General features: G+C 38.4%; 1 protein-coding gene across 2 annotated transcripts; it reads right to left on the bottom strand.

The window, feature by feature from the left end:
• Window positions 1-42,341: 42,341 nt before the first annotated feature.
• YIPF6 (Yip1 domain family member 6) lies at window positions 42,342-69,507 on the bottom strand. 2 transcript variants are annotated; one of them, XM_065915690.1, is made up of 7 exons: window positions 69,149-69,502; window positions 51,473-51,601; window positions 50,348-50,426; window positions 47,623-47,665; window positions 45,258-45,383; window positions 44,460-44,617; window positions 42,342-42,518 (listed from the first exon to the last, which is right to left on the bottom strand). In XM_065915690.1, exons 1-7 carry the CDS (start codon window positions 69,203-69,205, stop codon window positions 42,400-42,402), a joined length of 711 nt encoding a protein of 236 aa, XP_065771762.1. In that variant the 5' UTR covers window positions 69,206-69,502; the 3' UTR covers window positions 42,342-42,399. The 2 variants fall into 2 exon arrangements, with proteins under 2 accessions (XP_065771762.1, XP_065771763.1); XM_065915691.1 differs by lacking the exon at window positions 45,258-45,383 and having other exon boundaries at window positions 69,149-69,507.
• Between the last annotated feature and the right edge of the window lie 2,582 nt (window positions 69,508-72,089).

Raw genomic sequence — 72,089 nt, 5'->3', positions numbered from 1 at the left:
ACAGCAAGCATGAGAGCCAGACATTGAGGGATGTTGAAATTATCAGATGAGGTATTTAAATAACTATGATTAATATGTTAAGGGTTACACAAAGAGACACATTTCCACTCCACTGATCTGATGCTTTCTACAGACTTGCCAAAGGAGTAAAAGTAACATGTGCCACTTCTAAGAATACTGTTTACCAGGAGCCATTGGGTGATTCATCCCACTTTATCTTTTCCCTTTCACACAAGACCAACAACATTCCACATAAGGAAAGCTCCTTCAGTCTGAGCCCCTAATTAAGATACAGTAGAGAAGTGCCACCAATGGCCTGCAAAGGATATAAGTGTGAGTGAGAAATAAACATTTTTGTGGTAAAAATATACATATATTAAGGGTGCTAATGGATAAAATACATAACATGCAAGAACAGATTGGTAATGTAACCTGAGAGATGGAAGTCCTAACAGCCAAAAAGATATCCCAAAGATAAAAAAAAATCAAAAACAAAAAACACTGTAACATAAATGAAGAATGACTTTTTCCCCCTAGATAATATACATGTTTCGATGCTGTTCTCTCGAAACAGATCACCAGCCCAGGCTGGATGTATGAGACAAGTGCTCGGGCCTGGTGCACTGGGAAGACCCAGAGGAATCGGGTAGAGAGGGAGGTGGGAGGGGGGATCGGGATGGGGAATACATGTAAATCCATGGCTGATTCATGTCAATGTATGACAAAAACCACTACAATATTGTAAAGTAATTAGCCTCCAACTAATAAAAATAAATGGAAAAAAAAAAAGAATGACTTTGAGGAACTTATTACTAAACTGGACATGGTTAAGGAAAGAATTTTCTGAGCTAAAGATATATCAATAGAATCCTCAAATACAGAAAAGCAAAGAGAACAAAGACTGACGGAAAAAAGAACAGACCGTCCAAAGACTGTGGGACAATTACAAAATGTGTAACATATGTGTAATGGGAATACCAGAAGGACAAGAAAGAGGAACAGAAGAAATATTTGAAGCAATAATGCTGACAATTTCAACAAATTAATGCCAAATACCAAATCACAGATTCAGGAAGCTCAGAGAACCCAAGCAAGATAAATGCAATAAACAAACAAACAAATTACACCTACGCATATCATTTTCAATTTACAGAAAATCAAAGACGAATTTTAAAATCCCAAAAGAAGCCAGAGGAAAAAAACCAGCTTGACTACAGAACAAAGAATTACATACAACTTCTCCTCAAAAACCATGCAAGCAAGAAGAGAGTAGAAAAAAATATTTAAATATTTAGAGATAAAAAGCCACCAACTATATTTCTGTACCCTGGAAAGTGATCCTTCAAAATGAAAGAAATGAAGGCTTTCTCAGACAAACAAAAATATGATGAAATTTGTTGCCAGGAGAAGTGCCATGCAAGAAATATTAGAAATTCTTTAGAAAGAAAGAAAATAATATAGGTCAGAAATGCAGATCTATGTAAAGAAAGAAAGTAAGTAAATGTTAGTCGCTCAGTCATGCGCAACTCTTTGCGACCCCATGGACTGCAGATCCACCAGGCTCCTCTGTGTATGAGATTTTCCAGGCAAGGATACTGGAGTGGGTTGCCATTTCCTTCTCCAGGGGATCTTGCCAACCCAGAGATCGAACCCGGGTCTCCCGCACTGCAGGCAGATTCTTTACCGACTGAGCTACAAGGGAAGCCCATGTAAAGAAAGGAAGAGCACTGAAAAGCAAAAAAATGACAGTTAAATAAAACTTTTATTTTTAATTGATCTAACAGATAGCAATATGTTTAATATAATAATAGCAACAATATCCTCTATTATAGATACTGATGTATATGTTTCATGTACATGTACATACATTTATGTATACTTATATATAGTTGAGATAAATGACAGCAATGATACAAGAGATGGAAGAAATTAGGATTATTTTATAATTCTAAGGCATTCACACTACCTGTGAAGTGGTATAATGTTATTTGAAAGTGGAGTTGGATTAGGTATAAACATATATTGCAAAATCTAGGGCAGTCACTAAGAAAAGTTTAAAAGAATTATAACTAATGTATTAAGAGGGGAGAGAAAATGGAATCATATAAAATTCTTGATTAAAACCACACATACCAAAAAAAAAACAGAAAAAGAATGTAAGCTAAAATGAGGGGGGGAAAGGGGCAACAAATAGAAAATGGTAATGAATATGATAGACATTATTCCAACTACATAAATAATCACTTTGAATGTCAATGGTATAAATGCATCAGTTAAAAGACAGATTGTCAGAATAGATCAAAAACCCCAACTCAACCACAAACCCAACACTTTAAATAAAGACACATACACATTGAAAGTAAATAGAGAAAAATATGCCACAGTAACACTAATCAAAAGAAAGCAGGAATAGCTATATTAATTTCAGGCAGAACACACTTCAAAGTAAGAAAAGTTATCAGGGATAAGAAGAGGCATTATGTAATGATAAAGGAGTCCACTCTCCAAGAACACATAAAATTCTTTACATGGATGTTCCTAACAACAGAACATCAAACTGTTGAGGAGAAAACTGGTAGAACTTCAAGGAGAAATAGGTGAATCCACTATCGTAGTTGGACGCTTCAGTATCCTTCTCTCAGTAATGAACAGATACAGCAGACAAAAATCAGTAAGGACATAGTTGAACTCAACAATGAAGTGAAACTGACAGTCGTGTCCGACTCTTTGCAACCTCATGGACCATACAGTCCATGGAATTCTCCAGGCCAGAATACTGGAGTGGGTAGCCTTTCCCTTCTCCAGGGGATGTTCCCAATCCAGGGATTGAACCCAGGTCTCCAACATTGAAGGATGATTCTTTCTTTCTTTCTTTTTTTTAATACCTATAAGAGAGTTGTTTCTGCAGGAGGATTCTTTACCAGCTGAGCCACAAAGGAAGCCCAAGAATACTGACTCGAGTGGGTGGCCTATCCCTTCTCCAGCAGATCTTCCTGACCCAGGAATCAAACCGGGGTCTTCTGCATTGCAGGTCGATTCTTTACCAACTGAGCTATGAATTAAAAAATACCATCAGTCAACTGGCTATAACTGACATCTATCCACTACTTCATTCAATAACAGCAGAATATACATACTTCTCAAGCTTACATGGAACATTCACTAACACAGACCACAGTCAGTCAGTTCAGTCACTCAGGTGTGTCCAACTTTTTGTGACCCCATGGGCAGCAGCACGCCAGGCCTCCCTGTCCATGACCAACTCCCGGAGTTTACTCACACTTATGTCCATTGAGTTGGTGATGCCATCCAACCATCTCATCCTCTGTCGTCCCATTCTCCTCCCACCTTCCACCTTTCTAAGCATCAGAGTCTTTGCAAATGAGTCAGCTCTTCGCATCAGGTGGCCAAAGTATTGGAGTTTCAGCTTCAGCATCACTCTTTCCAATGAATATTCAGGACTGATTTCCTTTAGGATGGACTAGTTGGATCTCCTTGCAGTCCAAGGGACTCTCAAGAGTCTTCTCCAATTCAAAAGCATCAATTCTTCAGCACACAGCTTGCCCAACTCTCAAATTTGTACATAACTACTGGGAATACCATAGCTTTGACTAGCCTGACCTTTGTTGGTTTTAATATGCTTTTTAATATGCTGTCTAGGTTGGTCATAACTTTTCTTCCAAGGAGCAAATATCTTTTAATTTCATAGCTGCAGTCACCATCTGCAGTGATTTTGAGGCCCCCACCCCAAAAAATGTCTGTGACTGTTTCCTTTGCTTCCCCATCTATTTGCCATGAAGTGATGGGACCAGATGCCATGATCTTAGTTTTCTGAAAGTTGAGCTTTAAGCCAACTTTTTCACTCTTATTCATCAAGAGGCTCTTTATTTCTTCTTCACTTTCTGACATAAGGGTGGTGTCATCAGCATACTTGAGGTTATTGATATTTTTCTTGGCAATCTTGATTCCAACTTGTGCTTCATCCAGACCAGTGTTTCTCATGATGTACTCTGCATATAAGTTAAATAAACAGGGTGACAGTATACAGCCTTGACGTACTCCTTTCCCGATTTGGAACCAGTCTGTTGTTCCACATCCAGTTCTAACTGTTGCTTCCTGACCTGCATACAGGTTTCTCAGGAGGCAGGTCAGGTGGTCTGGAATTCCCATCTCTTTCAGAATTTTTCAGTTTGTTGTGATCCATTCAGTCAAAGATTTTGGTGTAGTCAATAAGGCAGAAGTCGATGTTTTTCTGGAACTCTCTTGCTTTTTCAATGATCCAAAGGATGATAGCAGTTTGATGGTTCCTCTGCCTTTTCTAAATCCAGCTTGAACATCTGGAAGTTCATGGTTTATGTACTGTTGAAGCCTGGTTTGGAGAATTTTGTTTATTACTTTGCAAGCATGTGAGATGAGTGCAATTATGCGATAGTTTGAGCATTCTTTGGCATTGCCTTTCTTTGGGATTGGAATGAAAATTGACCTTTTCCAGTCCTGTAGCCACTACTGAGTTTTTCAAATTTGCTGACATATTTAGTGCAGCACTTTCACAGCATCATCTTTTAGAATTTGAAATAGCTCAACTGGAATTGCATCACCTCCACTAGCTTTCTTCACTGTGATACTTCCTAAGGCCCACTTGATTTCACATTCCAGGATGTCTGGCTCTAGGTGAGTGATCACAACATTGTGATTATCTGGGTCGTGAAGATCTTTTTTGTATAGTTTTCTGCGAATTCTTGCCACCTCTTCTTAATATCTTCTGTTTCTGTTAGGTCCATACAATTTCTTTCCTTTAGGGAGCCCATCTTTATATGAAATGTTCCCTTGGTATCTCTAATTTTCTTGACTCGATCTCTAGTCTTTCCTATTCTATTGTTTTCCTTTATTTCTTTCCACTGAGTCAGAGGAGAAACATTTAAAGCTGAGAGTGAAACAGCTGATCTGTGGCAGCCTGAATGCAATGAGAATCAGACAGTCCTTGCCACAGCCACACATATGCAGGGCAGGAACGCAGATCTCCTGGAAGGGGCAGCAGCTGGGAGCTGGAGTTTAGGAATTGTGGAGCTATCCGAGGGCAAGGGCTGCTGTTGACTGTGGAGAGATGGATCGAGGGGGTGTGAGGGAGGGGATCGTGGTGGGAAATGCCTGTGGAGGAAACCCAGGCAGCCATGGAAGCAAGGCAATGCTGCTGAGCCATGCATAGGGGGTGGAGCCATCACCATAGCCTCTCTCTCTCCGCATGTCAACAAGGGCAGCTGAACAACAGAGAGCTGGTCCATCAAACGCCTGACACACTGAACTACAGAGTAGGTCTCCACCCAGCGTGCTCCTTTCAGTGACTGATGTGCAGATTTATAGAGTAGGACCCCAGTCAGGAGGGCCCCTCTATGTGCCTGACACACCAAACAGAGAAGTACCCCAGGCAAGGGATCCTTCTAAGTGCCTGAATGTGCAGAGCTATGGAGAAAGACTGGCCAAAGAGGCCTGATAGCCAGCTACAAGAGGCTCGAAAAAAGACACTGATGGGGCCATAACTCCTGCTGTGGAGGCAGTCTGTGTCCCTGACCACTTGGCACCTCCAGGGTCCCCGCAAGCCAAGCAGCTGCATCACCTTCACACTCAATTCTCACTGGGGCAGAGCTGCCATAGGCAAAGAAAAAAAGTCTTGCATTTAGGCATGCAGTGTTGCTTCAGTCCTGTCCGACTCTTTGAGATTCTGTAGACTGTGGCCTGCCAGGCTTCTGTGCCAGAGAAGGGGTTCTCCAGGCAAGAATACTGGAGCGTATTGGCCACTACTGGTTACCATACCCTTCTAGAGCAGTATATTTCCTGCTACCCTACCCGCCAACCCTCCTGAGTATCTGGTGCTGCCAGAAACCCTGCGACCAAAGCAGCTGCACTATTTCCACCTGGCCCTCACAGGGGCAAACTCAAGCCCTCCAGGAAAACCTCAGGAACTAAACTCCAGTGGGATGACCCACATGTAGAGTTGGAAATAAAACCACAATTGAAACCCATGGGCACTGTGGCTAAGGACGAAGACCCAAAATCTTCCCACAAGCTGTACAAACTGCAGATTAAATCCACACAATCAAATAAGACTCTGTGTCTATGGAATATATAAAAGGCCATTGAGAGCTCCCACAAAAGAAAATGCACTAGCTCTGAAAGCTATGGACATTGGAAGCAAGAACACACAGGAGTAGGGCCAGATTAGTATCTGAGTAGCCCCCACAGCAGGTCCAGAGATCAGTAAAGTGTTGGAGGGCATCCTAGGGAGGTAAGGTGGACTGTTATTCCCAGCATGGGAAAGTACTCTGACAGCAGTGACTCAAGAAAAACATTTATTATTCTAACTTTTTGACTTGTTCTGTAGATTCTTTTGGATTTTTTTTCTTTTTTTTTTCCTTGCCCCCTCCCCCCAGCTCTATTGTTGTCATCGATTTTATTGGCACTAAGAAATCCAATTAAACTTTTGAGCTTTTTATTTTTTTTCATTTATTTTTATTAGTTGTAGGCTAATTATTTTACAATATTGTAGTGTTTTTTGCCATACATTGACATGAATCAGCCATGGATTTACATGTGTTCCCCATTCCAATTCCCCCTCCCGCCTCCCTCCCCATCCCATCCCTCTGGGTCTTCCCAGTGCACCAGCCCTGAGCACTTGTCTCATGCATCCAACCTGGGCTGGTGATCTGTTTCACCCTTGATCGTATACTTGTTTCAATGCTATTCTCTCAGAACTTTATTTTTCTTCACTCACATTTTTTATTGTCATAAACCTGTGCCTCTACATTGGGATTTTGCAGTTCTGTGGAGTTTTCCTCTTTTCTTTTCTCTTTTTTAAATTTTAATATTTTAAACCTATTATTATTTTTCTACATTTATTCCTTTGTTTGCTTTTCCTACCATTCTTTTCCCCTTGCAGTTAATCTTTCACATATATAAATCTTCTTTATCTACCTCTATTTAAATTTGCATACCTATTTTTCTTTTCTTTCTCTCCTTTCCTCTCAATATATTTGTTAGTTTTCTTTTCATTGCTTTATTCCCCAGTTGGCACCTTGCTTTAGTTTTGTTTTCCAGTTTGTGCTTTAATTAGTTTTGTTCTGGTAGATATAATTTTTGGTTTCCTTTGTTTGCTGGGTCAATCTATTGTACTTAATTTTTGTTGGGCTGTTTTGATTTTACTTATGGGTGTATATGTATATGTGTATATTCAGTCACACTTTCTATTGTTGTTATATACCTCTGCCTCTACATTGGGCTTTTGCAGTTCTGTGGAGTTTTCCCTTTTTTTCCCCTTTCTTCTTTATTCTTCTGTTTTTTTCTCTTTTCTCATTTTTTATAATTATAATTTTTAATTTTTAAAAATCTATTATATTTTTCTAATTTACTCCTTCGTTTTCCTTTCCTACTGTTCTTTTCCCCTTGCAGTTAATCTTTCACATATATAAATCTTCTTTATCTACCTCTATTTAAATTTGCATACCTATTTTTCTTTTCTTTCTCTCCTTTCCTCTCAACATATTTGTTAGTTTTCTTTTCATTGCTTTATTCCCCAGTTGGCACCTTGCTTTAGTTTTGTTTTCCAGTTTGTGCTTTAATTAGTTTTGCTCTGGTAGATATAATTTTTGGTTTCCTTTGTTTGCTGGGTCAATCTATTGTACTTAATTTTTGTTGGGCTGTTTTGATTTTGCTTATGGGTGTATATGTATATTCAGTCACACTTTCTATTGTTGTTATAAACCTCTGCCTCTACATTGGGCTTTTGCAGTTCTGTGGAGTTTTCCTTTTTCCCCCCTTTCTTCTTTATTCTTCTGTTTTTTTCTCTTTTCTCATTTTTTATAATTATAATTTTTAATTTTTAAAAATCTATTATATTTTTCTACATTTATTCCTTCATTTTCCTTTCCTACTGTTCTTTTCCCCTTGCAGTTAATCTTCAATGTATATAAATCTTCTTCATCTCCCTCTATTTAACTTTGTATATCTATTCTTTCTTTCCTTTCCTTGCAACATATTTGTTAGTTTTGTTTTCATTGCTTTATTCCCCAGTTGGCACCTTGCTTTAGTTTTCTCTTCCATTTTGTACTTAAGTTAGTTTTGTTCTTAACTGGTAAATACAATTTTTGATTTCCTTTGTTTGCCAGATCAGTCTACTGTACTTTATTTTTGTTGGGCTGTTTTCACTTTGCTCATGGGTGTATGTGTATATGTGCATATTCCACTATTTTAATTATTATTTGCCTGATTTTGTAACCGCCATTTGTCTGGGGTTCAACTTTGGTTTCTCGTTTTGGATATTTGTTTTACTCTCCATTAATGCCATAAAAAACCTATTGTGGAACCTTTGTTCCTGACCAGAGATCAAACCCTGAGCCTTTGGAATGGGAGCACTGACTCCAAGACCCTAGACTACCACAGAACTAACCCTAGGGAGTATCAGATAGTGAGAACTCACACAGAGTAAATTTCTTGAATACAAGACACTGCATTACCCAACCACCAGTAGCACCCTGTGCAGGATGCCTCATGTAAACAACAAACAAAACAAAAATACAAAACCAATCATCAGCAGACAGGAGTACCACCACACTCAGCCTTGCCTATCAGAGGAAAAACAAAAAAAACTCAGCACAAATCTCACCCTATATGAAGCTCACACAAACCACTGGACCAGCCTTAGGAGGGCAGAAACCAAAAGGAAGAAAGAATTCAACCTTCTCCAAGGAAACAATTCAACTTTCCTTGAAGCCTGGGAAAAGGAGACCTCAAACACAGTAACTTAAAAAAAATGAAAAGACAGAGAAATACTGCACAAATGAAGGAACAAACTAGAAACACAGAAGTCCAAATAAATGAAGAGGAAATAGGAAAATTACCTGGAAAAGAATTCATAATAATGATAGTAATGATGATCAAAAACCTTGAAAAAATGGAGAAAATGCAAGAATCAACGAAAAAAGACCTAGAAGAATTAAAGAATAAGCAAACAGAAGCAAGACAATTACTGAAATTAAAAATACTCTAGAAAGAATCAAAAGCAGAATATCTGGAGCAGAAGAACGAATCAGTTAGCTGGAAGATAAAATGGTGGAAATAACTTCTGAAGAGCAGAATAAAGTAAAAAGAATGAGAAGAGCAGAGGACAGTCTCAGAGACCTCTGGGACCATGTCAAATGCACCAACATTCGAATTATGGGGGACCCAGAAGAAAAGGAGAAAAAGAAAGGGTATGAGAAAATTTTTGAAGAGATTACAGCTGAAAATTTCCTCAACATGGGAAAGGAAATAGCCAATCAAGTCCAAGAGGCACAAAGAGTCCCATACAGGATAAACTCAAGGAAAAACACGCCTACATACACTAATCAAACTAACAAAGACTAAACACAATAAAAGCAGCAAGGGAAAAGAAACAAGTAACATACAAGGAAAACTCCATCAGTTTAACAGCTGATCTTTCAGCAGAAACTCTGCAGGCCAGAAGGGAATGGCAGGACATATTTAAAGTACTAAAAGGGAAAAAATCTACAACCAAGATCACTGTACCCAGCAAGGATCTCATTCCAAATTGATGGAGAAATAAAAAGCTTTTCAGACAAGCAAAAGTTAAGAGGATTCAGTACCACCAAACCTGCTTTACAACAAAAGTTACACAGACTTATATAGTTAAGAAATACAAGAGAAGAAAAAATATCTACAAAATCAACTACAAACAATTAAGAAAATGGTGATAGGAACATATATATCAATAATTACTTTAAATGGAAATGGATTAAATGCTCCAACCAAAAGACACAGACTGGCTGAATGAATACAAAACAAGACCCATATATATGCTGTCTATAAGAAATCCACTTCAGAATTCAAGACACATACAGACTGAAAGTGAGAGGATGGAAAAACACGTTCCATGCAAATGGGAAGCAAAAGAAAGTCAGAGTAGCAATCCTCTATCAGACAAAATACAACTTAACATAAAGAAGATCATGAGAGATACGGAAGGACACTACATAATGATCAAGGGATCAATCCAACAGGAAGACAAAACAATTGTAAAAAATCTATGCACCCAACATAGGAGGACCTCACTATATAAGACAAACACTAACAGACATAAAAGGAGAAATTGACAGTAACACAATAATAGTAGGAGACTTTAACACCCCACTCACACCAATGGACAGATCATCAAAACAGAAGATTAATAAGGAAACACAAGTCTTAAATGATACATTAGATGAGATGGATCTCATTGATATCTTCAGGACATTCCATTCAAATGCAGAATACACCTTCTTCTCAAGTGCACATGGAACATTCTCCAGGATAGACCACATATTGGGTCACAAATCAAACCTCAGTAAATCTAAGAAAATTGAAATTTTATCAAGCATCTTCTCCGACCACAATGCTATGAGACTAGATATCAATTACAAGAAAAAAAAAACTGTAAGAAACCCAAACATATGGAGATTAAACAACATATTTCTAAATAACCAACAGGTTACTGAAGAAATCAAAAGGGAAATAAAAAAATTTCTAGAAACAAATGACAATGAAAACACAACAACCCAAAACCTATGGGATGCAGCAAAAGCAGTTCTAAGAGGGAAGTTTATAGCAATACAATCCTACCTCAAGAAACAAGAAAAACATCAGATAGACAACCTAACTTTACACCTGAAGCAACTGGAAAAAGAAGAAGAACAACAAAAAAACCAACATTAGTAGAAGTAAAGAAATCATAAAGATCAGAGCAGAGATAAATGAAAAAGAAATTAAAGAAGCAATAGTAAAGATTAATAAAACTAAAAGCTGGTTGTTTGAGAAGATAAACAAAATTGACAAAACATTAGCCAGACTCATCAAGAAAAAAAGAGAGAAGAATCAAATCAACAAAATTAGAAATGAAAAAGGAGAGGTCACAACAGACAATGCAGAAATACCAAGGATTATAAGAGACTACTATGAACAATTATATGGCAATAAAATAGATAACATGGAAGAAATGAACAGATTCTTAGAAAAGTTCAATCTTCCAAAACTGAACCAGGAAGAAATAGAAATTATGAACAACCCAATTACAAGCACTGAAATTGAAGCTGTGGTCAAAAATCTCCCAGAAAACAAAAGCCCAGGACCAGATGGCTTCACAGGAAAATTCATTCAAACATTTAGAGAAGAACTAGTGTCTATCCTTCTAAAACTCTTTCAAAAAATTGCAGAGGATGGAACACTTCCAAACTCATTCTATAAGGCCACCACTAACCTGATACCAAAACCGGACAAAGACAACACCAAAAAAGAAAACTAAAGGCCAATATCACTGATGAACATAGATGCAAATATCCTAAACAAAATTTTAGCTAACAGAATTCAGCAACACATCAAAAAGCTCATATGCCATGATCAAGTTGGGTTTATTCCAGGGATGTAAGGATTCTTCAATGTATGCAAATCAATCAGTGTGATACACCATATTAACAAATTGAAAGATAAAAACCATATGATAATCTCAATAGATGCAGAAAAAGCCTTTGACAAAATTCAGCTCCTATTTATGATTAAAACTCTTCAAAAAATGGGCATAGAAGGAACCTACCTTAACATAGTTAAGGCCTTATATGATAAACCTACAGCAAACATTATTCTCAATGGTGAAAAGCTGAAAGCATTTCTCCTAAGATCAGGAACAAGATAAGAGTGTCCACTTTCACTACTATCATTCAACATAGTTCTGAAAGTCCTAGCTATAGCAATCAGAGAAGAAAAAGAAATAAAAGGAATCCAGATGGGAACAGAAGAAGTAAAGCTCTCATTGTTTGCAGATGACATGATATTGTACATAGAAAACCCTAAAGATAGTATCAGAAAATTACTAGAGCTAATCAGAGAATTTATCAAAGTTGCAGGATACAAAATCAATACACAGAAATCACTTGCATTTCTATATACTAACAATGAAAAATCAATTAAGGAATCAATCCCATTCACTACTGAAACAAAAAGAGTTAAATATCTAGGCATAAATTTACCTATGAAGATGAAAGAATTGTACACAGGAAATTATAAGGCACTAATGAAAGAAATCAAAGATGACGTAAACGGATGGAGAGATATTCCATGTTCCTGGGTAGGAAGAATCAATATTGTGAAAATGACTATACTACCAAATGCAATCTACAGATTTAATGCAATCCATATCAAATTACCAACGGCATTTTTCACAGAACTAGAACAAAGAATTTCACAATTCATAGGGAAACACAAAAGATCCCAATAACCAAAGCAGTTTTGAGAAAGAAGAATGGAGCTGGAGGAATCAAGCTTCAAGACTTCGGGTTATACTACAAAAAAGCTACAGTCATCAACACAGTATGGTACTGGCATGAAAACAGAAATATGGACCAATGGAACAAGATAGAAAGCCCTGAAATAAACCCATGTACCTATGGGTATCTTATTTTGGACAAAGGGGGCAAGAATATACAATGGGGCAAAGACAGCCTCTTCAATAAGTGGTGCTGGGAAACCTGGACAGCTACATATAAAAGAATGAAATTAGAACACTTCCTAACACCATAGACAAAGTTAAATTCAAAATCAGTTAAATACCTAAATATAAGATCAGAAACTATAAAACTCTTAGAGGAAAACCTAGGCAGAACACTCTATGACATTATTAAAAGCAACTAGAGAGAAAGCCCACAAGGCAGCAATGGAGACTCAGCACAATAAAAAATAAATAAAGATTTTAAAACATTATAAAAAAGACAAGTAAACAGAAATCCTCAAGAATATAAAAGAGCTGAATAACATTATCAATCTGCATTTGTTTATTAGCTCAAATAAATTTTTGCTGATTCCTTGTAGTTCCACTTCTTTGATTTCAATATTGATGTCTTTTTTCTTTTTCTTGCCTAGATTTCTCTGATAGAACCTCCAGTACAATGTTGGATAGAAGTGGCAAGAGAAGGGACTTCCCTGGCTGTCCAGTGGTTAAGATGCCAAGCTTCCAATCCAAGGGTCTTGGGGGTCAACTAAGATCCTGCATGCTGTGGGTGTGGCCAAAGAAAGTGGCAAGAGCAGAAATCTTTGTCTTGTTCCTAATCTCTAGGGTGGGGAGATGGGAGGGGGCATTCAGTCTTTTATCAGTAAGTAAAAGGCTGGATGGCATCACTGACTCGATGGACATGAGTTTGAGTAAGCTCCGGGAGTTGGTGATGGACAGGGAGGCCTGGCATGCTGTGATTCATGGGGTCACAAAGAGTCAGACACAACTGAGTGACTGAACTGAACTGAAGAGGGTAACAGGCAGGAGGGCTAGGGGCTCCCAAACGGAGGAAATAGGCTGCAAGTGTCAGACATTTTTAATCTCTCTTAAGCAGCAAGAGAAAACAAACTACAAGTGTCAGATTTTTTTCCTTCTCTACAAATTCAAAAGAGGGTTTCTTTTAAAATTCTGTGTTGCCATGATGACATCTGAACTTTTCTCAAACCTTGAGCTAACCAATGCATTTTTCCTATGGAAGTGTTCTTCTTAAGCTATGTTAATGAACTACATATTTACCTTAGACTCTGTCTTTCTTCAAGTTGGTTCTGCCTAAGATTCAGAGCTGGCTTGACACACCAGTATGTTTTACTCAACAAATCAGTATGTTTTACTCACTCAAATGTTCTCTTAAGCTATGTTAATGAGACTATGTATTTGCTTGGAAACCTGCTTTTCTTCAAGATTCATGTCAATCGCTTTATGGCCTGAGATGACTCACCTTGTGCCAATGTTATCTCAAAATGCATGTTGTGGGTGAGGAGCCTGGTGCCACTCTCTGAGTTTTGAGACATTTCCTTTCTCTAATTAACAGCATGCTAGTAGGTATATAACCTCCCACTAAAAACTAGCAGGGGACACTATTTCTGCCCCCTTCTGGTGTCTATGTCAGAAGTCTTCTCTATCTCTTTTATACTTTAATAGAACTTTATTAAACAAAAGCTCCTAGTGATCAGGCCTCATCACTAGACCCAGATTGAATTCCTCTCCTCTGGAGACCAAGAATCATGGTGTCTTTCATGGCTCAGCAACAACCTTTCATCTTGGGGGCTCTTCCAGAATTCTTCAGGACAAGGTAAGGATGCTTGGAGCTCTAGTTCTTTGTTCTCCTAGTGAACACGTTTTCTGCTGTACTTTACTAACTCTATGGTGTGCTTGTGTATGTGATTGAAAGAGACACACATGTGCTAACCAAGTGAAAGTCGTGTCTGACTCTTTGTAACCCCCTGGACTATACAATCCATGGAATTCTCCAGGCCAGAATACTGGAGTGGGTAGCCTTTCCCTTCTCCAGGGGATCTTCCCAAGCCAGGGATCAAACCCAGGTCTCCTGCATTGCAGGCAGATTCTTTACCTGCTGAGCCACAAGGGAAGCCCTGTTGCTGTGTCCTAATCTGTGGTTCAGAGGTGACCTCATATGGCTTATGGCAGAAACCCTGTTGGGGGATTATACCAACCTGATAATGTCAAGAGGTACCCAATGTCTCCTCTGGGGGAGTGGCCAGAGATGGATGAAGTGTGTGGACTGAACTTTCCTTTCTCAGTCAAACTTTCCAGTCTCTTTGACCATTTCATAACTTTCTGGGAATTAGAACTACTAACCTAATCTATCAGATCATAGACTTTGAAGAGACTCACGATCTATACTGTTACTGTGTACTGTTACTTAGGTCCCAAACTAGATTGGTAGTCAGGAAGCACGTAGCCTCACTAGGAGTTGAAAGTTCCAAAGCTAGATGGAGGTCTAGCTACAACAGCATCTCTCAGGTTAAAGTTTACTCAGATAGGAAGTACAGTGGGCTTCTTCCTTTAGTAACGCTAGCTCTTAGTAGACCAGAGGAGGCTCTACAGTGGTTTTGTCCCAACTCCTTAGATATTCTTTCTGTGGAATTTATGGGAATGAACTGGAAGGACTGACCCTAATAACTTGAGGACCAATATCACTTTTTCCTCACTGGCCAGCCCTTCACTGTTTCTTTTGCTACCACTTATACTGGTGTAGTAATGCTCAGAAGGAACTTCTTTGCCTTATGTTTGTCTCTTTATGATTTACTGGTCTTATTGTGGTCAGGAATATACTCAAGGTTGTGCACAGGCACTCAGGAGACAAATGTTTTGCTTAGTGGTCTTAGTTTGGGAGACATTCTGAAAGGTTACTCTGATTGCACCTCGGGTGGCATCAGAGGCAAGCAAAGGTTTCAATGATGAGGAACGGGACATTAGTCTGGGATGCCATCAGGTCTACCTCTGATGCATCTCCACCCCACCCCGGTGGTACAACAGGGAGGGACAGTAGTGGCATACCTGTGTCAGTAAGAGACAGGTTAACTCTGGCCAGGGAAGGAAGCTTAGGTGGAAGACCTGTCTCCAACCCCATCTAGAGCAGGGAGGGACACCTCCAATAGAAAGATGGCATTGGTCGCTTTTTTTCCTCTCTTACAGATGGGAGCTAACAATTCCAGCCTCACTCCGTTGAATTGTATCCTGAAAAACTGGGATAGATTTGATCACCAGAGCTTAAAGAAGACACACCTGATCTTCCTATGTGATACTGCACGGCCACAGTATCCACTGGAAGATGGCAAACAGTGGCCGGTTGGAGGGTCTCTTAAATATAATACTGTTTTACAATTAGACAGGTTCTGTAGAAAACAAGGGAAACGGGTAGAAGTAGCATAAATGTTGCCCTTTTTTTCTCTGTGAGACAAGACAGATTTACGTCCTAAGGGTATAGATTTGGGTATGAAAATTTCAGCTCCCTACTCTGCTTTATGATCTTACTTGGAGAGAAGTGATGTATATCCTGGGACAGACACTAACTCCTGACTCAAAAAAATCGAATTTGGGGGAAAGCTGTTGCCTATGGAGATGAATGGTTTGGTAATAAATCAGTAGGAAAGAGGGAGGATGAGATAGTCGCCCTCCACCCTGGGAATAAGGTGGTCCCAACTATAGAACCAGATTGGGACAATACCATGGTTAAACGAAGATGGGATCAGAGTCATTTTGTCAGATGTGTTATTGAAAGACTCAGGCAAGCATGTGCTAAGACATTATGCAAATATGGCAAACATAGAACAGGAAGAGAAGGAAGCTCCTGATAATTTCCTAGATAGCCTGCTGCTGCTGCTAAGTCGCTTCAATCCTGTCCGACTCTGTGCGACCCCATAGGCAGCAACCTACCAGGCTCCTCTCTCCCTGGGATTCTCCAGGCAAAAACACTGGAGTGCGTTGCCACTTCCTTCTCCAATGAGTGAAAGTGAACTCACGTAGTCGTGTCTGACTCTTCGTGACCCCATGGACTGCGGCCTACCAGGCTCCTCCGTCCATGGGATTTTCCAGGCAAGAGTACCGGAGTGGGTTGCCATTGCCTTCTCCAAGATAGCCTGAGGGAAGCTCTTTGCAGTTTCACTGAGACTGATTCCAAAAGTTAAGAGGGAAGAGTGATCTTCAAAGAGATTTCTCGCTCAGTCAGCTCCAGATATCTGCCGTAAGCTACTAAAACAGGCTTATGGACCAAATCAGTCTTTAAATAATCTGCTGCAACTGACCCAGACAGTCTATTACAGCAGGGAATATGAGGAAGAGAAAGAAAGGCAGAGAAAGACCAAGAACAGGCGGAAGCCCTTGTAATGCCTGTCAGAATCGTTCTTAAACAGCCTGAGGAAAAAGGCAGGAGGGACTTAGGTGAAAAGGGATGAGCTTACTATTACTGTGGAAGAGGGGCACTTCAAGTGGGATTGCCCTCAGGCATTTAAGCGGCCCCTGGCTCCATGTCCAGTTTGCAAGGGACCACCCTGGAGGAGAGACTGCCCCCAGAGGCATAGGTTCCAGGGATCAGACTCTGAGGACAATCAGAACTGAAGGTGCCTGGGGATCCCCACACAAGCTCCTATCCTAACTACACCTGAGGAACCCCAGGTATTAATGACTATGGGGGGCCAATCTGTTGATTTTCTTTTGGACACCGGGGCAATTTACTCTGTGCTTACTGGACCCCCTGGTTCACTTTCTCCCTGATCTGCTTCCATAATGGGACTGTCTGGGTGAGCCAAACATTATTATTTCAGTCATCCTCTAAGCTGCAACTGGGACTCTGTGCTATTTTTCACACGAGTTTCTGATCATGCCAGAGTCTCCCTCACCCCTTTTGGGGAGGGATATACTGAGCAAGGTCCATGCCTCTGTTTTCATGAATATGGAACCTTCCCTTTCTCTCTCATTAATTGAACAAAATGTAAATCTTAGAGCATGGGCTAATGGAAAAACTGTGGGCTGAGCACAAAATGCTATTCCTGTAGTTGTCAAGCTCAAAGACCCACACTTATTTCCACATCAAAAGCAGTATCCTCTGAAACCCATCATTGATCATTTAAAGGAGCAGGGGCTATTAATACCCTGTAACAGTCCATGCAACACTCCTATATTGGGTGTAAAGAAGTCAAATGATAAATGGAGGCTAGTTCAAGATTTACAAATAATAAATGAGGCTGCAGTTCCTTTACACCCAATGGTGCCTAATCCTTATACTCTATTGTCTAAAATTCCTGAATGACCCAAATATTTCTCAGTAATTCATTTAAAAGATGCCTTTTATTCTGTACCACTGACAGAGGAAAGTCAATTTTTATTTGCCTTTGAAGATCCTACTCAAGCCAGCTTCTCAGTTAACCTGGACAGTTTTGTCCCAGGTATATCAAGACAGACCCCACCTATTTGGGCAAAGTTTGTCATGGGACCTACAAAAGTTTAGTAGCTCCAAGGCAGTGGTGCTACAATATGTAGATGATATTCTGCTCTGTGCTGAGACAGAGGAATCTTGCTCACAAGCCTCAGAAGACTTCCTAAACTTTTTGGCTGGCTGCAGTTATAAGGCATCAAGGGAAAAGGCTCAGTTTTGTCAACAATCTGTTAAATATCTGGGCCTGATCATATCAGAAGGGACTAGGGTCATAGGCCCCGAGAGAACTAAACCTATACTAGGTCATCCTCTACTTATGATTTTGAGACCATTGAGAGGATTTTTGAGAGTCACAGGCTACTGCTGCATTTGGATTCTGCATTATGGAGAAATTGCCTGGCCTTTATATAAACTTATAACTGAAATTCACCAAGCCCAAACTGAAAACCGGTTTGGTCTCCAGATACTCAAAAGGCTCTGAAGACTCTTCAGACTGCTCTCCTGCAAGCTCCTGCTTTGAGCTTGCCCATAGGGTCAGAATTTAATTTGTCACTAAAAGAAAAGGTATGGTCTTGGGAATTTTGACACAACCTCAAGGGCCTCACCAGCAGCCTATTTCCTCTGTTTGGGGGTCCTTAATCTTCCTGCCCAATTGCACTCATCTCACATGCTATTAAAGTAATTCTCAAAATTCTCCAAGTCAGGCTTCAGCAATATGTGAACGGTGAACTTCCAGATGTGCAAACTGGTTTTAGAAAAGGCAGAGGAACCAGAGATCAAATTGCCAACATCTGCTAGATCATTGAAAAAGCAAGAGAGTTCCAGAAAAACATCTATTTCTGCTTTATTGACTATGCCAAAGCCTTTGACTGTGTGGATCACAATAAACTGTGGAACATTCTGGAAGAGATGGGAATACCAGACCACCTTATCTGCCTCTTGAGAAGCCTGTATGCAGGTCAGGAAGCAACAGTTAGAACTGAACATGGAACAACGACTGGTTCCAAATAGGAAAAGGAGTACGTCAAGGCTGTATATTGTCACCCTGCTTATTTAACTTACATGCAGAGTACATCATGAGAAATGCTGGGCTGGAAGAAGCACAAGCTGGAATCAAGATTGCCAGGAGAAATATCAATAGCCTCAGATATGCAGATGACACCACTCTTATGGCAGAAATTGAAGAGGAACTAAAGAGCCTCTTTATGAAAGTGAAAGAGGAGAGAGAAAAAGTTGGCTTAAAGCTTAACATTCAGAAAACTAAGATCATGGCAACTGGTCAAATCACCTCATGGGAAATAGATGGGGAAACAGTGGAAACAGTGGCTGACTTTATTTTGAGGGGCTCCAAAATCACTGCAGATGGTGATTGCAGCCATGAAATTAAAAGACGCTTACTCCTTGGAAGGAAAGTTATGACCAACCTAGATAGCATATTAAAAAACAGAGACATTACTTTGTCAACAAAGGTCCATCTAGTCAAGGCTATGGTTTTTCCAGTGGTCATTTATGGATGTGAGAGTAAGACTATAAAGAAAGCTGAGCGCTGAAGAATTGATGCTTTTGAACTGTGGTGTTGGAGAAGACTCTTGAGAGTCCCTTGGACTGCAAGGAGATCCAACCAGTCCTTCCTAAAGGAAAGCAGTCCTGAATATTCATTGGAAAGACTGATGTTGAAGCTGAAACTCCAATACTTTGGCCACCTGATGCGAAGAGTTGACTCACTGGAAAAGACCCTGATGCTAGGAAAGAAAGATTGAGGGCAGGAGGAGAAGGGGACAACAGAGGATGAGATGGTTGGATGGCATCACCAACTCAATGGACATGGGTTTGGGTGGACTCCAGGAGTTGGTGATGGACAGGGAGGCCTGGCATGCTGTGGTTCATGGGGTCACAAAGAGTAGGACACAACTGAGCGACTGAACTGAACTGAACTGAATACAGTCTATCAGAGAATGAAGCCAATCCCCAGGGCTGACAGATGGGTGAAGACACACAACAAGTCTTAAAGACATTGTTTGAACACGTGGATGATTCAGTTGTGCCAGAAGTTAGGCCAGCCCTCTGGACTTCCAGGTAAGTGAATATGTATATAGCTTAAGTTAGTTGATTTTCTGTTACTTGCAACCAATTTATGAATATTGTAAAATCAAAGAGATTATATATATAATGTCTAGTCCAGGGTCTGGCACATAGCTGCCACTGAATAAACATTAATACTGTTATTTAAATCTCCATCCACCCCAACCACCTCCCTATTTTTAAATATACTAAATTAACAAATATAGATCAAATACTATGGAATTTTTTTTCTTTCTTTTTTTTTTTATTAGTTGGAGGCTAATTACTTCACAACATTGCAGTGGGTTTTGTCATACATTGACATGAATCAGCCATAGAGTTACACGTATTCCCCATCCCGATCCCCCCTCCCACCTCCCTCTCCACCCGACTCCTCTGGGTCCTCCCAGTGCACCAGGCCCGAGCACTTGTCTCATGCATCCAACCTGGGCTGGTGATCTGTTTCACCATAGATAATATACATGCTGTTTTTTCGAAACATCCCACCCTCACCTTCTCCCACAGAGTTCAAAAGTCTGTTCTGTACTTCTGTGTCTCTTTTTCTGTTTTGCATATAGGGTTATCGTTACCATCTTTCTAAATTCCATATATATGTGTTAGTATGCTGTAATGTTCTTTATCTTTCTGGCTTACTTCACTCTGTATAATGGGCTCCAGTTTCATCCATCTCATTAGAACTGATTCAAATGAATTCTTTTTAACAGCTGAGTAATATTCCATGGTGTATATGTACCACAGCTTCCTTATCCATTCATCTGCTGATGGGCATCTAGGTTGCTTCCATGTCCTGGCTATTATGGAATTTTTTTTCTCTTGCTATTCAGCTCATCTGAAGACCATATTTTGCTTATTTTCCCAGCATTTCTGCATGTATTTACATGAAAGCCTCAAAAAAAAAGGAGGGGGGAGACATGGCAGAGCAGGGCAGGTCTTCACATTCTTGTCCTACCAGGGACCCATTTCCTACAAAAAATTGCCAACTATTTACTTCATAGAGAGCTGAGGATTTACATATTCTGGATATTTCATGTAAATGGCATCATAATATATTATCTCTTGTGCCTGTTTTCTGTTATTTCATATAACGTTTTAAAGTACATGTTCTACCATTTAACAGTACTTCATTCCTTTCCATGACTGAATGTTTCTATTTTTATATGAGAGTCTTATCTTAGTTATATACTTGTTCATTTACATCTCCATTTATTTAGCATTCCTTACAGCATTAATTTCATTCCTTTTTCTACCTAATGACTTAATATTTTTTCTCATGTCTTCCATTCTAGTGCTAGGCATCTCAGATAGTGGAAAAAGCACAGGCTTTTTACTCAGACATGTCTAGGGTCAAACTGTGGTTATGTAAGGGATAAGAAGATGGTAGTCAATGACACACTGCTACACAAGCACTAGGATAGCTAAAATTATTAACACCAAGTTTATAAAATGAGAAATACCAAGTGTTCAGGAGGATGTAGAACAATGGAACTCTCACACACCCACTTGGGTAAACTACTTGGCAATTTTTTACCAAGTTAAAAATACATACATTTACCTTGTAACTCAATAATTTCCTTCCTAGGTACTTATCCAAGGTAAATGAAAGAACAGCTCATAAATTGACATGAACAAAAATGATCATAGCTACCCTATTCAAAATAGCCAAACACTGAAAATCATGTGTGCGAGTCTGAGTCCTCTGATAGGGCTGGGTAAAATGTGCTAGATATGTATCAGGGAAAATCCCGAGAGGAAAAATGAGGACAGAGTTAAGGGAGATTAGAAGAGCCATCAGATCATCATGCAGGTCTGATATCGACTGAAGAGAGAGAAGGAAAGTTGGCTGAAAGCATTTTTGACTACAGTGCTGTTCTAAGAACAGTATAGTGAGCCAGTCCAGGAGTCCTTAAAGCAAAATTGCCCATCAGAAAAACCCCACCGTCCAGGAATGAACCTGTCTTGGTATTCATATCACACTCTCATTGCAGGAAGCACCCTGTAGGAAATGTGGCTTTGGTGACAATTTATAGAGCACAGATGAAATGTTCCTTAACAGGAGGATGGACTTTACTTATTTTTAATTTGAAAAAAATTTCTACATACAAGAAAGTTCTCTATTTTTTCTATATATGCTAGCTTTTATTATTATTATTTTATTGGAGTATAGTTGTCCAAGTGGATAGTACTGTTGTTTAGTTTCTACTGTACAGCAAAATGAATCAGTCATACATAAACTTATTGGGTTGACCAAAAAGTTCCTTTGGTTTTTAAGTAAAAATAAGACACATTTTTTTCATTTTCACCAAGAACTTTATTGAACAACATATTCACCATTTTGTTCCACTACCATTTGCCATTTTTCAGGCAACTTGATAATTCCATCTTCACAAAACTTTTTATCTTTTTGAGCAAAGAAATGTTCCAGGTGCCTTTTACAGTCTTCCAAGGAGTTGAAATTTTTTCCATTAAGAAAATTTTGTAAAGATCAAAATAAATGGAAATCTGAAGGTGCAATGTCCAGTGAATATAGCAGATGAATCAGAACTTCCCAGACAAGTTTTATCAGTTTTTGCCTGGTCATCAAAGAAACATGAGGTCTTGCATTATCCTGATGGAAGATTATGTGTTTTCTGTTGACTAACTCCAGACACTTTTCGTCAAGTGCTGCTTTCAGCTGGTCTAATTGCGAGCAGTACTTGTTGGATATCATCCTTTGGCCTTCTGGAAGGAACTCATAATAGAGGACTCCCTTCCAATCCCACCATGTACACAACATCACTTTCTTTGGATGAAGACCTGTGTTTGGTTCATTTGTCCCACAATCTCTTCTGTTCCACATTATTGTACAGTATCCACTTTTTGTCACCATTTGTTTTAAAAACAAACTTAAAACGTTTTAGCCACATTTCGGTAGAGAATCGCATTTGGAAGTATGGTTAAGAAGTTTTGTTTTGTTTTTTTCTGCTTATGTGGAACCCAAACATCAAAGTGATTGACATAACCAACCTGGTGGAAATTATTTCAATGCTTGATTTGGATATTCTGAATATGCCAATGATCTCCTGCATGACATAACATTGACTGTTCTCAATTAATGTCTTGATCACTATCAACTTCAACTGACCTACCCAGCCATGGAAAATTGTCACACAAGAAATCTCAGCACAAAACGACATGTTCAATCACACAGAGCACCTTCTCCATACACGGCACATTTTTTGTGTGTTTCACTTGCATTTTTAACTTTCTTGATATAATAAAGCATAATATGCCAAAAATGTTGCTTTTTCCTTCCATCTTCAATATTAAATTCACTAAATTTTGTAACTTTTTAAATGCATGGTGACATAACAGCTGCATTCTAACAAAATTGTTAGAATGTTAAAACCAACTAAGCCATACTAGAGACATATTACCAAAAAAAGAGAATGAACTTCTTGGCCTTCCAGAACTCTTTTTTTTAAGATTTCCTCCCCATTTAGGTTACCACAGAGCACCAAGTGATTTAGAGTAGGTTCCCTGTGCTTTACAGTAGGTTCTCATTAGTTATCTATTTTATACATAGTAGCTTATATATGTCAATCCCAATTTCCCAGTTCATCTCCACCCTCCCCCCATTACCCTTGGTATCCATACATTAATCCTTGATGTCTGTGTCTTTATTTCTGCTTTGCAAATACGTTCATCTACACTATTTTTCTAGATTCTACATGTATGGATTAATATAGGATATTTATCTCCTTCTGACTTACCTCATTGTGTATGACACTTCCTAGGTTCACCTATGTCTCTGCAAATGACACGATTTCATTCCTTTTTATGGATGAGTAATATTCCATTGTGTAAATGTACCACATCTTCTTTATCCATTCCTCTGTTGATGGATACTTAGGTTGCTTCTATGTCCTGGCTGTTGGAAATAGTGCTGCATTGAACACTAGGGTGCATGCATCCTTTTGAATTATGGTTTTCTCTAGGTATATGTCAAGCAGTGGGAATCCTAGATGATATGATAGTTCTTTTTAAGGAACCTACATGATGTTCTCCATAGTGACTCTATCAATTTATACAATTTATATTCCCATCAACAGTGTAAGAAGGTTCCCTTTTCTCCACAACCTCTCCAGCATTTACTGTTTGTAGATTTTTTGCTGATGGCCACTCTGGCCCATGTGAGGTGATACATCATTGAAATTTTGATTTGTATTTCTTTAACAATTAGTGATGTTGAGCATCTTTTCATGTGCCTCTTTGCCATCTGTGTATCTTCTTTGGAGAGATATCTGCTTAGGTCTTCCATCCATTTTTTTGATTGTGTTGTTTGTTTTTTTGGATATTGAGCTGTGTGAACTGTTTACATATTTTAGAGATTAATCCCTTGTCAGTTGCTTCATCTGCAAATATTTTCTCCCATTCTGAGGGTTGTCTTTTTGTGTTGTTTATGGCTTCTTTTGCTGTGCAAAAGGTTTTGAGTTTTATTAGTTTTGTATTTATCTCATTTGTTTATTTTTGTTATTCTCATTACTCTAGGAGGTGGGTCAAAAAAAGATCTTTATGTGATTTATCAAAGATATTTATCAAAAATTTATCAACACTCTTGCAAATAGTATCCTGCCTATGTTTTCCTTTAAGAGTTTTAGTGTCTGGCCTTCCATTTAGACCTTTAATCCATTTTGAGCCCATTTTTTTATATGGTGCTAGGGAATGTTCTAATTTCATTCTTCTATATGTAGCTATCTAGTTTTCCCAGCACCACTTATTGAAGACACTCTTTTCTCCATTGTATGTTCTTGCATCCTTTGCTATAGATTAGTTGACTGTAGGTGTGTGGGTTCATCTCTGGACTTTATATCCTGATCCACTGATCTGTATTTCTGTTTTTGTGCCAGGGCCATACTGTCTTGGTTACTGTAGCTTTGCAGTATAGTCTGAAGTCAGGGAGCCTGATTCTTCCAGCTCTGTTTTTCTTTCTCAACATTGCTTTGGCTATTTGGGGTCTTCACTATTTCCATACAAATTACAGAAATTTTTTGTTCTAATTCTGTGAAAAAATGCCATTGGTAATTTGATAGGGATTGCACTGAATCTGTAGATTCCTTTGAGTAGTACAGTCATTTTCACAATATTGATTCTTCTAATCCAAGAAGATGGTATATATTTCCATTTGTTTGTGTCATCTTTTCTTTCTTTCATCAGTATCTTCCACTTTTCAGAGTACAGGTATTTTGCCTCCTTGGGTAGGTTTATTTGGAGGTATTTTATTCTTTTTGTTGTGGTGGTAAATGGGATTGTTTCCTTAATTTGTCTTTCTGACCTCTTGTTGCTAGTGTATAGGAATGCAAGAGATTTCTGTGTTTTAATTTTGTATCCTGCAACTTTACTATATTCAATGATTAGCTCTAGTAGTTTTCTGGTGGCATCTTTAGGATTTTCTATGTATAGTATCATACCATCTGCAATCAGTGACAGTTTTACTTCTTCTGTGCCAACTTGGATTCTTTTTCTTCTCTGTTGTGGCTAAGCCTTCCAAGACTATGTTGAATAGTAGAGGTGAGAGTGGACACCCTTGTCTTGCTCCTGATCTTAGAGGAAATGCTTTTAGCTTTTTAACACTGAGAATAATGTTTGCTGTGAGTTTCTCATATAAGGCTTTTATTATGTTGAGATAGGTTCCTTCTATGTCCACTTTCTGGAGAGATTATTTTTTAAATCATAAATGGGTATTGAATATTGTCAAAAGCTTACCTATTAAGGTGATCATATGGATTTTATTCTTTAATTTGTTAATATAGTGTATCACATTGATCAATTTGTGTACATTGAAGAATCCTTGCATTCCTGGGATAAATCTCACTTGATCATGGTGTATGATCTTTTTAATGTGTTGCTGGATTCTGTTTGCTAGTATTTTGTTGAGGATTTTTGCATCTACGTTCATCAGTGATATTGGCCTATAATTTGTGATGTATTTGTCTAGTTTGGTATCAGGGTGATGGTGTCCTCATAGAATAACTGTCGGAGTGTTCCTTGCTGTAGGTTTTTGGGAAGAGTTTGAGGATAGGTAGGTGTTAACTCTTTTCTAAATTTTTGATATAATTAGCCTGTGAAGTCATCTGGTCCTAGACTTTTCTTTGTTGGAAGATTTTTAATGATGGTTTCAACTTCATTACTTGTGATTGGTCTGTTCATATTTTTTATTTCTTCCTGGTTCAGTCTTAGAAGGTTATACTTTTCTAAGAATTTGCCCATTTCTTCCATGTTGTCCATTTTATTGGCATATAGTTGTTTGTAGTAGTCTCTTATGATCACTTGTATTTCTGTGATGACAGTTGTAACTTCTCCTTTTTCATTTTTAAGTTTATTGATTTGAGTCTTCTCCCTTTTTTTTTCTTGATGAGTCTGGTTAAAAGTTTATCAATTTTGTTAACCTTCTCAAAGAACCAGCTTTTAGTTTCATTGATCTTTGCTATTGTTTTGTTTGACTTCATTTATTTCTGTTCTAATTTTTAAGATTTTTTTTCCTTCTACTAACTTTGGGTCTTTTGTTCTTCTCTCTCTAGTTGATTTAGGTGTAAGGTTGGGTTGTTTATTTTTCTTGTTTCTTGAGGTAGGATTAGATTGCTATAAACTAAGAAATGCTTTTGCTGCATCCCATAGGTTTTTAGGTCATTATGTATTGGTTGTCATTTGTTGCTAGGTATTTTTTTATTTCCTCTTTGATTTCATCAATGATCCATTGATTATTTAGTAGCACACTGTTTAGCCTCCATGCATTCCTGTTTTCTATTTTTTTTTCCCTGTAATGTACTTCTAATCTCATTGTACTGTGCTCAGAAAAGATGCTGGATATGATTTCAATTTTCTTACGTTTACCAAGGCTTGATTTGTGACCCAAGATGTGATATATCCTGGAGAATGTTCCATGTTCACTGGAGAAGAAACTATATTCTGCTAATTTTGGATAAAATGTCCTATAAATAGCATTTAAATCTATGGTGTAATGTGTCATTTATGGCTTGTGTTTCCTTACTGGGGCTTCCCTGGTGACTCAATGGTAAAGAATTTGCCTGCAATGCATTTTCTGTTTGAATGTTCTATCCACTGGAAAATGGGGTGTTAAAATCCCCCACTATTGAGTTACTGTCAATTTCCCCTTTTATGACTGTTACCATTTGCTTTATGTACTGAGGCGCTCCTACATTGGGTTCATGAATATTTACTATTATCTTTTTTGGATTGAGCCCTTGATGGCCATACAGTGTTCTTCCTTGTCTCTTACAATAGTCTTTAAAGTCTATTTTGCCTGATACAAGTATTGTTACTCCTGCTTTCTTTCACCTGGAATATCTTTCTATTCCTCCACTTTCAATCTGTATGTGTCCCTAGGTCTGAAGTGGGTTTCTTGTAGACAGAATATATACTGATGTTGTTTTTGTATCCATTCAGCCAATCTGTATCTTTTGGTTGGGGCATGTAATCCACTTATATTTATCAATATGTATGTTGCGATTACCATTTTCTTAATTGTTTTTGGCTTGTTTTTCTATATCCTTTTGTGTTACCTACCTATAGATGTTCCTTTAACATTTGTTGTAAAGCTGGTTTGGTGGTACTGAATTCTCTGAGCCTTTGCTTGTCTGTAAAGCTTTTGATTTCTCTGTCAAATCTGAATGAGATCCTTGCTGGGTAGAGAATCATTGGTTGTTGGTTTTTACCTTTCATCACTTTAAATACATCAGGCCACTCCCTTCTGGCCTACAGAATTTCTGCTAAAAAAATCAGCTGATAACCTTATTGGGATGCCTTTGTATGTTATTTGTTGCTTTTCTCTTGTTGCTTTTTATGTTTATTCTTTGTATTTAACTTTTGATAGTTTGTGTCTCAGTGTGTTTCCCCTTGGCTTTACCCTGTATAGGACTTTCTGTGCTTCCTGAACTTGGGTGACTATTTCCTTTCCCATGTTAGTTGTCAACTATAATCTATTCAAATATTTTCTCAGACCATTTCTCTTTCTTTTCTCTTTCTGGGAACCCTATACTTCAAATGTTGGTATATTTAATATTGTCCTAGATGTCTCTGAGACTGTCATTTCTTTTCACTCGGTTTATTCTGCTCATCTGCAGTTATTTCCACCATTCTATCTTAAAACTCACCTATTTGTTCTTTCTCCTCATTTATTCTCCTATTAATTCCTTCTAGTGTATTTTTCATTTCAGTTATTGTTTGTTCTCTAGTTCTTCTAAATCCTTGTCCCTCTAGGTTTCTTGGATCATCTTGATCCATAGATCCATTTTATTTCCAAGGTCTTGAGTCATCCTTACTCTCATTATTCTGAATTCTTTTTCAGTTATATTATTTATTTCACCTTCATTTACTTTTTTCTTGTGGGTTTTTACCTTGCTCCTTCATCTGAAACATATTTCTCTCCCATCTTATTTTATCTAACCTACTGTTTATGGTATCCTTTCTCCAAGCTGTAGGGTCATAGTTCCTCTTGCTTCTGTTGTCTGCCCCCTGGTGGGTAAGATTGGTCCAGAGGCTTGGGTAGGTTTCCTGGTGGGAGGGACTGGTGCCTGCACTCTGGGGGACAGGGCTGCATCAGGTGTTGTGTTCTGGGGTGTCTGTGAGCTTACTACAGCTTCAGGCAGCCTGTCTGCTAATGGTTGGGACTGTGTTATTATCTCTCTGGTTGCTTGCAGTGAGGTGTCCAGGACTAGTACCTGCAGGCAGTTGGAGCTGGGTAGTGATGTCAAAATAAATACCTCCAGGGAGCACATGCCAATTAATATTCTCTGAGTCAGGGAATTCTCCAGCACTCCAGTATCTTAGACTCAGTGCTCCCACCCTGGAGACCAAGGTCCAACTCCTGCCTGGGGAACCAAGAGCCTGTAAGCTGCATGGCATGGTTAGAGAAAAGGGAAAAAAGTAAATAAAGAAACAAAGCCCAAGACAAATTATAAAAACAATCCCAAACAAACAGAAACAACTCAGCAAACAAACAACAAAAAAAAACAAACAAGAAAAAAACCCAAGAGAACAACCAAAAAAATGACCTCCAAAATGAAAACAATCAATAAAGACTAAGCTAATAAAAACATAAAATAACAAAAAAGTAAAAAGAAACATAAAAGACACATTTTAAAAAGACATATTAAATATCTTTAAAAGAATAAATAAGAATAAAACAACTGAATAAAATCAAACAATTGTAAAAGAATATTAATAATATTTTCCTGTGGCTTCCACTATCAGTGTCCTTGCTCCCATAGTGAGTCACAGCCAACCCTCATCTCCCCAGGAGGCTCTCCAATACCTCTCATCTAGTTCTCTGGACCTGCTGTGGGTATTGTGGGGTAGCTCAGACTCTGAGCCCTGGGCTTATCTTTGGTTTTGGCCTCACCTCTGCATGTGCACTACCCTCAAGTGTCTGTTCCCCACTCAGTTGAGAGGGAGTAAAACCAGGGGCTGATTGGGGCACACTTACTTACTCAGGAGGGGCATGGCACCCACAACTGGGGTATGCACAGCAACACGCAGTTGCAACAGACTGAGGCATGGTCTCTCTGGTGGGAGTCTCTCCCAGAGCCCACAGAGGCAGGAGTTGGCATGTGGGGGGGGGGGTGGTCCCACCCTTTGTGCACCACTCAACAACGGCTCCTTGTTTCCTAGGCAGACCACACTTCCTCTAGGAGCGTTCCTGGCCATGGAGCCCCTCATTCCTGTTCCCTCTGTTGTATCCATGCAGCCAACAGCAGTCTTTTCCCAAGATCTGATCTCTCAACCCCACACTTTAGCACTCAGTCCCCTCCAGCATTGACTGAGTTTCCCAAGGCTGATCTCTTGAGACATCTTTGACATGGGTGGTACTCAGGACCTCAGAGCCTACACATGGGTAGAGGCCTTGGCTTGAGGGGTGGGTGACTCTGCTCAGATGAGTGCCCTTCCCAGTGCCTGAAGAGGCAGAAGCCAGCAGGTGGGAAAGGGGGTTGCAATGGTGGCTCCAACCCTTGCATGCCACTCAACAATGATGCCTTGGCTCTATGGTGTTCCAGGCATCTTCCACAAACTTCTCCTGTTGTGGAGCTCCTCACTCCTGTCCCTGCAGGCTGTCTTTTCACACCCAACAGCTGTCCCCTCTCTGGATCTGCACTCCCAATCCCACTTTCCAGCACCCAGTCCCCCTCCATAAGAGAAGACACATGACTCAATCTAGGGTGTGCTGGGCTGTGACCCAGACCATGCACACAGTCCTTACTTTGTCCTGCCTTCCACATACCATTTACTGCATTCCCCTTCAGTCCCCCAAAATGTCCCAGCAGATTTCCCCACTGTGAGGGAGTTTTTCGTGCAGGGACCTCTCCTCATCTTCAGCTTCCTGCCAGGCATGCTGGTCCCTTCCCAATTCCTCTTTTCTTTCATCCTATCTGGCTGCAAAGGGATTTTTCTTATTCTTTGAGGTGTCTGAAGTCTTATGTTAATGTCCAGCAGGTGCTCTGTGAGAATTGTTCCATTTGTATATGTATTCTTGATGTATTTGTAAGGAGAGCCGAATACTGCATCCTTCTATTCTGCCATCTTGACTGAGAATGGGTTTTTAAAACCATGGGATATTTATACCATACAATACTCTTCAGCCATAAAAAGGAACAGACTATGGATACATACAACAAAAAGTATCAACTTATAAAACATGCAGAGTGGAAGAAATCAGACACAAAAGACTACATGAAATTCTATTGGGTTGGCCAAAAAGTTCACTCAGGTCTTTCCCAAATGAACTTTTTGGCCAACCCAATAGAATGGGAAAAACTAAAGTGACAGCAAATCGCTGATTGTCTGGGAACAGGGATTGGAGGATATTGCTTACAAGGGGACACAAAAGGCCTTTTAGAAATGATAAAAAATATTTAATATCTTGATTGTGGTGCTGATTACACAACTACTTACACTTGTCAAAACTCATCAGCTTGCACATTTAAAATGAGCACTTTATTATATGTAAATTATTCCTAAAATGTACTGAAACAATATTTTTACAGAGATTGCTTGGTGCACTCAATGCCTAGTCCCTCTTTTTCTTTAATAGCAATAGTCCACCTTTATTTGGGACAGCAAATTCACTTAGCTGAAAGAGTGCATTTCTCCTACCCCTCCTCCCCACCCCAGCTATATATGCCTGATATAAGTTTCCTAGCAAGGAGATATAAGCAGAAGTGCTGTGTGTAACTTCTCAGAAGATAGCTTAAAGGGAGCTGACTTGCCTGGGAAAAAAAAATTACTCTTTTGTTTTCCCCTACTTCTAACTGCTGCCTGGTATGCATATATAATAGACTAGGCTCAGCAGCTGTCTTAGACCATGAGGTAACCTCCAGGAAGGAAACTAATACTGAGGATGGTGGCACCAAGAAATTGGAGCTTAGGTCCTAGGTGATGCCAGGGAATCACCATACCAACTCCAGACCTCCCACCTCTAGACTTTTTTATATGAGAGGGAAATAAATCTCTATCTTATTTAATCCATTCTTATCTGGCATTTTTTTCTACTATATGCAGTTGAACCTAATAATAACTGATTATGCTGTTTAGAATCAGACCTGGGCTCAAGTCCCAGCTCTGCCACTTACTGTGTGGCCTTGGATAAATAATTTCACTCCGGAGTCTCTGCTTTCTCATTAGTAAAATGGTACTAATTATACACAATTTGCAGGGCTAGTGTGAGGGAGGATTCAATGAAAGCATACACTGAACGTCAGCATATAATCTCTCCATTATAGTAGAGCAGCAGCCTTTCCCCTTTCCAGAAAAGACTGCTAACCATACAGAATGAATAGCCTCATGGGTCACCAACTACTTCAATACACTGCATAAAAACACATCTCTGCGCTCCCATAGCCTCTACTAACATGCTTCCCACATTGTAGTCAAATTTATCCCTTTATCTCTCTCTCCAGTCTCTCTTTCCCTGTCCCCCCTGGGATCAGACCTAACCCTACTCCTGTTTCCCTCCTACCCGTCTTCTGGAATGACCCTCCTGAGTCTAAATCAACCGACAAATATTGAGTGTCTATCATGTACCAGTTTCCTGGCCAGGTTCTAAGGATAAAAAGTTAAATCAGCCATGATTTTTGTCCTTTTATATCTCATGATCTAGCAGAAAAGTCAAACAGGTGAGTATAATTCAACTTAATTCAGTATAAAGTGCAGTGACTGATATGAACTTTACCACAAGGCAAGAAAATGTTACCTCCATGAAAGGAGGGGCTATCTTGTTCACTTTAATCAGCACTCAATAAATATTTACTGATGGAATGAAGGGTATTATGGTAGCACAGAAGACAATACCTAAACCAGGTGGAATAGGGCAGGAGTTAGAAGCTGCCCAGGAGGAGGGCAGTTAACTTCCTGAAGAAGTTAAGGCCTGGCTGATTTTTAAAGGAAAAGGCGGGTATGGAGAGGAGACAGCATGAGCAATGGCACAGAGGTGAGAAACAGCACAGTGGGTATTTTGGAACAAGTAGTTCATTGTTGCAAGAGCACAGAATTTAAGGCCAGGAACTGAAGCTAGAGAGGAAACCTGGGTCAGATAACAGAAGGCCTTATAATCCATGTTATAAAGACTTTCAGCTTTATCCTAGAGAAGATGGGGAGGCAGTGGAGAGATTTAAACTGAGTTGTTGTTCAGTTGCTCAGTCTTATCCGACTCTGCAACCCCATGGACTGCAGCATGCCAGGCTTCCCTGTTCTTCACTATCTACCAGAGTTTGCTCAAACCCATGTCCATTGACTTGGTGCTGCCATCCAACCATCTCATCCTGTCCTCCCCTTCTCCTCCTGCCTTCAATCTTTCCCAGCATCAGGGTCTTTTCCAATGTATCAGCTCTTAGCATCAGGTTGCCAAAGTATTGGGGCTTCAGCTTCAGCACCAGTCCTTCCAATGAATATTCAGGGTTGATTTCCTTTAGGATTGACTGGTTTGATCTCCTTGTTGTCCAAGGGACTCTCAAGAGTCTTCTCCAGCACCACAGTTCAAAGGCATCAATTCTTTGGCACTCAGCCTTTTTTTAAATATATATATTTTATTGAAGTATAGTTGACTTATAATGTTTCAGGTGCACAGCAAGGTGATTCAACTATATAAATACACATATATTATTTTTGAAATTATTTTCCATCATAGGTTATTGCAATGTATTGACTACAGTTCCCTATGCTATACAGCAAACCTTTGCTGCTTATTGCATATCTATTTTTTAATTAGAAATCTAGCATTCTATTCATACTAAGTCAAACAAGTGGAATCAAATGTCATAATTTTTTAGTTAGGCAAAAATTCATAAGTTTTCTAAAATATATATTATACATATTTATATCTATGTATACAAAAGCTTTTTTACTACACTTGATAAAGGCTTGAGAAAGAACATAAAAAAAGAGATGGAGAGATTGGAGAACATAAACTAAATGAAATGGGAGCACTGAATACAAAGTAACAAATGTGAAACAAACTATATAAAAGTAAAAGATCATCCTATAGTCCAGTTGTTTTTAAACATGACTATTCAGACACAACTCAGTGACTGAACTAATTAATATTAGAAACATATCTGGAGCTCTGGAGAAAAAAAGCCTTTTTTATTGCCCAGCTCTCACATCTGTACATGACTACTGGGAAAACCATAGCTTAGACTATATAGACCTTTATAGGCAAAGTAACATCTCTGCTTTTCAATAAGCTGTCGAGGTTTGTCATTGCTTTTCTTCCAAGGAGCAAGCTTCTTTTAATTTCATGGCTGCAGTCACCATCCACAGTGATTTTGGAGCCCAAGAAGATAAAGTCTGTCACTGTTTCCATTGTTTCCCCATCTATTTGCAGAAGAGCTGTGGTCAAATCTATAAAGGAGGTAACTCTGACAACAGTATGACAAATAGATTTGAGCAGGTCAACTACATAGAGGTTTCTTGCTATAGTCCAAACAAGAGAAAACGAGTACTGAAACCAAACCGTAAGTGAGGATAGAGAGGAAAAGATGGAGTTGAGCTGAGTTCAGTTGAGTAAAACTAGCAATATTGTTGAGAATAAATATAGGGAAGTAGGAAGAAGTTTAGGGCAAATTTTTAGATTTTTAACTTGGGTAACTGGACATAAAGGTAATGATCTTCTCTACAATAAGGAACATAGGAGGAGGAGCAGACTTTGGGGGGACCAGTCAAATCCAGTTAAGACATGACAAGCTTAGAGACCATATGGGACTTTCAAGTGACCATCCAGCAGGCAATTATTTCTATGTCATGTTAGATATCATACATCAAAGTTCTGGATAAGATTTCAAATTTATCAGAATTCTTCAAACTAATTATTGGCTCATCCATCCAGGAGTAGAGCTTGCTGTGTTTGGACACAGCTAGATTCAGGGCTCAAGCCTCCTGAAGTGTTCCTCAGTTGTCAGATTCTCTTTCTATAACTCATATTCTTTTGCTGTCTTCCTCCAGGTGGAGAAAAAGCTGGCCACTGACCACCCTAGGCCTGTATCTTTACAACTCACTATCCAAAAGGAAGACAGTCTTTCCTACTTTTTCTAGCAGAAAAGATTAAGGAAAGACTAAGGAGGCCTCTGATTAGGCCAACTTGGACAGATACTCATCCTTTCATTAATTACTGTGTTGAAGAAAAGAAAATAACTTGATTGGCTCAATTGGGACTTCCTAGGTGGTGCTAGTGGTAAAGAATCTGCTTGCCAATGAAGGAGACATGAGATGTAGGTTCGATCGTGGGTCAGGAAGATCCCCTATAGGGTATGGTAACCCACTCCAGTATTCTTGCCTGAAGAATCCCATGGACAGAGGAGCCTGGAGGGCTACAGTCCACAGGGTTACAAAGAGTTGGACACAATTGAAGTGACTTAGCATGTGCACACAGGTCTCATGTCTACTTCTGTGGCAGGGAGGATATGAGCACCACAGATGACACCTCACAGTACCAGTGAGGGAGGAATTCTTCAAAAGAACTAGAAAGAGGATGGAAACGCACATTGAACAGGCAATAGCCTACTGTGGCAGTTGAAATTATGAGAGTAGATTTCACTGTGTAGGGAGTTTGTAGATTGAGAAGAGCAGCAGGCAGAAAGGAAGAGGAGCCCATTAGTAAGAAATAGATGATTATGAGAACCAGCAGTTTGATATCATGGACAAAAAGAGGAAATTATTTCCAGGAGAAATTAGGAGTGATAGTGTCAATGCAGAATAGTAATGTAAGGACTTGGCAATTAGGAATGAGAACACTAAAGTGAGCATAAAAGCCAGACTGCTGTTAGTTGAGGTGTTACTTACATGTGAGTATAGACAAGTTTTTTTGAGAAGTTTGTATGACAAGCTCTAAAGCTTAACCTATCAACTATATTCTGAATCAAAGTCCTTTTCATCTTTGGGGTGTTACTCCCTCAATAAACTCTTTTCCTTGGAGCCTATAACTCTCATGTGCTCCTTCCTATTTCATTGTTAAATATGCACCTATCCACTGACCAAATAAAGTGTTGGTTTCCTTTTTTCTTTCTTTTTTGATATCAGGTTACAGTCCTATTTAGGTATTCTACTCTCTGATGTTATAGAAAGAACAGACGACCAAAAGCAAAGAAAACTAGGTTATATTCTGATTCCTTTCAGTAACGTTGGATAAGTAATTTTCCCTCTCTGGGACTTAGTTTTTCATTGGTAAAATGAGCAAATTGAATCAAAATGAGCAAATTGAATCAGTTACCTCTTACATTCCTTTCATGTCTAATGTTCTGTGCCTGAAAAGACCCTTCCTTCCTTCTCATCTTTCTTTTTGCAGCCCTGCCCTCTATCAACTATGCTTGTCACCAAGACTGAGACAACGCATTCTCTCAACATGCATCACATCTGTCAGCTCAAACCTACGTATCTATGATTTCTACAACTCTCCAGACTTCTATTTCCAGTTGTCTTTGGGATATAACCATTTTGATAGCCAAACTTGGCACCTCTACAACTGTTCTCAGAAACATGGCATTTTCCCAAACATACAGAAGAGCATCTTTCTTGCTCCTGGCACCTTCTTCTACCTTTCTCCCAATCCAATTTCTCGTGTTCTCACTTATTCCTTCAAAGTCACTCTCATCAAGACATTACCGTTTCAGAACATTTGGAGATGCCTGATTTCTTACCATGAGACCTAGCTTATGATTTCCTACTTTTCAATACTTTCAATAATTTGGTCTCACCTTATTCCACTAACTTCATTTCCCAAATTCAGTTGAATTCACTTCATTATGTGAGTTATTAGAAAAATCACTGTATTAACAACTTTCCAATTGTGTTCTTAAGAGACTGGCTGGCTTTGTAACCCAAGGCGTACTACTTCATTTCCCAAGCCTATTTCCTTAACTACAAAATAAGCTTAGTTTTACCTACCTCACAGAGTGAAGGAAGATGTATAAAGACAGCTAGAAAACTGTCACAAAGCACTGTGATTGTGTACAGGACAATGTGCCACACTCACACGTGCACACAGATGGCTTTACAGGCCTGCTCCCTCTCACCTTTGCTCATCAGTATTCTCTGCCATCTGGAATGCGCTTCCTCCTCTCCTCTTGGATGAAACATTCTCAATATTTCAAAGACTTTCCCCTAGTCTTACTGATGACTGTGACATCTTATGTGGTACCAAAAATAAGAATCACCATGTATTTCAACTATTATGTGTCAGTGGAGTAGGGAATATAGTTTCTCCACACAGACTGTATACTGAGGGGGGATAGTCTACAGCACAAAGCTGAAAGCTGTTTCTCATCACACTTGTTTAAGCTGCATGATTGATCTGGTTTAGTTTCATTTAAGTGGGTAAGCATATGATTTTAGTTTGGCAAGAAACTGATACAGGGGACTATGGAGTCATAAAACTTGAGTCTCAATCCTGGTTGCACCACTATGTCCCTTTGGGTAACTTTTTTAACCTCCTTGAGTCCCAATTTCCTCAACTGTGAGATTAACGATAATACCATCAACCTCAAAAGACTGCTGTGATTAAAGATACTGTTGCAGCAGGCAGGTAGCTAGATATGAGCAGAGAAATGGGGGCAGGAACCAGGGTGCAAAAGATCATGCAGCTTGTAAACAGCAGGGGTACGTTGGACAGACAAAGTAAAGCAGACTGACAGGAAACCATACCTTTTGGGTGATAAGTGTTGGAGAAGCAAAGAAAGGTGGGGAATCTCCTATGTTCAAATGTGACCTGTTGCTCATTAGGCTCTCATTACAATAAAATTGGCCTTATATATAAAGGACCCATCATGAACCAACACCATGACAATTACAAGCTAAATAAGGACAAAAATCCCTCCCGCCCTCTGAAAGATGAAGCTGGGATGAAAATCAGGGACTACTACCCCGAAACCCCTCCTTCCCCAGTAATTATTCCATCCCTTCATTTGTATACCTCTCATAACTGGCTTGCCAAAGAAATCCAGAGCAATAGCTCTGTCTGCCTACTCTTTTCCTGAGAGAGTATTCTTGCTCAAAGTTACTTTACTTTCTTAACTTCTCTGCTTGTCTCCTAATTCTTTTGCAATGAGGTAAGAACCTAACTTCACTGGAAACAATAGTGATTACAAAACAACTATTATGGAACTTTCCTGGTGGTCCAGTGGTTAAGACTCCATGCTTCTAATGCAGGGAACATTGGCTCCATCCCTAGTCAGGGAACTAAAGTCCCACATGCCCACGAAGTGGCAAAAAATTTTTAAAACAAAACAAAACAAAAAAAAACAGCACCTGGTAAATATTCTTTGATCAGTAAATGCGACTTCCTTTCTAACTTGCTGGCTGTGCAATCCTACACAGCATTCGATATTTTCTGATGACAGTATATCTGAAAATACTATGCAGCAAATATCCCCCTGCCTTTCAGCACAAGAAAGGCACATGCAAATTCTCCTTTTCCAGTGTTTTTTATTTGTACATTTAATATTCACAAATCATTTTACAGATTTATTCTTTTCACAGGTTCTTTATAGGAAAGATGAGGATTAAAACAGCATATTGAAGAGGACCAAGAAATACCACCAATGATGATGCAGAGTACAAATACTCTGAAAGAGAACAGAGTGAACAAGAGCAGCATGTGGCCACTTCCTAAGAGGCTGGAACACTAAATTCATTAAGGCAAAACCTTTATTTACTGTGTTATTTCTCCCTCCCACCTAGTTTACCCAAGTAGAAAAGCATTCTATTCTCATACTACTGCTCTCTGAGGTCTTAGGAATATAGCTGGTACTATATGTGACCAGCAGCATCTCTTGACTATAAACACCTGAATAGACAAGTTAAATTTTGATGTGTTAACTATCCCTCTAGAAAAAATAAAACAAAGAGGCAGACGCTGCTTGATTATTAAGACCTGATTCTTAAGATTCTTAAGATCCCTTAAGAGGGAGGGATGTGTGTGTCTGGTGGTGCGAGGAGTGAGGGCAGCAAACCTAACTTCCCAATGTACAACTGCTCTTGTGTTTTTCTCAGATGCTGCTAAATGTACTGCTCTAGTACTCAGAAAAAAAAGAACAGGTTATTGACCACCTATAGCTGTAGGTTGTAATGGCTAATAATGGGGAACATACTCTGGGGAGGGTTTATTTCATATGCATAACAATGCAGTTCAAAACTATTGTCCTATTATGATCTCAGATAATGTGTTTTCCTATTTTAAATCAATTTACTGCGTGACCTTGGATGATTTAATTAATCTTTCTGTGCCTCAATTTTCTACCAGTAAAATGAGGATTTTGGAAAAGACCCTGATGCTGGGAAAGATTGAAGGCAGAAGAAGAGGGCGACTGAAGATGAGATGGCTGGATGGTAATGGACATGAACTTGGGCAAACTCCGGGAGACAGTGAGGGACAGGGAAGCCTAGCATGCTGCAGTTCATGGGGTCATGAAGAGTCAAATACTATTTGGTGACTGAACAACAACAACAAAATGAGGATTGTACCACTTTATGTTGAAGACTGGAGGAGACGCACTGGTCAAATCAACAGACACAGAAAGAAGACTGATGGCTGCCAGGGGGTGGGGAAAAGGGAAACAGGGAGTGACTGCTAATAGATATGGGGTTTCTTTGTGGAATAATAGAATGTTCTAAAATGAGATAATGGTGATAGGTGCACTATTATGTAAATATACTGAAAAAACACTGAACTGTACATTACTTTAAAAGGGTGAATTTTGTGGTAAGTGTATCCCAATAAAGATGTTATAAAAATTCTTAAAAAAATAGAAGTGTTTGGTACACAGTAAGTGCCCAATAAATGTTAGCTATTATTAGTAGTAATATTATTGTTACATTATTATTTAGCCATCCTATGGCCTAAGTAAATCCCTAGAAATTATTTTTAATAAAAGCCCACAGAATCCAGAAAAGTACTTCTATTTTACATATATGATATATGGATTAACAGTCACACATTTATTCTATCCAAATTGTCTGAGAAATGAACAGTTTAAGAATCACAGTTTCAGTATTCTAATCTGGAATAAAACAACTGCATGCAATGGATGTCTGATCATATCAGGATAGGTTTTAGGTAAATTTCAATGACTTGATGCTACTCAAGAATCTGAAATGATGGGAGATTTTCATTTTCATCTCCAGGAATAAACAAGAAGTCCAAACACAGTTAAATGCTTAGATTATGTAGTGTACACAGTTAAACTTTCAAATATATGCTTACTAGCCTTCTAATCACTTTTTGGGGGACACTTTATAAAAAAACAACTAAACAGTAAAATGTTTACCATGCCCTGTGATCCCCCTCACCTTGCACAAAAGAAAATTCCCAACACAACAAAAAGATACAACTCAACTCACGCAATAAGTCACTTAAGAGGCAAAAGGCAAAAGATCTGATAATTAGTGACTGAATTTTAACACTACTGCATAAAGATATTTGCATCAATTGAGTTTTTTATAATCTGAACAGCAATTAAATCCAGTCTTCAACTTTCCTATTGCTAGAAGAATATGACAACAGTCAATCTCAGAAGTAGGAGCAGCAAGTGATAAACCACAATGGCAGTAATGCACCACATTAGGCAATGTGCTCACACGCTTGAATTTCATCTAAAACATGAAACCTTCCAATTCTTGGAACAGAGTTTCCTTTGTTCGAGTCCTTTTCCCTTCTGGTCTTGCTTTCTATAATTAGCCATGTGCCTCTGCAGCAAATCAGGGAAAGTTGTTTTGAGGGTTACGACTTCCAGATATTCAGATCTTCTGTGCCAGAAAGCAATGCACTTTTTTGCATATATTAATATTTATTTATGCCCTCAAACTGACCACTCATTTTCAGAAAGATAATTTCAAATAAAACTATTCCCTAAGTCACCCAAAACCAACAGATTAAAACAGACCAAGTTACCTTAACACCCAATATGTGTAATACCCTCCCTCTACCCCCAACCACACAGACCCCCACCAAATTTGTGGCCTTAGGAATTTCTGATCAAATATTTAGCCTAAGTAAAATTCAGTAAAGATTTAATTCCCTTTTAAGAAGCATGATTATTTCTTTCATTTTACATTATAATCATTGGGACAGATTACAAAACAACTTTGGAAGAGAGTGTGTTTCGTGAGAAGTTAGAAAATTTCAGACAGTGGAAACGGATGACAAGTTAGGACCAATTTCAAACTTAGAACCAGTTTCAAAATATTTATGGCTGATTCATGTCAATGTATGTCAAAACCCACTGAAATGTTGTAAAGTGATTGGCCTCCAACTAATAAAATAATTTAAAAAAAAAATATTTCAAAATATAAATATTTACCAGTTCAAGAATGAAATATTGGCTTTGTCCTAACAGGATTTATTTTGAAATTGTAAAGGGAAATTGAAACAAATACATAACCAAAATATCTGGACAAGACCGGGACAGAGAGACCCACTTTGCAATGCTCTGTAATTGAATATCATTCCAAGGACTCATTTGTCCTAGTACTGTTCACTTGGTCTTGGTTAATCCAGGGATGAGGAAAATATGCTTTTAAAATTACATATCAATGTGTAGGTCATCTTCAAATGCAAATGAATAAATATTTAAATTCCATGATAAAGAAAAAATGTGGAATAAGAAATTGCTATATTTGTAAGTAACTGTATATTTACAATGTTTTCTGCCTGACTCCTAATTTTTGTCTATTAAGAGTTCTTCACTGTGCAATTTACAGAAGTCAGCAGCTCATATTAACTTAAAGGAGCCCCAATTAGCTCAGAATCAGCCTGTCTCAGACATTCTGCTCCCTTCAGACTTGTGTGCATAAACAGCTGAGAATACAAGTAGGTGCACATGTGCAAAAAAGTAGCTGTCTAAAAGAAATCTAACTGGCTTTACAAATAGAAGTTTAAAACCAAGAAAATAAACCGTTATTTCCCAACCTGAAAAACGCACCTAATCAAAAAACTGCTAAGCCCATTAGTAGAAACGGTGGCAGCTGTAAACTCAACTCATCCTATGTAATGCTTTAAGCATGTAGCTGTTCTGTCAATCAGCCATCAGAACACTAAATCCCTCCATGTTCACATGGTTGAATGCAGCCTTCTAATTTAGCTTTACTTTCTAGTTAGAGGCCAGACTACACAGAACAGCAAGAAATTCCTTAGAGTTATGTTGTATCCAAACTGCCTCATTCTACCCTGAATAGAAGGTGCCCACATGATAATATGCATCAGGGACCTACCAATCTAAATTTCTGAGGTCTTCTACTTGGGTAAGTTCAAGCATTGGTCCACTATGAGCTTCAGTCGAAGAAAAATTACATGTTCACTGCTAATATCTTAGCTTGCAAATGCAGAACTTGAGAGTAAGATTAAAATTAAAGTGTCACTGAGAAAATTAAAGTGTCACTGAGCTGCTATTTAACATGGCAGAGAGGTGACTATACAGAAAGACTAAAAAAACTTATGCTTTAGATGTCCTTTGATTTTTTTTTAAGCAACAAATGCAGAATTGTCTCTAATCAAAATCTGAATTTTGGTTAGTGCATGTTTTCTCCTCCCACATCTATGACCCCCTTCCCAACTTCTGTCATTGTCTTTTTAAGCTTAAGAGAAATAAAATAGACAGGCTATCCCTTCTTATTTATGAAAAGAGAGGAATATTCTAATAGTCATAAGGCAATATGTTTAAGAGCTGCACCTGAACTGGTATTCTCAAAACTGAAAATATAGTTACCAACTCTATTCAACTTGCAGAATGAATCCATGTTGCTTTGCAAGTTATTGGCTGTCACCCAAATGAACCACAGTGATCCCATCATGCCTTAGGAGGCATTATATTGTGTGTACTATGCACACATATTTTAAAGAAGTAACATTAAGAGGAAAAGGACAGCTTTTCAAACAGTTCCTTACATAAATAGTGACGGTGCTTTATGGCTCCCTTTTAATCACCTCACACACCCAGTTCCCAAGTAACCCCAAAATAGACAAAAGAGGGCCAGAGGCAAAGCTTCGTGGTGAACTGCATCTTTGAGATGAGTTTTGAATTCCCTGGTTTTTAATTTCCATTTACTGAGGAGTGAAGGTGAGAATCATCCAACTGATGACAAAATAAAACAAGAAAACAGGATAAACGGCAAGGGCTTTGCGGTTTGGAGGCTGGCTATCAGCAAGAAAAGCTGTAGAAGCTAAACAAAACAAAACAAAAGGAATATTTAATACAATATGAGTGTCACAACTATTAACATTTACTAAACTTGAATGTGCTTGGCACAGTCTGGGACACAGACTTATATACTACAAGTTCAGTTATATTTGTGACCTTAAAACTGCATTTGGCAGCAGCTGAGAGCTGCTTGGTTCAAGCATGGAAAGCTTCTTTCCAACCATTTTAGATAGAAACCTTTCTAAAAAGGGGTTTCTTATACTTTTCTGAGAAGCTACTGAACTGTGCTAAAAAGGCTTACAAAGCTCCTATGCCAAATGGTCTCACACTGTTGTATTTTTTGAGTAACTGCTCTTACTATCAACTCTTTTATTATCTATTTTTCTGGCTGTGCCAGGTCTTAACTGCAGCACACTGAATCTTCACTGCCACATGTGGGATCTTCACTGTAGCATGTGGGCTCTTTAGTTATGCCATGCAGGCTCTAAGTTGTGGGATGTGGAATTTTGTTCTTTGACCAGGGATCAAACCCCAAGCTCCCTGCATATGGAGCATGGAGTCTTAACCACTGGACCACTAGGGAGGTCCCTATCAGCTCTTTTAGATGCCAACCCTCCTGACCACTCAGGAAACACCTACTCACCTTTTTATTCAATAATGATCCTTCAAGGAAATCTTTCCTGAACAACCATCTGGCATCCTACCACCCCAGGTAGAACCACCCACTTACCTCTTCTGTGTCCCCACTATACCTGGCACAGACTTCCATTGCCTACCTGGAACACTTCATGGCCCTTAAGTGTTTACATGCCTAGATTGTGAACTCAGAGCATAGACACCATGCCTAGCACAATGCCTGACACATAGTTTGTGCTTAATACACATTAGCTGAATTACAAGTACCTCTCTCTCTTCTAAGATTCTACTTGCTGAACCCTGGTGGGCCTGGACACTGGACAACTAAGCTATTGAGAACTACATGTACAGTAAATCATCAGACTCTAAGTGAGGAAATGAGGGGTTTTTCCATAGGCAGTTGAAGTGCTCAAGTTTAATAGTCTTTGGGACAGCAGTTCAGGCATTCTCAAACCTTAGTTTGGATCACTTCTTGGCTTTTAACCATTTTCTAAAACAAAGGGATGTTACAGCACACAAAAATATTAGGCAGCCTATCTATCCCATTAAAAAGAAGCTAGTGAACACTTTCAGTTTAAGGTGGGACTTCAAGAGAATTTTAGGGATGCACAAATAATGAATAAATAGCATTCATCGCCATTGCTATAGGCTCTCCTTAATCTTTAGCAGAATTTTCTACTGAAGCAGAAACGTACTATGTAATGATATTTAACAACCTATAATGGGTGGTGCTATAGTACAGTTCTAAAAAGGTATGTGATCTACTTGGGTTTGACACTTGACTCCCCTATTCTCTAGTTATGTGTCCTAGGGCAAGTTGCTTAACCTCTCTGTGTCTGTTTCTCATCTATAAATATGGGACCAATAATAACACAGTTTTTATTTATTACGGTTGTTGTGAGGGTTAAATGAGATGACATAAATCAAGTACTTACGACAGTTCCTGGCCTATAATAAGTAATCAGTAAATGCTAACTATTATCATGATTAATTTGTCTGGAAAAGGCTCAAATCATTTCTCAAGTCACCTATGCCTCCTATATGCCAGGACTAAACTAGTTCTAGTGTAATGTCCTTTCCCAACCCTATCCATTATTTAAAGATTGAAGAAACAAGAAAGATGTGACTCCACATCTCAAAAGTCCAGATGGCCAACTCAGATAAGATGGACGTTATCCCTACTGAGAGCAGATGGTTCTATGGATGACATTAGCAAGAATCATATCATTAATGTAACTTATAAGTTATACTGCTCCTCACCTGGTCTTCATCTCTAACCCATATTTTCAGTCTGCTCTGCTACCACAGAGATTAAGTATATTCTTACCTACTATAGACCAGGCAAACATGATGATCACCACAAAAAGTCGGACCATGAAGTTTATTGGTCCTGGCTCAGCCAAAAGTACCAGCCGGCAAACCAGCATTGCCATTGTCAGGGGAAGTATACAGTATCCCAGCACACAAAGGCTCTGAAAAAAAGATCTAAAAAACAACATATATCCATAAAGATCATAAATATAGTTGATCTATATCATGATGCAATTTATTATACAGATTTCTATGTATCATGGATCATTACTTTCCTCCAGATAGATATTACATATACCCTAATGTTCATTTTATGAGGATAGGCCTCTGTATTAAACATATGTCTTAGTTTTTCTCTCCCCATACTCTCCTCCTCTCTACTTAAATGCCTTAACAGTCAGCCATTTAGAATCTAGATGATCTACTCTAATTCCTAGAGACCTCTTTCTCCCACTAAACTGCTAAGATTTTATTTCTTAATCTTTTCTGGTTTATAGACCTATTTGAGCATTTGTTGAAAGCTATGGGGCATCTGTTGCCAAACACAAATGTAATCTTCTAACACAAAACGTTCTGCACATAATTTCAGGGGCTGGAGAGAGAACATCTGAAGCTTATCAAAGGACCCCAGATAATTTAACATAATTTAATTCAACTAGGTTATTTCTGTTCAGTGTCTTTAAGAGAACTTTCCTTTTGCTCTCATTTATTTTGATTTTTCTTTTTGAAAAATACATAACAAGCCAGACTTCCTTAAAAAATCTAAGATATGCAACCTGGAAATGGAAAAAGGATGCATTTTAATAATACTCACATGTTTCCTCCAAGAAGTTTTGAGTTGAGGGTGATGGTAACTGCACCAAACCAGACAATGACAAACACTTCTGCAAACTGGGGCCCTCCATCTTTTTCGCTATCTACAGAGCCTCTTTGAAGCATTCTGTGACAAGGAAATGGCATGAGAATTGCCTAACCTTATTTAGAGCAACACAGTTAAGGTACGGGTTCTCAAACTTTGAATCAGGGTGCTGCTCTATATCTTACCTGAAGATCTCTTATAGGTTGTACAAAAGGAAAATGCCACAAGTATATAGCAAGGCTCCCTTATTTCAAATTCCAAATCCCTCAGGACTATAAGGGATGCCCCCTTTGATCCTGTGGGAATGTTTAAATGGATTACTGAAAACCTTTTTTGGTTAAGCAGAGGATATAAACTGAAGGCCTAAGTGTGACTTACGGACACGAGGTTGCTGGTCCATATAATACTTTTAAAAGGTCTTAAATTCAAGTTGATGTTATTTTAAAATTGGGAGATTTCACATAAAAATATGTATTTCTGGATTTTCTTAAAAAATCAGAAGAGTTTCTTTCACCGGGCCTGCATTTCTACATGGCAACAATCAGGTGCAGTTGACACAGCAGCAGATTCCTTCACAAAGGCTTTTGGTCACCAATTTGCAACACATGCATATACACATTTGAATTTGTAATTCTTGGGTTAAGGTTCTAGTTCTGGCATTTAAAAATGCAAACAGCCTATCTATTTAGTTGTTGATCTTTTAAAAATCAAAACATACAGATTACCACTAAAAGGCTTTCTCTGAAACTGAGTAATTGAACAGTCACTTAAATCTTAAAAATTTAACACATAAATAAACTGTTTTGAATTTTGGACTTACACTTGTACTCTGTGTCATTATTTTCAGTAACAGAATAAATAGCATCACCTCAAAACTTCTTTTTTAACAACCCCTTCTTATTACAAAATATAGACAAATCACACTGTAAGTCTTGCACTGCTAAGCTATTTGCCAGCACAGGTTTTTGTATTCTATGGTTCTGCATACTCCATTCCAAGTCCTGACAATTTGATGAGAAGAATGCTAGCCCTGATCACTTGTTCTCTGGAACTCCTATTACTTCAGCATGGTATGATAGAAAGAGGATTAACTGGCCTGGAAGGCAGGAGACTCAGATATTGATCCTAATTCTGTCACCAGATATGTAAACTAGAGCAAATCACCTGATGTCTTGGGACTCCGATTTTCTTCTCTGCAAGTAAGCAGGATTAAATTCCATAATCTCTAATCTTTCAAAACTAAAAAAGTATATGCTCAGAGCTTTTAATATAAACACTTACATCAAGGCACTGGATTATGTTCCTTGATATGGTTATTAAAAGCATAAGATAGAGCACTCCACGTTTTTACCTAAATTACCAGGCAATTGACTTTACATTTAAAAAGGATTAGAGAAGCCAGTAAGAAATTTGAATCTACAATCACAATAGGTTAGACCTGGAAAGGACCCTCAACCATCTACTTTTATAGATATGGAAAAGGAAACCCAGAAAGGTTAGGTAGGATGAGAGGTGTAATAATCACAGAGGTAGAGAATGGGCAGTCAAGGAAACCTGAAGTGGAATTCCAGGTCTACCACTGATTGATTATGTGGTGTCTAGTTCAGTCCTCAATCTCTTTGAACCTGAGCTTGTCTGTCAAAAGAGGAGAATAATATTCACTTCTTATTATGGGGATAAGAGAAGGTATTTAAAAGTTTTTTTAAGAGGTCCAAAGTTACTCTGCTGATAGCAAAGTTAGTATTAGAACCCATAAATGGATCCTAGTGTAGTATTTTTTCCACTCTACCAGTGGTTATATTACCCTCTCCAGCAGAACTTTTGCTTTACTTTTTCTGTCCTCTTCCCCTTTACATACAATGAGTATGAAAAATACAACACTTTGTGAAACAAGATCTTGCTTTGAACTCAACCACTTCTAGTTTAATCTCACTTATACTTTTAGTAAAATTTTAAAAGAATTATGTTTGCAAATAAATACTACTTTAATTGTTTAGTACTTAAACCTTTAAGATACTTAATTCACTTAGCTTAATGATGGGGAGGTAAATGAGTGTGAATAAATATTGAATAGAAATGACTAAAACAGGGTAAGAACTCACTGATAAATGAGGGTGGGCATAATTTTCATATCTTTAATTTCATCACTCTTTGAACTGATCTAGAAAGCTACTTGACTTTTTAGATTTAAATGCATAAGGAGTAGAATTTGTCAAAGTCCAAAATGAAAAATTCAGTCAAAATCCCCTTCAATTTTGAAACTCCATGAGAAAAGTTTAGTCTATCTCAAATGACAAAGAAAGGAAATATAAGTACTTACAATGCAAGCGTCACACAAAGGATCAAAGGGCCCCATAAATCCCCTACAAGAAAAGAAAAGACAGAAAATTGTTAAGACACAGGCATATAGCATTTTCTGTCTTATATTCTGCCATTCTTGGCATTCAGACATCAAGGCTTTCTCTGTCTGCCCAAAGCTTCCACCTCTTCTATCCCTCTATTGGCCTTCTCTGCTCCCCAATTCTGAATGCCCTTCTTCATATATCCTTTAAATTTTGCTCATTTCATACAACACAAATCACCCCTCTCCCCAGCTACTATGGTAAAGAATCTGCCTGCAATGCAGGAGACCAGAGTTCAATTCCTGAGTCAGGAAGATCCTCTGGAGAAGGGAATGGCAATTCACTCCAGTATTCTTGCCTGGATAATCCCATGGACAGAGAAGTCTGGTGGGCTACAGTCCACGGGGTTGCAAAGAGTCAGACATGACTGAGTGACTAACACACACACCACCTACTAAGCCACATTCCAGCAAGTTATCATTAAAGACCAATAGGCAAGGAGTCAGAAAACATAAATGCCCCACCCTGCATTGTCGGAAAGAAGACTAAAGCCAAGTCACTTCACCAATCTGAGACTACGTTAGACAAGGCAAGTATAATCAGGCTCACCTCAAAAATGTGAAAAATGAAGTTGAGAAGTGATGTGCCCAAGTTAATATAAACAGTTAAGTGTGGGGGTAGGACCAGAACCTAGAAACAAAACCAGAATCTTCTGATTCCTACTACAAAGTCCTTTCTACTCTACAACACAGCTTTCCTTTCATAATTACTACACTGAACTAGTACAGAACTGCTGTTCTCATAAAGTGAGAAAACAGTCCAACATTGGTAATTTCACAGGGTTAAATGTTAACAAATAACATGAAAACTTTTTGAAAACTATAAAGGCTCTGCCAATATCAGATCTAAGCACGGTGGTTCTCAACCAATAGCTGTTGGGTGATTAATACACCAATAGTTCAGTAACGAAACTTAAAGCACAATTATCTTCCTCAAATAATATGAAAAAGGGTACATACTACTTCCAACTTTAACTTCACTTGTACATAACTTTACCTGAAAGAGTAATTTTGACACCATTGTGGAATGTTTGTAAAAGATGTAAGAAAAAGAAAAATCACAATCCTAACACTCTAATAGACTATGTTTACTAGGTAAACAATAAAATTTTCATCTCCCAAACTGAAACTCCAACCCATTAAACAATAACTCCCCAATATCCCCTCAGTCCCTGACAACCATTTTACTTTCTGTTTCTATAAATCACACTATTTTAGGTACCTAAGTAGAATAATACATATTCTTTTGTATCTGGCTTATTTTACTTAGCATAAAGTCTTCCAAGGTTCATCAATGTTGTAGCATGTATCAGAATTTCACTCTTTTTAAAGGATAAGTAATATTCCATTCATATATGGTATATACCATGGTGTATATAACATACTTCATTTACTCATTCATCCACTGATAGACATTTGAGTTGTTTTCATCTGCTGCTATGAACATGGGTATACAAATATCTCTTTGAGTCCCTGCTTTCTATTCTTTTGGGTATATACCCAGAAGTGGAAGTACTGAATCATGTGGTAATTCATTCTCTACACAATTTTCCAAGGAACCACCATGCTGTTTTTCACAGTGGCTGTACCATTTTACATCCCCACCAGCAATGTACAAGGGTTCCAATTTCTCTACATCCTTACCAATATTTGTTATTCTCTATTTCTTTGAAAGAGCCACCCTAATGGATCTGAAGTGGCATCGCATTGGATAATACAGCTTTTGTGAGGAAGAAACTTCAACCTCAGAAAAGTTAACTGTCTTATCCAGGATCACACAGCTTGTGATGGAACCACTATCCAAAATCACACAGCTAGTGACAGAATCACTATTCAAAACCCAGATTTGTCCATGCTCTTTCCACTATATATCAGCTGTAGCAAATCATGTGTTAGCTTCAACCCACAATGTACTTTGCTGAAAAAGTATTCTGACACTGCAGTCAATCACCACACAGTGATGGCACATTTGCCACATATTTGACATCCCTATGTTACAGCAGAAATGCTGCCAAAATAGAAGGTACACTCATATCCAACATCATTGTTACTATTCTCAAACAAATGAGTCGGTTTCTGTTTTGATAAATGGTACTAAGAAAAACCAAGAATGTTTGAAAAGAAAAACTAAAAGTCTAACAATTTTGAGAATAAATTCTAAATAATAGCATAATTTTCTGCAAAAACTGTTTTGAAACTCTTAAAGCAGTCAACAATGATCGTTCTGAAAATAGAAATGTCAATAAAGTACTATTAATTTGCTCATCCTTAGTGGGTATTAGCTATTACTCTAATGTAGCATTTTAACATTTTGTCTTTCCCTTGGAGATCATTAAGTTTCTTGGCTGAACAAAGTCACTATGTGTTTGCCATTTACAGAAATACTTTTTGCAGTGTCTATTACAGCAGGTGAAATATACAGTCTATATTTATTGATGAAAACAATACATTAAGCAAAATCTTCCAATCTCTGAAATTCCATCCTCAATTTTTAACTTTGTTCAAAACTTTCATCTATAATATATTCATTTACATATTTTTCATCCTGTGAAGTGATATCAGTTTTATTATCACAAAGCCTTATAAATGTTTATGATAAGGTATGATGAAAAATAGCAAAGCCTCGAAAACCACACATACTTACAATCTCTCAAAAGAGTATTACTTTTCCTTGGGTACAAAACATGCATGAATTTTTTCCCAACAGCTTTTAGATCACGCATCTGAAAGATAAAAACAATATGCTGTACTGTAATAACCAAGGCTGCTAAGTAGCCCCTTCAATTTGCTCAAGTTTTTTATTTCAATCCCCCTAGGAGCCCTTCATTGAATTTTAGAGCCATAACTCCAGTCTAACTCCTTCACCATACAAACAAACCAGAGAGGTGGGGTTTTTGTATTAACTCCTTTTTCTATTAACTTTTCCTTTGACTCCTAAAGCCAACATCTAACTCTACTACATTCATCAGTTCTGCTGATTTTGATTTTTTAAACTCTGCAAAAGAGAAATATAGCCCTCTTAATATGCTACTTAAAGAAATGAAAATAATAGCACTAGTAAAATCTGTTCTGCAAAACACAGCATCTAACTTTCAGTTCACACATAAGGTCACAAGAGCCAAAGGGCCTGGTCCTAAGCTACCACACTCTTCACAATATGTAAAATCAATTAATTTTCAACATTCCCATTCATTCTGGCAAAACAATCCTAGAAATCAGATTTTAAAAAATCAAGACATTTAAAAAAAAAATCAAGACATTTGAAGAAGGGAACAGTCATTTAACTTCTCAAAATATAGTTGAGGTAATTCTGTCCTAATTTTTTCACCTAGAAATTTCTTCACATCATTAATAGTTCTTTGAAAACATGATTTTTAATGGTTGTTTACCATTCTACCACATAGATGTAACATAATCTACTTAGCCGATTACTCTTCTGTTCAACTTTTCCCCACTATAAAGACTGCTGTAACAAATATCTTTGCATAAATATTTTTCTTTTAAAATTATCTTTGTATTGAATTTTTTCTCCTTATACTATACAGAATTATCACCTTAAAAAATGTGAACATTTTAAGTTCCTTAATATCCATTACAGCCAAACTGATTTCCAAAAAGGCTGTACCAAATTATTCTCTAGGGGAGAATCTTAAATTTCAATAAATAAAACACACTGAAAATTAGTGAACCAAACAAAAATATTACAAAGTGCTATTAGTTATTTAGCGCATGACACTGAACAGAAATTCTTTCAACTCATCTAACTTACAATGGTATTCTGAACAGACTCATTTAATGTGGAGCTGTCAAATTCCCGAATGCGCGATCTCACAGGAATGGTGATTTCTCCTTCCACAGGGATGTCTTGTGGGATAGATATATCCGAAAGGCCTGCAAACTGAGAAGAGTTAGGGAAAAAAATTTAAAGCCTGTAATATACTGCAGGATTCCCCCGAAGATATCATTTCCCAGTGAGCAGGACTATATCTTTTTATAGGGTTTTATACAGTTTTTAAAGTAAGGTGTTAGTTCACCAAGCATGAACAATACAGTTAACTAAAATTCTCAAATACTTGTTTCTTTTAAAGAAGGAGATGGAATACCCTTTTTTCCCCCAAAGTTTCTGTAACTTTATGTTTTTTTTCATTTATTTTTATTAGTTGGAGGCTAATTACTTTACAATATTGTAGTGGGTTTTGTCATACATTGACATGAATCAGCCAGATGGAATATGATGAAAAAAATTATCAAGAAAATGGCATAGATATTTTATGGGCTTTCCTAGTGGTGCAGTAGGTAAAGAATCTGTCTGCCAATGCAGAGGAGACACAGGTTTGATTCCTCAGTCAGGAAGATACCCTGGAGAAGGAAATGGCAACCCATTCCAGTATTCTTGCCTGGGTAATCCTATGGACAAAGGAGCCTGGTAGGGGGTCAGTCCACGGGGCCACAAAAGAATCAGACACGACTTAGCAACTAAAACAACAACAATAGATATTTTCTTGGCCTCAAATAGTTTCTTTCAAGCATGAAATCTTAACAGGACATAGCTAGTAAGATTGTAGAACTATTGAAAAAAAGTGACCTTTCAGTGATCACATCTTAGCACTGTCATGATTCTTTTACACTTCTGCTCTTTAGTTAGCTCTAGTGGCCTCTGCTGGCTAAGAAAGAACATTATGTAAAATCTAAAAGAAAACTGGGAAGAACATAGAAACAGTAAAGCACATTATTTATCCTCTTTTTTTTTTACCAGATTATTGGCAACCACAGATCAAATAACATTTCCAAAGTGAACTGCAAGACTGCAAACTTTTAAACTCTTACATTCATATGCCAAATTTGATTATTGTGATTGAAACTCTAGAATCTTCAAGTTTCTAAGAGAACAGAAGCAAACCCTCCTCATATGGTTCTTGGGTCTAATGTTTAGTGTACAACAGTTGCAGGTAAATGAAAGATAGTACAGTAAAATTCTAGAAAGAATGAGGCTGTTCAAAAAATTTATTAAAAAAACAACTTTTGATCACAGTTTTATTAAACGTACTTGAAAATTCTTCACCCATTAGACTGGCAAAAATCCAAGTTTGACAACACACTCTGCAAGTAAAGTTGAGGGGAAAGAGCATTCACGGTTGGTGGGAAGGCAAAATGGTACTACGCCCTACTGAAAATGAATCTGGCAATATCTAGCAAATTTACATATGGATTGCTCACCACTTTTAGGAGTCTAAAGCAGTAAATATACAAAAAGACATATACACAAGGCTCCTCATTACAATACTACCTGTAAAAGAAAAAAAAAAAAAAACCCTGAGAATAGCCCAAATGTTCATCAACAGAGAATTAGTTGAATAAAGCATGGTATGTCATAATGCAATGCTATGAAGCTGTAAGAGGAATGAGGATATCTCTAAAGAACCATCTGGTTGGCCAAAAAGTTCCTTCAGTTTTAAAGTAAAAATAAAAGACACATTTTTCATCTTCACCAAGAACTTTACTGAACAATGTACTCACCATTTGTTCTACTACTTCTGTGATTCTTCAGGCAACTACGTAATTCCATCTTCCCAAAACTTTTTATCTTTTTGAGCAAATAACTATTCCAGGTGCCTTTTACAGTCTTCTAGGGAATTGAATTTTTTTCCATTAAGACAATTTTATAAAGACCAAAATAAATGGAAATCTGAAGGTGCAATGTCTGGTGAATACAGTAGATGAATCAGAACTTCCCAGCCAAACAATGATGTTTTTGTCAGGTCATCAAAGAAACCTGAGGTCTTGTGTTACCCTGAGGAAGATTATGCACTTTCTGTTCACTAATACCGGGCACTTCTCCAAGTGCTGCTTTCAGTTGATCTCACTGGGAGCAGTACTTGATGGAAGTGATCCGTTGGTTTTCCAGAAGGAGCTCATAATAGAGGACTCCCTTCCAATCCCACAATGTACACATTGTATTCTTTGGATGAAGACCAGCCTTTGGTGTGGTTGGTGGTGGTTCATCTCACTTGCCCCATGATCTCTTCTGTTCCACACTGCTGCACAGTATCCGTTTTTCATTGCCTAACACAATTTGTTTTTATTTTTTGTTTTTTTATTTTCTCATTTATTTATATTAGTTGGAGGTTAATTACTTTACAATATTGTAGTGGTTTTCGCCATACATTGATATGAATCAGCCATGGATTTACATGTGTTCCCCATCCTGAACCCCCCTCCCACCTCCCTCCCCATCCCATCCCTCTGGGTCATCCTAGTGCACCAGCTCTGAGCACTTGTCTCATGTATCAAACCTGGACTGGCGATCTATTTCACAATTGATAATATACATGTTTCAATGCTATTCTCACAGATCATCCTACCCTCGCCTTCTCTCACAGAGTCCAAAAGTCTGTTCTATACATCTGTGTCTTTTTCTGTCTTGCATATAGGGTTACTGTTACCATCTTTCTAAATTCCATATATATGCAATAGTATACTGTATTGGTGTTTTTCTTTCTGGCTTACTTCACTCTGTATAATGGGCTCCAGTTTCATCCACCTCATTAGAACTGATTCAAATGCATTATTTTTACTGGCTGAGTAACATTCCATTGTGTATATTACCACAGCTTTCTTATCCATTCGTCTGCTGATGGGCATCTAGGTTGCTTCCATGTCCTGGCTATTATAAACAGTGCTGCAATGAACACTGGGGTACACGTGTCTCTTTCAGAACTGGTTTCCTCAGTGTGTATGCCCAGGAGTGGGATTGATGGGTCATATGGCAGTTCTATTTCCAGATTTTTAAGCAATCTCCACACTGTCCTCCATAGTGGCTGTACTAGTCTGCATTCCCACTAACAGTGTAAGAGGGTTCCCTTTTCTCCACACCCTCTCCAGCATTTATTGCTTGTAGACTTTTGGATAGTTGCCATTCTGACTGGCATGAGATGGTACCTCATTGTGGTTTTGATTTGCATTTCTCTAATAATGAGTGATGTTGCGCATTTTTTCATGTGTTTGTTAGCCATCTGTATGTCTTCTTTTTTTTTTTTTTTTTTTTTTTTTTTTTTTTTTTAATATTATTTTATTAGTTGGAGGCCAATCACTTCACAACATTTCAGTGGGTTTTGTCATACATTGACATGAATCAGCCATACAGTTACATGTATTCCCCATCCCGATCCCCCCTCCCACCTCCCTCTCCACCCGACTCCTCAGGGTCCTCCCAGTGCACCAGGCCCGAGCACCTGACTCATGTATCCCACCTGGGCTGGTGGTCCGTTTCACCATAGATAATATACATGCTGTTCTTTCAAAACATCCCACCCTCACGTTCTCCCCCAGAGTTCAAAAGTCTGTTCTGTATTTCTGTGTCTCTTTTTCTGTTTTGCATATAGGGTTATCGCCACCATCTATCTAAATTCCGTATATATGTGTTAGTATACTGTAATGTTCTTTATCTTTCTGACTTACTTCACTCTGTATAATGGGCTCCAGTTTCATCCATCTCATTAGAACTGATTCAAATGAATTCTTTTTAACGGCTGAGTAATATTCCATGGTGTATATGTACCACAGCTTCCTTATCCATTCATCTGCTGATGGGCATCTAGGTTGCTTCCATGTCCTGGCTATTATAAACAGTGCTGCGATGAACATTGGGGTGCACGTGTCTCTTTCAGATCTGGATTCCTCAGTGTGTATGCCCAGAAGTGGTATTGCTGGGTCATATGGCAGTTCTATTTCCAGTTTTTTAAGAAATCTCCACACTGTTTTCCATAGTGGCTGTACTAGTTTGCATTCCCACCAACAGTGTAAGAGGGTTCCCTTTTCTCCACACCCTCTCCAGCATTTATTGCTTGTAGACTTTTGGATAGCAGCCATCCTGACTGGCGTGTAATGGTACCTCATTGTGGTTTTGATTTGCATTTCTCTGATGATGAGTGATGTTGAGCATCTTTTCATGTGTTTGTTAGCCATCTGTATGTCTTCTTTGGAGAAATGTCTGTTTAGTTCTTTGACCCACTTTTTGATTGGGACGTTTCTGGACGTTTCTGGAATTGAGCTGCAGGAGTTGCTTGTATATTTTTGAGATTAATTCTTTGTCTGTTGCTTCGTTTGCTATTATTTTCTCCAATTCTGAAGGCTCTCTTTTCACCTTGCTTATAGTTTCCTTTGTTGTGCAAAAGCTTTTAAGTTTCATTAGGTCCCATTTGTTTATCTGTGCTTTTATTTTCAATATTCTGGGAGGTGGGTCATAGAGGATCCTGCTGTGATTCATGTCAGAGAGTGTTTTGCCTATGTTCTCCTCTAGGAGTTTTATAGTTTCTGGTCTTACATTTAGATCTTTAATCCATTTTGAGTTTCTTCTGCTCAGATTGCTGTGGCCAAAACTTCCAAAACTATGTTGAATAGTAGTGGTGAGAGTGGGCACCCTTGCCTTGTTCCTGATTTCAGGGGAAAAGCTTTCAATATTTCACCACTGAGGATAATGTTTGCTGTGCGTTTGTCATATATAGCTTTTATTATGTTGAGGTATGTTCCTTCTATTCCTGCTTTCTGGAGAGTTTTTATCAAATATATAGTTTTTATTATGTTGAGGTATGTTCCTTCTATTCCTGCTTTCTGGAGAGTTTTTATCATAAACGGATGTTGAATTTTGTCAAAGGCTTTCTCTGCATCTATTGAGATAATCATATGGTTTTTATCTTTCAATTTGTGGTGTATTACAATGACTGATTTGCGGATGTTAAGGAATCCTTGCATTCCTGGGATAAAGCCCACTTGGTCATGATGTATGATCTTTTTAATATGTTGTTGGATTCTGTTTGCTAGAATTTTGTTAAGGATTTTTGCATCTATGTTCATCAGTAATATTGGCCTGTAGTTTTCTTTTTTTGTGGCATCTTTGTCTGGTTTTGGTATTAAGGTGATGGTGGCCTCATAGAATGAGTTTGGAAGTTTACCTTCCTCTGCAATTTTCTGGAAGAGTTTGAGTAAGATAGGTATTAGCTCTTCTTCTAAATTTTTGGTAGAATTCAGCTGTGAAGCCATCTGGTCCTGGGCTTTTGTTCGCTGGAAGATTTCTGACTACCGTTTCAATTTCCGTGCTTGTGATGGGTCTGTTAAGATCTTCTATTTCTTCCTGGTTCAGTTTTGGAAAGTTATACTTTTCTAAGAATTTGTCCATTTATTCCAAGTTGTCCATTTTATTGGCATATAGCTGCTGGTGGTAGTCTCTTATGAACCTTTGAATTTATGTGTCGTCTCTTGAGATCTCCCCATTTTCATTTTTAAGTTTGTTGATTTGATCCTCCTCCCTTTGTTTCTTGATGAGTCTGGCTAACAGTTTGTCAAAATTTGTTTTTAAAAATGGAATGTTTTCATTATGTTTCAGTAGACAATCACATGTGAAAATATGGTCAAGAAGTTTGGGGTTTTTTTCTGCTTAACTTATGTGGAACCCAAACAGCAATTAACATAACCAAGTTGGTGCAAATGATTTTCAATGCTTGATATGGATATTTTGAGTAGGTCGGTGCTTTCCCACCTGATGATGTAACTTTGATTGTTCTCAATTAATGTCTTGATTTGATCACTTTCAACTTCAACTGTTCTACCCAACCACGAAGCATCAACCAGCGCACGAAACTTCCCAAACCACTTCTGACATGTTCTATCAGTCACAGCACTTTCTCCATATACTGCACAAATCTTTTTGTGTTTCAGCTGCGTTTTTACCCTTCTTGAAATAATAAAGCATGATATGCCAAAAATGTTGCTTTTTCCCTCTCATCTTCAATATTAAAATGGCTATACAAGAGTTCACCATTTTGGTAAGTTTTTACAAAATGAACAGCAGTCACAAGCTAACAAAATTGGTTCAAATGAAGTTAAAGACAACTAAGCATTTCTTCTCAGCAATCATCCTCTCTGTTTTTTTCAGTCTAACCTTATTGAATCTTTTGATGACTAAGTCTAAGTAATCTCTCTTGGTAAATGTCACATGCACTTGAAAAATGTGGATTATTTTCAAATATCTTTTGATATTGATTTCTAACATAATTCCACAGTGAGTGAAAATGGCAATCCACTCCAGTAATCTTGCCTGGAAAATTCCATGGACAGAGGAGCCTGGAGAGTTCATGGGGTTGCAAAGAGTCAGCCACAACTAAGTGAGCACAAGACAACAGATTCTGTATAATTTCAATACCTTTAGACCATGAAAATTTTGCACTTTATGTCCCTGGATATGTTCCAGTGTCTCTGAGTCTACAGTCTTTGGGAATGTGAATAGAATTTGTATCCTACTGTTGTGTGAACTGGTTTACAGTGCTTTTCAGATCTACTATATCCTTCTACTTCTCTGTATATTCATTTATTAATTTTTGAGAGTTTGATATTGAAACTCCAAATAAAAATCATAGTTTACTTAAAAATAATTGTAATATACAGTGGAACTATATGCAACCTTGTTCTGTATTTTCCAAGTCTCCTATAAATGTGTTATCATACTTTCATAATTAAAAAAATAAAAATTAAAGAAGACAATGAAGCACTCCTTGGGGCCATCTTACAGATAAAACCAAACAAATTTTTTCACCACCTCAATATTATGGCGTGTTAAAGAAGAATGTGAAGAAAAGTTTGTATACATGCTACATCTAAGAAAGGAAGGGATACACATACACACACACACACATATCTGAATGTTACCTTTTAAAAATAAGAAATAAATCATGCAATATGACTTAGAAATGATCCCTGAAAGTATAGTCTTCCCTCGTGGCTCAGATAGTAAAGAATCCGCCTACAATGCAAGAGATCTAGGTTTAATCCCTGGGTTGGGAAGATCCCTTGAAGGAGGAAATGGCAACCTACTCCAGTATTCTCACCTGGATAAACCCATGGACAGAGGAGCTTGGCAGGCTACAGTCCATGGGATCACAAAGAGTCAGAATGACTGAGAGACTGAGCATGCACACACAAAATGACTTAAGTCACATGTAATGTAAGTAGTATTTATAGATTTTTTTAAAGCTTCCTATTTCGGAAAGGAGGGGAAAAGGTGGAGGAAACAAGGAGACAAGTTAGGCTTCTTAGAATACACACTGTTCTGTATTTATGACTTGAAATCATATAAATACTTCACAAAATTATTAAAATTAAAATTTAAAAGTAGTCCCTAAAACTGAAAGAAAAATGGAACAAATGAACCTGCTAAATTAAATACATAACCACACAAAGAGTAACTATCTCAAGTGAGTTTACAACACTGTAGTTTGATTTCTAATCAGGATATAGAAAGCTGGAATAAGCATTCTATCCACTAGAACAATGAGAAAAAGCCAGATTAATTACAAAATCATAATTTTCCTTGAACCCATCTGAGCTGAGGTTTTAGGGCAACCAAGTAGCATGAAAGAAATCTAAGCAAAGACAGGCACTTCCAAGGAGATGGGACATGAACACTTGCTCATCTGCAGCAAAGCATGAGAACAACACTGGGCAACACAGATGGCACTCAGCTTTCTTTATAGTCCAACTCTCACATCCATACATGACCACTGGAAAAACCATAGCCTTGACTAGATGGACCTTTGTTGGCAAAGTAATGTCTCTACTTTTTGATATGCTATCTAGGTTGGTCATAACTTTCCTCCCAAGGAGTAAGCGTTTTTGAATTTCATTGCTGCAATTACCATCCTGCAGTGATTTTGGAGCCCAGAAAAATAAAGTCAGCCACTGTTTCCACTGTTTCCCCATCTATTTCCCATGAAGTGATGGGACCAGTTGCCATGATCTTAGTTTTCTGAATGTTGAGCTTTAAGCCAACTTTTTCACTCTCCTCTTTCACTTTTATCAAGAGGCTCATAAGTTCTTCTTCACTTTCTGCCATAAGGGTGATGTCATCTGCATATCTGAGGTTATCGGTATTTCTCCCGGCAATCTTGATTCCTGATTGTGCTTCTTCCAGCCCAGCATTTCTCATGATGTACTCTGCATATAAGTTAAACAAGCAGGGTGACAATATACAGCCCTGATGTACTTCCTTTTCCTATCTGGAACCAGTCGTTGTTCTATGTCCAGTTCTAACTGTTGCTTCCTGACCTGCATACAGGTTTCTCAAGAGGCACGTCAGGTGCTCTGGTATTCCCATATCTTTCAGAATTTTCCACAGTTTATTGTGGTCCACAGAGTCAAAGGCTTTGGCATAGTCAATAAAGCAGAAACAGATGTTTTTCTGGCACTCCCTTGCTTTTTTGATGATCCAGCGGATGTTGGCAATTTGATCTCTGGTTCCTCTGCCTTTTCTAAAACCAGCTTGAACATGTGGAAGTTCATGGTTCACATATTGCTGAAGCCTGGCTTGGAGAATTTTGAGCATTACTTTGCTGGCGTGTGAGATGAGTGCAATTATGTGGTAGTTTGAGCATTCTTTGGCATTTCCTTTCTCTGGGGTTGGAATGAAAACTGACCTTTTCCAGTCCTGTGGCCACTGATGAGTTTTCCAAATTTGCTGGCATATTGAGTGCAGCACTTTCACAGCATCATCTTTTAGGATTTGAAATAGCTCAACTGGAATTCCATCACCTCCACTAGCTTTGTTCATAGTGATGCTTCCTAAGGCCCACTTGACTTCACATTCCACGATGTCTGGCTCTAGGTGAGTGATCACACCACGTTATTATCTAGGTCGTGAGATCTTTTTTGTAAAGTTCTTCTGTGTATTCTTGCCACGTCTTCTTAATATCTTCTGCTTCTGTTAGGTCCCTACCATTTCTGTAAGAGTCAAATGGTAATGCTAGAAATAAAAGAACATAGTAACAGACTCAACAAGGTCAAATAAAGAAATCAGCGATAGGTCAGTGAAAATTATCTAAACAAAGAGCTGAAAAAGAAAAAAAATTACATATATCAAGTCATTCTATTGTATACCTTAAATTTATACAAAGTTATATGTCAATATTTCAATAAAACAGGGAAAAAAATAAGCACCCCAAACAGAATACAGCATGCAAGAACTGTGGGGTTGATATTAAATAATCTAATTTGTATATTATTGAAATCCCATGAGAGATAATGAATCTGAAAACATATCTGAAAAGGTAAAGGCTGAATTGTTTTCCAGAATGACAAAGACCTCAAATGATAGATCCAAGTCCAGAAAACCCCAATCAAGATAAATACCTAAAGACAAAACAAAAGCAAAAATCCACAAACCTAGACACATTCACACTACTGAAAACCAAAGATAAAGAGGAAAACCTTAGAGGTAACCAGAGAAAAAAAAGACATTGCGATCAAGAGAGAGACACAATAGACATCTCACTCAAAACAATGCAAGAAAGACAAACACACCTTCAGAGTGCTGAATGAATAAAACTTTCAAACCACAATTCAAAAAACAAGAAAAATAGCTATTAAAAATGAAAGGCAATACATGTCTCAGGTTCATGGGAGACCACCAGCCACATCCATGGACTATGGGGCTCTGTGCAAGACATATCTGCCTGTGCCTTTGGCCTCTCCTCCAGAAAGAGGAAAAAAAAATGGAGCAGAGGGAAAAGGCCCTGAGGTCATCCATACTAAACTCAAAGGCCCAGAAACTTGGAGCCTTCCAGAATATCCTTGACTTCCTGTTCTTGATGTCCTGTCCCAAGTAACAGGACATCAGTGAAAGTTGAAATGACAGCTGTCTTTTCAGGCATATGTGATTTTGCCATGCAAAGGAACCAGAATCACAGATAACAAAGATGCTTCTCAGGACTGCAAACTCCAAACACTTTTATTCATTCTCCCAGTATGATCTCAGAAACAAGTATGTTTTGAAAACCATCTACATACTTAAAATGGGTGATTTTTACTGAACAGGCATTATACTGGAGTAACATTGATTGAATTAAAAAGCCATTTAAAGAGGGACTAGTTCCAACTTCTTTGAAACGACAATGCTGCTGTAAAGCAATAATTGACTATTTCCTGCCTTGAATGAGGGATAACTGCTTTCCCTTTTGGTTTCTCAAAGAAAACTGTAAACCTCTCCTGCTCCCTAAAATAAAATGAAATAAAATTAAAGTTTAACAGCATCAAAACATGAATTATGACTTTATACACTTAAAACATACTCTAACCAACTCTCAAGGTAACACTGTCTTTGCTGAATAAAAGTCTTATAATAACCCCCTCCCAAAAAAAGGCAGCAAAATAATGACTTTTCTCAGATGAGCAAAAAGCTGAAACATGCATTCCAAGAAATGTTAAACAATAATCTTCAGAAAGGAATATGATATCAGAAGAAGGTTTGTATTTCCACAAGGAAATGAAGATCTCCAGAAGCAGTTTAAATGAAAGTCAATATAAAATGCATTGTTTCTTATTTTTAATGATCCTAAAAGGTAACTGCCTAAAGCAGAGGTCACCAAACTTTTTCTGTGAAAGATCCAAATGTAAATATTTTAGGTTTTGAGAGCTAAATGGTTTCTGTTGGAACTACTCAACTCTGCTTCTGTAGCATGAAAGAAGTCAAAGACAATACATAAAAAAATGAAGTGCAGCTGTGCTCCAATGAAACTTTATTTATAAAAATAGGTGGTGGGTCAAAATTATAAAAATACAACATTTAGGAGAGAGCTGGAAGTTTGAACACTGACAAGATATTTGATATTAGGGAAGTATTGGTTTTTTACATGTACTAATGATAGTGTGGTTATGTTCTTTAAAAACAGAATTCTTATCTTTTAAAGATACATATTAAATATGTATTAATGTAATGATGCTTGGGATTTGTTTTAAAATAGTATAGAAGGGAGGTGGGTAGGGCTACAGAAGAAAGAAGACTGGCCATAAACTGGTAATTACTATTGAAGGTTGGGTACACAAAAGTGCACTTTACTATTCTACTTTTGTATATGTTTGAAACTTTTCTCAACAGAAAGTTAAAAAATAAACAAAAAAATCCTAATTTTAGGGGCCACCTAAGTTTGTTTTTCTTTCTGCCTCCCCTACCCAAGCCAAAATGAACCTAAATATAAACAAATCTCTAGATCTTAAGAGTTTACAGGAAATATGTGGACAGAGGCACCTACTAAAAATACAAGGATACAATAGGTCAAATACAGAAAGTGGAGAATTCTATAAGACAAATGACTTTAAACAAATACATTACATCAAAAAGAGGACACATATATTAAAAGAAATTTATTATCCAAATGCAATTTGACCTTGTTTGGATCCTGATTTGCACAAATTGTAAAAACACATTTTTTTTTTTTAGAAAATTGGCAGATGAACTGAGATTAGATGCTATTAAGGAGTGATTATTATTATGCTATGTGTGATAACCAAAGAAAACAAATAGACCTTACCTATTAGAGAAACATACTGAAGTATTTATGGGTAAAGGGATACATCTGGGATTTGCTTTAAAATACTCATAAAAGACATGGAAATACTCATGAAAGACAAGGAAATACTGAAGAACCATTACAAACTGAAGAAAACTAAGGAAAAATAACAATTAAATGCAATGTGAGATCCTGGACAAGATCGTGGAAAGGGCATTCGTGGAAATCCTAATAAAATTCAAATAAGAACTATAGTTTAACAGTGTTGTATAAACATTAGCTTCCTGGTTCTGATCTTTGTACTATGGTTATATACAATGTTACCACTAGAGGAAGCTGAGTGAGGGGTATACAGGAACTCTCTGTGCCATTTTTGCAATTTTTCTATGTCTAAAATTAGCTCAAAATAAAAAGGTCATTTTAGAAAAAAAATGTGGTAAGGGAATAAATGAAATAATAGCAGGATGCTGAAAGTTATATGAGATTTGTTATACTACTCTTTATTTTATTTAAATGTTTGAGGAACTCTCCTGGTGGTCCAGTGGCTAAGATAAGACTCCCAAAATAGGGAACCCAGCGTTCCATTCTTAGTCAGGGAACTAGATCCCACATGCCACAACTAAGACCTGTCACAGCCAAATAAACAAATATGTAAGCAAACAAATAAACATTTTTAAAAATAAAAGTAAATATATGGAAGCTCACATAATAAAATGGTAAAATATTTCACTTTCTTGCTTCTTTTACCACCTCAAACTGCTCTCCTTCTTCTCCTCTTCTTGATCAAACTGCTCTTCACTCTCTTACTTGCTTAATCCTTTGTAATCTGTACTGGTCTTCCCACAACTTTAGTGACACTGCTAACAGTGACCTCACAATCAAGAAGTATGTGAATCCTGGGATTTCCCTGGCAGTCAAGAGGACTCTGTGCTTCCAATGCATGAGGCATGGGTTTGATCCCTGGTCAGGGAACTAAGATCCTACACACTACAGGTTGTCCAAAATAAATAAATAAATAAATAAATAAAATCTGCAATTAAAAAAGGGAAATATAAGAATCCTTTCTCAGTTTCATCTACTGAATATTCTTCAGCACTTAATGTGTAAACCACCCCATTTTGAAGTCATTATTCTCTCTTCACTACTATGATACTGTCCTTTCAAACTCAAGTATTTCGTGTTTTGAGTTATCTTGTTGCCTGCTACAGCTAGGGTAGGCAGGGCAGTGCAGAACGAATGGGCTTTGAAGCTGAATGGCCCTTCCTTGGAAACAACACTGCTATGAGAATTAGGTAACACCTGCAAGTCATGTAGCACATAATCAATGCTCAACATGTGGCCATGTGGACAGCCTTGGTTAAGGGTGCAATTCTCCTGGAAGCTGCAAGAGTTCTAATCCTAACTTCTTCATTTACTACCTGTGTGACAATAAGCAGGTTCCTTTTCCTCTCTGTGCCTCAGTTTCCTCATCTGTAAAATTGAGATTATGGTACCATCATCACAGGGTTGTCCTGAGGAAGAAATATACTAATAGAAGTAAAGCACGTAAGTAGCAGGCTCACAGCAAGGACTAAATAAACATTAGGAGCTCAGGGTCCCAGGGAGTCAATTCAGGTTCTGTCACTGTTGTAGAATAAAGTATTTGGCTAACCTTTGTTTCCTGTTCCTGGGAGGTAGACTCTAAACTCGGGTTTTCCTAAAGGATAGTAATGTTTTCATTATTCATAATGAGCCTTAACAGTTTAGCTAACAAGTGAGTCCTGGTAGATCTTTACTTTATGCTAATGGATGACTCAGCATAGGGGCTAACCACTCCTAAAAGACCAAACGTAAGATTAGAGGACTGAGGTTAAGTTTGAGTACTGTGAGGACTTCCCTGGTGGCTGAGATGTTAAAGCGTCTGCCTACAATGTGGGAGACCTGGGTTTGATCCCTTGGTTGGGAAGATCCCCCGGAAAAGGAAATGGCAACCCACTCCAGTACTCTTGCCTGGAAAATTCCATGGATTGAGGAGCCTGGTATGCTTCAGTCCATGGGGTCACAAAGAGTTGGACATGACTGAGTGACTTCACTTGAGTACTGTGATACAAACGTGGTCTCTTGGGAGTGGAAGAAAAAACGATCCAGTCAATCACACCTATGTAATGAAACCTCAATAAAAACTCTAGGTATGTGAGTGAGCTTCCCTGGATGGCAATATTCTACCTACTGTCTGTCATACATTAACGTATCAGTAGGGTAACAAGGTCCTGCCTTTACTCCCCAGAGAGAAGACAAGGAAGCTTTGTGTTACAAACTATCTCAGACTTCAACCTACACATCTCCCCCTCTTGCTGGTTTGGACTGTACTGTTTTGCTGTAATAAAAGTGTAATTTTAAGTATACCATTGTCCTGAGTTTTGTGAGTCATTCTAGTGAGTTACAGAGCCTGACCATAGGAACCCTTGAACTTGTAGGCAGTAGTTCAGAAGTGAGGGTGGTCCTGGGAACCTCCAAACCTGTGGCTGGTATATGAATTGGCCCATCTTTTGGAAGACTGGGCCCTTAACTGGGGAAGTTTGGCCTAACTCCAGTTACTTGGTTTTGGAAGTGACTGTAGTCACTAAAGTGCCATGTGATTCCCACTCACCCCTCATCCCAACCCTTCCTCAATATCTCTTCTCCAGAGAATCAGTAACATTGCTCAGTGAACTGAGCCAGGATATGAAGCTCTCCAGCCCCATATATGAGACAGTGCTACCAGGCTCTCAGCTAGTGGCCCTTGCTCTCTGACTAGCCCCTTGGTGAGGATGAAAGGTGAATTGGACCTCAGGTCCTTCCCCTTCCTCTGTGCTGGCAGGCTTGTGCACATACATACATATGTGTATAAACACATGTGCACACTTTGCTGCCTGGTTTGGGCCAATGAGGGGAGCAAGTAAAGGCAGGGCCAAAAACACACAATAAATGTGGGGACTGCAGCCTTAAGAAAGCAGTTGGGAGCAGATGGGTCATACTACTGGACAAAATTCTGAAGAGAAAAATAAGTCAACAAGGTCAACAAGTGGGCTGAGGCGGATGAAATCAAGTAGGAAACAACTTGGTCCAAGCAGGCGGGAAGTGGCATGGTCCACCTGGGACCAACATCCTTCCAAACCCTAGGCTACAGTGATTATTATGGCTCTTTTTTCTGCTCCTTAAATAGATAGGCAATAGACAAGCATTACCCAAGATTCTATATTCTCAACTCTATACAGATGATTCCAAATCAATCTCTCTAGTCCTGACCTCTTGTGAGCCCTGAAGTCCAGATTTTAGTGTCCAACTACCTGCTGGATTATCTATTGGATGGCCTGCCAATATCTGGAACTAAACACTTCCAAAAGTGAATGAATGAATCAACATTTAGGGCCCTCATCCTCTTCTATATTTCTGCTTAGGGTATCACTTTCCTCTCATTTATCTATAGTCTTGTTTTTCAAAATGTGATATTGGGAGCAGCAGCACCATCTGGGAGCTTATTAGAAACGCAGAATCTTAGGCCTCATCTCAGACCTACTAAAAGAGAATCTGCAATTTAATAAGATTCCCCAGATGATTGCCAGCATGTTAAAGTTTGAAAAACACTAAGACACATTCTCCCTAGCACTGTAAATCCTCGAGGATTCTGCCTTTCTCAAATCTTCACATCTACCGCTGCTATAATCCAGGTAGCCACCACTTCATCCCAGAACTACTGCAACAATTGCACTGGTATTCTAGATTCCACACATTTCCCATTGTAACTTTTCCTTTGTTATGCTGTCAAATTCATGATTTAAATCCCTTCCCTCCTCAAAAATTTCCACTGACTCATTGCCTGTTAAACCTCCCAGCATAGTAGTCAATAAAAGGAAATAACACTTATTGCATGATTATTATGTGCCAGGCACTCCACTAAGTGTTTTATGTGTATTAACTTATTCAGTCCACCAAACAACCCTGCATTACTTTATCTCCATTTTACAGATAGGGAAACTGAGACATGGAGAGATTTTGGTAATTTCCCCAATATCCCACAGCTAGTTAAATAACAGAGCATAGAACCAAACCTAGACAATTTGACTCCCAGAGCACACAAAACCACTGTTCTATACTGCTTCTCTATTTCAGTAGCTTTATCTTTTAAGGCTTCTTTTCTAATACTTCCCTGTGCTTCAATTAAAGTAACCTCTCTGTTGTTCTACAAATACATTAGTATCTCCTAACCTCTGTATCTTCACGGATGAGAGTCTGTGCAGCATTAATGGCAATAATCTTGGTTTCAGAAGCAGACCCAGGTTCAAATTTCAGCCTGGTCACCCTACGGAAATCATCAAATCTCTCTGAGTCTCATCTCCTCACCTACAAGTAAAACATAGTCTAAAAACCACCTAACTGAAATAGTTGCTATAAAGTTTAGAAAATATGCAAAGGATGTCTAGCACAATCCTGGCACATATCAGGTAGTCAATCATTCACAGCTCTTATGCTCACATCCTGCCCATCCTTTGAGGCTCCCTCAAATATAACTTCTACCATGTTGCCTGCTTCATCACCTCAACAAGACATGATAGCATCTTTTAAATTATGTTAAAATGTTATTTGTAACTTTCTTACATACTGTCTTATGTTAGCAGTGTGTGTTTGTCTTATGTCTAAAATCAGGCTGTAGGCACCATAAGGACAGGCCATTTGTATTTCTTAAAGCAACTAGCATAGTGTATTACACTTTGTGGGAGTTCAACAAACACTGCTGAATAGAATTATATTAGATACTGAGTAATGAGTAATCAGAACCACTAAAATTAATTGGGGGAAAGCTTCATAAAAGAGAAGTGGGGCAGTTTAGATGAAAAACAGGAACTAAAAACATCTAAACACCTGTAACTATGGCATACCATGCCCTATGCTTATATTAGTTCATTCAGTACTCTGACTCTGTGGTGACTTACTATCATTTTCCAAAAGGCAAAACGGGTTCAGAGTGATTTCCTCAAGGTCACAAGTACTCCATGAGAACTTGGACCTACTCACTCTCTTTCACTGTTGTATCCACCATGTCTAAAAGAGTGCCTGGATCATAGTGGATGCTCAATAAATATTTGTCAAAAGAATGAAGAGATGAACAAATAAAGCTAGTAAGCAGAACCATAACTAGAATCAGTTTCACCTGACTCCCAGGTCAGTCCTCTACTATGTAGACAATTTAAAACAGAGAAAAGGAATGTACCATTTATTGAGCACCTATTCATAAACACTATTTGGGACATGACTAAACGTTGTTTGGGAGGTGGGATGGGGGGCAGAATGTTGAGTTGACACTACTCAGTTATGGTACTAATTTTATTAGACACTTCACATAAATTATGTCATTTCAACTTCCTAAAAACTCTTTGAGGCAGGTATTTTTATCTCCATTTTACACATGAAGAAATACTCTCCATTAAATGACTTGCCCAAATTCACACAAGTGCCAGAATGGGTGATCCAGGCCAAGTAATTTTAACTCCAAACCCTGTGTTCTTAAATACATGTCCAGGCTTTGGACTTGTAGTACTTGCAATAGAAATTCTGTCCTCTGCAGAGACAGGCGCAAGAGATCATCATGAAGAGGACTACAAGCAGCTGTGACAAGGGAGGGCAGGGATTAAAACTGGACGACTGGGGTTCACTGAGCAAATAAATAATCAAGTTATCATGCCCCATGAGAATCAATCTCTCATTAATCTCAGAATGCTGCTACTCCATCGAGGACTAGTGACAAGTCTCGATAAAATAGGGGACAGCAGATGCAGATACTTAAATCGCCTAAAGCTCAGCATATAACAAAATGAAGGGGAGGAGGACAAGTGGTGAGAGCCTGCGAAAGGAAAGTGAATGAGAGTTTCACAAGAAGGCGTGGAAAGAAGGAGAGGGGCGGTGGCGAGGGGGATGGGGGGGGCAGTTAGCCCTAAGAACAGGTAGAGGGTTGGGACTGGATCTGGCATCTGATACAGGAAGGGCCTGCCGGAGGAAGGAATTCCAGTACTCTCAAGTACAAGCCCGTCATCCTACTTCCTTAAGGGGCACTTTGCCTCACCCTCGGTCCCCTTTGTCGCAGATCCCAAGCTCACCAGGGGCCTGGGCGTTGTTGTCCCCGGGTCTCCTGGAGACTCCACCGCTTCTGCCATCCTGGCCCTCCTACCGGTCGCTCCCACAGGCCTTTGCGGAACCTGAGACGTGGAATTCCGTGGCCCGTCATCGCGTCTGCGCGCGGCGGCCGCGTCACCAACAAGCGCCTAACAGCTGCTGGCGGCCCTGGCACTGGTCTCTCGTCTTCTGGGTGTTGGACAGGGGGTTCGTGTCGCCTCAGTTCCTTTCTTCGGGGCCAGGAGTGTCGCTAAATACGCTCCCTTTTTAACATTCAACCCTGATTTTCAGCTGGCTCCGTATGCCAGAAGACTGCTGCTTCCTTCTCTCACTCCTCCCCCGGCTCAACGCCACTCCCCCTCCAGCGCATGCTTCCGGCTCTCAGGCTGAGGCTTGGTGTGCCGCCCCCAACCTCACACCACAGCTGCACTTTAGGGAAAAACCCTGCCCCTCCCCCAGCGGCCGAGCGGCTGTTTCCCAGCTGCTGAATAAAAGGATGAAGCCTTCCCTACCAACTGCTCCTTCTACTGTTGGCCCTAAGCGATCTGGGGCAAGTACTGAAGATGTTCCAGGCTGAAAGAGGATGAATATTAAAGTAACTTTTTAAAGAATACTCCTACATGTCCCTATCTCTTTTTCTGTCTCATCTCGGGACTTTCTCAGTGTTTCAGACTCCAGTTCACCTCGCCCCAGGCTAAAATGAGAACAGGCAATGCATCCGTTGTTGATGTGAGCAATACGCTAGAGTGCCTCTTGGGGCAAGTAAATACTAGTTTTCCACTTTTAACAAACAGGGTAGGGGATGATGTGAAATAGGGAGTTTTATTTTTGGGGGGCAATCTAGGAAAGCACACAAGTAGTAAACGTAAAAGAATGTGGCTGTAGTGTGATGAAATTCCCAAACTAATGAGGGGTGTGTGTGTTGTTCTGTTTTGTTTAAATATTCCTATAACTCACCTTGTAGGACCAAGCACATTTTCAGTACTTGGGCAAATACTGATGGGAATAATATTAAAAATTAGGCCAGTAGATATGAAACTTTAAAAAAATGTTACAAGAGAATATTATGTACAATTCCCCAGGCCCAGCTTCAGTCTCCCATACCTCCTCCACCATCCCTGCCAGTACCATTCTCACCCCTCAATGCCACCCCTACCCTGTCCTGACCTCAGCACTCTTATCAGGTTACCAAGTTCCTTCTGGCTTCCCTGAGGCCTTTAATAACCTTTTCTGTTTCCTTGCCAACCTCCAAAGTTAGTTATCTCTCCCCAACCGAAAACCACAACTATAACACCTAACCTTATCTCTTGGCCTCTTTGCCACTGATTACAAGATGGCCTTGGTGCTGGCTTAAGAGGAGGACAGGCCATACAACAATTGTTGAGAAAGTCAGTGTTTGGCTTACCTAGGCGTTATTTCAGTCTAAAAATGCCAGTGTTCCTCATTTAACTAATAGGATACAAGTTGAATGTGAGATAATATGCTATGAAGAGAGAAACTCAGGAAAGAAAGTTGAAAAGGAAGGGGGTGGCATAGGGTTACACTCCCAAAATAGTAATTGTTTTATGTTCTTAATTGCAACTATATCTTAACAAAATTTCCAAACTGATTCATTACTCTTTAATATGCTACATTCATTACCCTCTGTTACACTGTGAACATTTACCCTACATCACCAGTCACAGGACTTGGCCCAAATTGCTTAGAAACTTTGTAAGTGGTGGAAGTGGGATTAACAGACCAATGGGTATGAAGAACTTTGTTAGTTGTTCTAACTCTGAAAACAACTGGAACATATTGAGGAAACAGGCAGTTTCCTGAAGAAATGGTCAAAATTAACTCAAAAAGGAAACAGCTTATTTCATTAGGACAAAATTTTGGAAGAAAATAAATTTTAATATAAAAAACAAGGTGCAGAACAGTTTACATGGTATGCTATCATCTCTGTAAAAAAATAGAAGGGAATGTATATCCATGTATTTGAATATTCAGACTAGCCCAATGGCTACAAAGAAACTATTAACAGTGGTTGCCTCTGAGGGAGAAACTGGTGGACTGGCAATAAAGTGGGAGGGATTGTTTATTGACTTTCAAGGGAAGGCTATTCATTGTATGAACTTTCATCCAGTTTGAAATTTTTACTATATACATGTGTTATGTGTTACTTAAAAAAAAAAAAAAAGAGTTGACAAAGAGCTATCCTCCCCTCCCACCCCCAAGGCACTGAATGGATTTGAAGGCTACTGTCAGGGAGGAAGAAACTTTCCTCTATTCATCTACATTCTTCTGGCTTGTCTAAGAATTAAATTGACAGGAGAAAGATTAACAGGAGAAAATCAAACAAGGTTTAATAACATTTCTGGGAAGAGACCCAGAAAAACTGGTAACTCACCAAAATGGCCACAACCGTCACCTTAAATATCATCCTCAGCTAAAGACAAAATAGGATTTTGAGGGTGGGGAGAGTGAGTTATGGGAGGTTACCAGGAAAAGCAACAGTAAACAAGGGTGATTAAGGAAGATTTAAGTAATTCATATTTATGACCATGGTCAGAACATGTATGATTGGTTGTCCAAGTGAAGGCCTCCGATCTAGCAATATCAAAAGTGGCTCAAACAGAAATGTAACTTCTTTCTTCTAGAGTAATTTTTCTAAGGGTTGTCCAATTAGAGCCTTGGAGAAACACACCAAGAAGTTCTTGATGTAGGTAATTGACCATAAATCCAACAATTGGATTTTTTTTTAACTGCAATATAATTTAAATTTTTATTAATCTAAAAATATTAATGAAAAAGAACTGCAAAGTATTTATAAATGACAAAGAATTAATATACAATATAAAGAGCCTCTACAAATCAATTGGAAAAGAACATCCAGTAGATTAATGTGCAAAAGACATGAACAAGTATTTTACAAAAGAGGAA

Source organism: Muntiacus reevesi, chromosome X, assembly GCF_963930625.1.
Source record: "Muntiacus reevesi chromosome X, mMunRee1.1, whole genome shotgun sequence".
NCBI classification, from domain to species: domain Eukaryota; kingdom Metazoa; phylum Chordata; class Mammalia; order Artiodactyla; family Cervidae; genus Muntiacus; species Muntiacus reevesi.
The sequence above is the reverse complement of the archived record's forward strand: the minus strand, read 5'-3'. Positions and strand labels throughout refer to the sequence as shown.

What these genes read in the sequence shown, in the direction of transcription:
- YIPF6 (XM_065915690.1), bottom strand. Translation starts at nt 69,205, where the DNA reads ATGGCAGAAGCGGTGGAGTCTCCAGGAGACCCGGGGACAACAACGCCC. An exon ending in CAACAACGCCCAGGCCCCTG is followed by an intron (nt 51,602 to 69,148) that starts GTGAGCTTGGGA and finishes AACTCTTCTCAG; the next exon opens with TTTGCAGGCCTTTCGGATAT. An exon ending in AGTCTGTTCAGAATACCATT is followed by an intron (nt 50,427 to 51,472) that starts GTAAGTTAGATG and finishes TTTATCTTTCAG; the next exon opens with ATGCGTGATCTAAAAGCTGT.